Source organism: Cryptomeria japonica, chromosome 10 (assembly GCF_030272615.1).
Source record: "Cryptomeria japonica chromosome 10, Sugi_1.0, whole genome shotgun sequence".
NCBI classification, from domain to species: Eukaryota; Viridiplantae; Streptophyta; class Pinopsida; order Cupressales; family Cupressaceae; genus Cryptomeria; species Cryptomeria japonica.
The window spans coordinates 112,601,592-112,673,680 of NC_081414.1; the positions used below are offsets into that span (position 1 = coordinate 112,601,592).

At 37.3% G+C, this 72,089-nt stretch overlaps 1 protein-coding gene across 1 annotated transcript; it reads right to left on the minus strand.

Moving 5' to 3' along the window:
- Window positions 1-29,567: 29,567 nt before the first annotated feature.
- Window positions 29,568-57,177, minus strand: LOC131072592 (probable protein S-acyltransferase 22). The gene is made up of 9 exons (XM_058008791.2): window positions 56,046-57,177; window positions 55,841-55,954; window positions 41,244-41,648; window positions 32,843-32,911; window positions 32,682-32,753; window positions 32,036-32,164; window positions 31,810-31,890; window positions 31,541-31,723; window positions 29,568-31,447 (listed from the first exon to the last, which is right to left on the minus strand). The coding sequence occupies exons 1-9, from the start codon at window positions 56,085-56,087 to the stop codon at window positions 30,458-30,460; spliced, it is 2,085 nt and encodes a 694-aa protein (XP_057864774.1). The 5' UTR covers window positions 56,088-57,177; the 3' UTR covers window positions 29,568-30,457.
- Window positions 57,178-72,089: the final 14,912 nt, after the last annotated feature.

The following is a 72,089-nucleotide window of genomic DNA, read 5'->3' on the forward strand; positions in this document are numbered from 1 at the left end:
ACCAGTAAGAAGGGTTTAACCGGTAAGAGGGTTCAACAAAGGGTTTAACCGGTGAGGTTAAAGTAACTGATAAGCTGCTAAAGCTTGTAGCAGTAAAGTGAACCGGTAGAGTTAGAATTGATAAGGAGGCAACAAAATGTGAAGTAGTGCAGATTGAGAATCAGGGGAGGTCAGACAAGGCTGAGGCTGAGTGGAAGAAAATTTAGAGAGAGTGAGAAGAGTACGGGTAGTGACCAGAAGCAGTGATTCAGAGAAAAGTGAACTGGCGGAGAAGAGGCAGAGTGATAGGAAGAGTGAACAGAATTGGCAGAGTGAATAGAACCAGCAGAGCGAACAGAACCGGCAGAGTGAATAGAACTAGCAGTGATGAGAATAGGAGAGGAGTTGAACCGGCAGGGTGAAGTGTGTACAGAGGTTACAAAACTCATTTTTAACTGGGTTATTGCTATTGCGTTGATAGCATTTATTGTAATCACTGAGTTGGTGCTCAGTGCAGTGGTTGGTGCTCCTTGTGTTGATGCCCTAAATCAGCAGGGGTTGGTGCTCCTTGGGTTGGTGCCCTAAATGTTGTAATACAGTTGTTTATTATGAGGTTGGATTGGAGCAGTAGTCTCCAACAGCTTTTCTCACCGAGGTTTTTCCCACATTGGGTTTTCCTCGTATATCTGATGTTATGTGATGTATTCTTGTGTGTGCTTGCACCTTGATCTCTTCCCCTATCTTGCCGGTATATTCACTTTGTGTTAGATCTTCTAACCAATACACATAGTCAGGTTTAAAGGTTAAAAATTTGATAACCACTGATTCACCCCTCCTCTCAGTGTCATCTTGTGTTCTACACTTGTTGCTCACTATTTAGTGACAATCCTTATGGTAAATAGGATAAGAATTGAAGATAAAATGACACAAGAAATAGCAGTGCATAGTAAAAATGGTAGTATGAATACTTTATGGAAGCTTGTGTTTGAAACACACAATGAAAGTGGACAACATACTTGAAGGTTGCGATGACAAGTATATGGCAATCTAAGGGCCTTAAGATGGTTGGAATTAATTTGTAATCTTAGAACTAGTCAATGGATGTACATTTTGAGGCAATGAATGCCCTTTTACAACTATCCCAACATGAGGAAATATTGATGGGTGAGTGGAATTAAAAGCCTTCAAACAAGAATTGAAAGCATTCATGGTCAAAAGCCTTGTCTCGATGTCCTCAAGGAGTATTTTAATTCAGTTCAAAATCATTAAAAATGTCCCATATGCATGAAAAATAGGAGCATCAAGGCGTTAAAAGAACAGATAGGTTGGGGTCCCATGGAAGGGGGCTTTCTAAAAAATAGAGCTAGAGATGTTGAAGTTTTTAAGGAATATTTTAAAGCTGGCAGTCCCATGAATTTTGTAGTCCAATTCAGCTTAAATGTTTAGGCTCCTAAATTTAAGGATGTCAGCAGTCCCATGAACTTTGTAGTGCACATCAACTTGACTTTAAACTCCCAAATTTAAGCAAGTTGGTGGTAAATAAATTTAGTTTTCCCTCTAAAATTCAATTGATTGACAAGTGATATTCCTGAGCTGGTGGGACAATTTCTAGCCCCACCACATTTCCGCTTGCTTACATTTATTAAGCTAAAAAGTATGGGGTCCTATTTTTTAGGACAATATTCCAAATAATCCTATAGAAAAAATATAATTTCTTCATGCGACCACCTCTTCTTTAAAAATAGAGCTTAAGCCCCCCTCATGGAACCCCTACCTTAGGGAGGAAATTGGCAATCAAAGACAATTATAGAAATAATGTCAACACTTTGGAAACATCTATGGTAGTGGAGGTAACATCATGGAGTCTTTTTAGCAGCATACAAAGGTGAGGGAGTTGAAGAAGTAAAGTAATCATTCCACCAATGCCTAGCTAGAGATTTTCAAGGAGTCAAACAAGGAAATTAGTCTCCAATGCTAAAGAAAGTTTGACTTGGTAACCAAGGCAATCATGTTTCCTTCAATGCGTGTTCCTTTTTTGTAGAAAATTGTTGCACACTATAAAGAACAGTGTTAGACTTCCTTTTTAAGTTAGTTCTAACATTTTTTTGTGAACTATCACACCTACATCATATTATAACTCATTGTACCCTAGTTTCAGAATTGTTGATGGTGTTTTTACGCACTATGCAACATTAAATAAAATACTAAGTATTCTATCCTCTTGAACAAAGACTCCCAAATGCTAAGTTGTGTGATTAAGTGGGACGACTCCAAGGTTCTCGAATCTCAAGTCTTGACATGCTCTTCGATAGACTTAGTTGTATGTGATGTGATATTGTTGGGATCAAAAGGTGGACTTACGTTGAATGCTTGAATTCTCAAATGATGCTGGAACGTGGGATTAACTTGATTGAAGAAAATGGAAAAAGGATGGGGTTTAGGAAGCTATTCTAATCATAGGAAAGTAAAAGAGATGGACTTGATCTTTGATAAAGCTCAAACTAAGTCTTGCTTTGACATGCTATGAACATCTCCACAAGGCTAGTGCGATCTTCTAATAATAACGTTATGATTTTTAAATTATCACCACAAGCATAGACACCATTAAGTTTATGCACATCAATGAAGATACAATAATTAAAGTTAAGTTTGGCTAAGATTGATCCAATTGATTACACAAGGCACTTTACCATCGGCAAGGTGTTAGTAGTATGGATTTACGAATTTCACCATTGATCATACACAAAGTTCTTCCATTCATCTAAACACCATAAAAAAATCAAATGAGAAGTAGAGACCATGAAAATTGTCAAATCAACATATAGAATTCACCATATCTTCAATAAAGTTTACATGCTTCTTACAATAATGTCTTGGAAACAATCTTTGCCTTCTCTTCCTACTCTACTATAATTATTTTCTATTCTACTACTTTCTTAAACTTTGTCTATTAACCTTTACAAATGAAGAAGTGGAGCCTTATATAGTTTTCTCGATATAATTCAGTGGCTCAGATTGATTTGCAATCAGTGGCCAAGATCAAAAGATAGAAACCCTAATTAGGATTTGTTATAACCATTACAAAAAATTTAATGCTTGGCCAATGATAAATTTACAAAATGTAGGACACGTGTCCTTTGAAAATTTGACTAATAGATGATGATGGTAGGTGCATCAAACTTTGTGCCCACATGTGGTAGCTATCTTTTTTGATGGATGAGTTAATTACATTGAATCCGGATGCCTTATCTTGATTAGATATGATTGGATAAATGATAACTGGGAACCACCTCATCTCGCTCTTTGTAACTCATCACAAGTTGTATATCTGAATGAGGCATATCTCTTGATACTCAACATTTCCAAGCTCTTGATGTGATGATGATTTTGCTCAAATTGATCTTCTAACTTTGATTAACTCTTCTAAAACTATCTCTTGTCCTAATCACTTGCATTCTAGAGATTTCATCTGGCTATACTGACAATGATTTTTAAATTTCCGAAGGAAATTCAAGATTGTGAAAAATTTCCCTCCTTGAATGTTTGGTCAGGGTTAACCGTGCTCCAGCTATCTTCAACCTACAAATTGATTAAGAATAAGTTGGTAGTTGATATTTTAGACAAAATTATCCTCCCTCAAGGCTCTTTCTAATACTGACTTAGGAGGATGTCAAGTTTGGGATCACTAGAGTATTGACATAGAATTGTGTTGAAGTGTTTTTTATGATGATGTCGAACACAAAATAAAGTTGCCTAACGGTCACTTCACTCTCTCTTAATCAAAGTGCGATTACATGCTAAGATTGCAAGAAGTTCAAACAATCGACTCCAAGATTCCTTTATTCTATGGACGTGACTCAGTTGGCTGATGTGATTGTTGGTAATCCAAGGGGCCTTATGTTTGCATCATTCTTTCACTTCTTTGTTGTGGTTGGAACTCCATCATCAGATATGGCAATTTTGTGATGCTTATGCTTTGAACAAACTAAAATGAACTAAAAATAAAGCTGAAAGGGTTTAGAAGGATCTAAATCTATTCATATGGGCATTAATAACAATGAATAGTGCTCTGGTGGACAAATTCCAAATAAACCAAGCTCTACTTTGCAAAGTTTAACTACAACTCTGCAAGAATCAGTGCAATCTTTTGAGGATGATGAAGGATTTTCATATTGAGAAAGTGCATTTGAATATGCAACACGGCGCAATCCAAATGAATGTCCACAACCAAACTTAGCACAAGTTTAGTGGCTCAGGCTAATTTTACACTGCAACTTACAATCAACGAGATGCAAAAAGTATGAACCATGGAAATTCACCAGACACCATTACATTCTCCATTGAAATCAAAGCACTTTACTACTTCTAATCTAAGTGAGGAAGGTGAAACCATGCAAGCATTGAAAAAATAACTTAAGTGGACACCATCAAAGAACAATGTTTCACTATTATTATCTCAAAACTTATCGCAATAATTTCATACAATTCTCCCTCCTTACAAATGAGGGGGGTCACCCCTTTATATAGGCTCCTGGAATTGACTACATGCAAACCCTAATTAGGGTTTTCCCTAAAATATTCTCCACTCAAGATGCAATAAGGTGGGAATCAGCAATTAATAACCCATCATGCCCCTATACAATTAATTACATTCAAAAGTGCCCACTATGCAATGAATGTAACCTCATGCAAAAATCGCCCATGATGTCATAAATGCACCATCATCTCCTAAACGTGATGGCTGCATGCAAAAGGAATCTGCCATAATACCATAAATGTGATGGTTGCATGAAAAGAGATGCTTCATTAATTCAGCGTTCGTTGACTCGACTGCCACTTGGCGAGAAAAACCTTGGAGAGAGAAAACTTAAAGAGAGAAGAATCTCTTACTCTGGAAGTATTTTCTTGAAGTTTTTGAACTTGCCTTTCTCTGGAAAAGATTTTCAATGATTTTTCAGCATCTCCTATTTTTTAAGAACTTCCACAATTTTAGGGTTTTGGTCCAAGAGAGAGAGAATTCTCTCACGAATCCATATCTTCAAAAATTTCTAAATTTGGACATCAATTGAGCCCTAAAAATGGTTTTTTTCAAATTTGAACCGAGGGGAATTTTTTGCTTTTTCTGACCTCCAAATTCCCCTTTGCCTCAGAAAATCTTCATCCTGAACTTGAGCGTGGAATTTTCTATGTCATGGGACTTTGTAATTTTTCACTTTCCAAGCTCCCTTGGATTTGGTGCCCTCGTCATGTGCTTGGGCAAAATTTTGCCTTGAGCTTGGAACTTTGCAATTTCTCATTTTTCCATGCTCCCTTGTATTTGGTGCCCAATCATGTGCTTGGGCATAATTTCTACTTTGTCAAGAAATTCACATGTTTTTACTTTATCCAGGGTCACTTGAATTTGGCGCCATTACCCACAGTTGGACGGAATTTTGCATGGATGAAGGAATCCCTTCATTTTGAACCCTATCCATGACTCCTATGTTTTGTCACCCAACCTCCTAACTGGGCACTAGATTTCCTTGGTGGAGGATTTTCACACTTTGGAACTTTTCCACGATATGTTAGGTTTGGCACCTTGGAGCTAACTTGGGCGCATTTTTGCATGTGTTAAGGATTTCTTCATTTTGAAAATTGTCCTTTCTCCTCTTGATTTGGCACCCTTAGCACAACATGGGTGGAATTTTCCCCTGGTGATGGATTTTTACATCTTCTCACTCTTCCATGAGCATCATGAATTTGCACCCTTTTCCAAATTTGGGTGTGGATTCCATCTAACCAAGGAATTTTCAATTTTCGCTCATTTTCCCACTTGACCAATTTGATCCTATCTGGAATGAAATGCCATCTTAGGAGAGTTGAAGTTTTTCTAGACTCGGAACATTTTCTCGCCTTCCAATTCTGGAATGGATACCAGACTTGGCCATTGTTTATCCAATTTGTCTACTCTTTGACTCTTCCGGAATTAGAAATGATCTTCAGGAAAGTTCAATCTTCAGCGTCTTCAAGGATGAACCTGCCAAAATAGATTTTCCCAAATAGTAAGTATTTTAAAATGGTAGGGTTTGGACAAGATGGGTCAGGAAAGAACTTACTAAAAATAGTAAGTTCTCAGAATTCGCTCAAATTTTATTGGGAGGTTCCTTGAAGGGTCCTAATTCCATTTGTATGTTTAGTTTTTCCAAAACACTAACAAAAACCCCCCAAAATCTAGGACTGAATGTAGAAACCCTAAAATTGACAAAACATGCCTTAGACTTCATCAAATTTACTCAAACGAAAAGAAAACTTGACCAATTCAACCCCCCAAACACCTGCAAAGCAAAGAGACCTTAGACTTCATCAAATTTACTCAAACAAAAAGAAAACTTGACCAATTCAACCCCCCAAACACCTGCAAAGCAAAGAGACTAACAAGACTGATACGAAAAGACCCCAAAAATGAAATCCAAAAGATAGGGAGGGCCTAAAAAGTAGGGGGTCCCCATTTGCAATGCGGCGATGTGTGAAAACGTCACAACAAACTGGCGGTTTCCTCTTTCAAACTTTGTTGTTGATTGATGATAAGCTCGTGGATTGATTTTGTTGATGTTTGATAGTTGCAAAGTTGCTACACCTAATGGCAAATTCGTTAGCCTAAAGATGTCAATTTGATGTAGGTTGTAGTTCAAATGCCTCTCCTTAGTGACTATTCAATTGAAGATGAATCGTTGTCCTGGACAATAGTGGATCAGAATAGAAATCGTTGGGTCAATTTTTTGATGCAAGCTGAATCATTGTAAATTCAATGGCAGTAGTGTTGATCAAATGAACACAAACTCATAGTTATTAAAAAAACTCAATACCTCATCACAAATCGATCGGTGATTTAAATTTAATGTCTAGCAATTAAAATTATAGATCGATTTGGTGGCATCCATTTAGTGTTTTATAATCATGAATGTCATATTTTAAATGAAGACATTTTTTTCTCAAAATCGTGGGGTCCTTGGAAGCGAATTGGTTTCAAATTGCTAAATTGTGGGGTCTTTGGAAGCGAATTGGTTTCAAACTATCATTTATATTAAATGCCTCATAATTAGCTCACCAAATTAAATGCTTCCCCTTGCATGCATAGTTGTATTAATTTCTCAATGCACCCATTAAGTGAAATGCTTCATGTTTCATAATTCAAGGCAATATCATTTCTTTCTTCATCTCAAGGTGAACTTTGCTTTCCATGAGAAACCGCTCCACTCATAGATCATCACAGTCAAAGGATGAGATGTCCTTGGTCAAAGGACAAGGCATTCTATCCTAGAATGAGTGGTGTTCTAGCCTAGATCAACTAAGGTTTTCATGCCTTAGCCAAATTTTATATATCGAAAGTGAATTGTTCAAGTCCAACCATTACAAACATGAGCTTATTGCGTGTTCATTTACCTTGGCAAAGGACGGATGTATTTTCTTTAATTCATGTCCTTGACGCCCAGTTGGAAGTCGCACACATCCTTCATTCACATGATCAATTCAACCTTCATGACTTCATTTGTATGATGAAGTTGGTTCTCGATCACCTCTTTGCACAATCATCAGTATAGTCTTTGTTTGCATTAAACCAAACCAACTTTTTGAGCCTCATTTGCATAAGATGTTTTCATCGATCAAATTCCAATTTCTTTACTTCATCAAGGTCGATCGGTTCTTAAGGCCTTGTTTGTATGAGCTCATTCATTCAATGAAATATGATCGCCCCATTTTACCAAGTCAAGGTGGTATTCATATGTTCATTTGCACCATTGTATGCTGATGGCATCTTTCCTTTCATTCATATAGCTATACTTCCAGCAAGTCGACAATCTATCCTTCATTTTCACTAACTAGGCAGGGTTTTGTCTTTCATTTGCATCATTTTCATCTTGCCAAATCCAAGCTTGAAGTGGCGGCTTTTGTAGGATCATTTGCACAAATTCATTTGGTGAAAAACATTTATTACCCATGTATGACCCTGTTGTGACCTTTTTCACGCATCACCCCATTGCAAATGGGGACCTTCCCTTTTTCCTATTTTCTAGGGTTTTTGTTAGAGCCTTGCGACCTTCAAGCATCGGTATTGCCAAGTTTGTCAGTTTTGAGCGGTTTGAGTCTTAAGGATTGAAAGTCAGTTTTTGCAAACTAAGTGATAACAGAGTCTAGACAACGTCAAAGTGCCCAGAAATGCCAAAGGACAAAGAACGCAATTGATTTGAGTGAATTCAAACAACTTTCTATTTTTGGAAAGTTTATTTTTTCCTATTTTTTAGGAAGTTTCATTTTTAGCATTTTTAGCTTGATCCCCAGGATGGCTATTTTTAGAAAGTTTTCCCTATTTTTTAGGGATGTTTGTTTTTTGCTTTTTTGGAATGGGGACCTAGGGTTTGCACTAGTACCACTGGCCTGCATCGATCGCAATCAAAAATTTTCAAGTTTTGACCCAAAAGGCTAAGTTCCTACATTTTAGGGGTCATGGCACTTTGAATGGGTTACCTAAGTATGGGTTTGAAATATCATGTTAATATGCTAAAATTGAAGAAGTTGTCAAATTTTGAAGTTTTTTCAAGTATTTCTCTAAGTCTGGCTAATCATGTTTGGTGGTGAATGTTATGTCAGGAGCTTCACAAAGTCTGCCCTCATGGAAGGGAAGCATGATTATGACCTTCCAAAACTCCGCCCTATTGCAAATGAGAGGTTCTCAATGAACATAAAGTATGCCCCATGATGGAGAGGGGGATTCACAAAGTCTGCCTTATCAAAGTGAAGGAAGTTTCTAAGTGTTTGGAGGTCATAGCCATGGTGCAAGGAAGCAAAAAGTCTGCCCTCCTAAGATCATTGATCAAAGGTCCACTTTGCAATGAGAGTTTAAGGTTTCTCAAGTTTCTCAAAGTCCGCCCTAAGGTGAGATAAGAAGCAAGTAGAATGGTGCATGAGTCTCCTCAACCCCGCCCAAAGAGAAGGGTCATGAATGTGGCAAAATTCGCCTTGGAGATGTTAGGAAAGGTTTTGAAGTCCACCCTACCTCAAGTGCAAACATAAAAAAACTTCATGAAGTCCACCCAAGTGAATGAGAATAATATGGTATCAAGGAAGTTTTCCCTTGATCAAGGTTTTGGATGATGGTTGAACGCAATGAATGTCTCAAAAGTTGAACTTTAGATCACATCAATTCATATTTGTGAGGAGTTATCCAGAGCTTTTTACCCTCCTCCCGCGCAACATAAATTGGCAGCTGAAGGTGGGATCATCGTAGCAAAACACAACTGGAGTTTTAGGCCAAATTCATAATTGAAGACAAGTCCACGAGCAAGGTTCATCCAAGCATAAAGATGGCCAAAATCTGGCTAAATATGGGAAGAGCTATTATGATGAAGGCCTAGAGGAATTCTTCTCCGAATTCAAGGCAGTTGAAAGAATCTCAAGGCATCAAGAAAGAAAAGTCCTCAGACTTGATGAGAAGGATTTCAAACTTCTTGGGGAATTTCATCCTATGAAAGCGATCAGGACAACTTCTTGAAGGATTTCATCTCCTGAAGAGTCAAAAATAAGCTCTCAATCAGAATCATATGGTGACAAGAAGAATCGAATTTTCATACTTAGACAATTTCTTCACACAAATTGGAGAATTTTGAGAAGACATCCAACATGTTGAGGTGGCGCCTCATCATCTTCCAGCCAATCAGATTGTTCTGAGTCAGTATGTCCAGGTTCAATGAACCTAACTTATCTAGAAGCTTCTAGAAGGGCACACTTCACAATGCAACGACCTTCTATTTTTATTGTTGGTTAATATTTAGCAAGAAGGGCAGGTGTCCCCAAATGTAATTTTCTTATTGGTCGAGGGGTAGTTAATTTTAGGATACCCTAATTAGGGTTTGTAGCTTTCAATTTGTGCCCTTGATTATTGTTTGATCTCGGTCGTTCTGGAAAACTATATAAGGCTACCTCCTCTCATTTGGAGAGTGTGAGGTTTTTGATATCTTGTTGCATGAAGGTCATTTTTCAAATAATACATTGCATGTGCACTTTCTCTTAAGGCTTTGTAATCTATGTTATTTGAGTGATTAGCATGGTTTCAATTTCCTCAACACATTAATTAGAAATTAATTTACATTTGCTTTCAAATTTGTTAGAGTTGACTAAAGGATTTGATAAGAATTAATTAATGTTGTATCTCCGCTCATACTTTTGGTGAATGGATGATCTCCATTTCACTGTGCAAATTTAGTCTGAGCCTATCCCCTGTGTATGCCAAAACTTCGATCATAAGCACAACCCATTGAAGATTGCACCCGCTTTGTGTAGTTGTCCTTAGTGTGGCGAAGCAAAGTGCGGTTTCTCAAGAACACCCAGTTAATACCGTCTCCAAAAATCATAGGTTTAGATCAGCTTTCTTAACCCTATCCCCTTTTCCCCTTTCCGAAAGTCTAATCCAAAAAAGAGAGAGCTTTAAATTGATTAATTTATCTAAGTCCAGAAGCTTGAAAGACATTCGTAAACGTAAGTCCCCCTTGATATTTTTAGCATACACTACCCAAGTAGCTATCCCACTAAAGTCGATTGTTCGCACATATAGACCTTGGAATCGCCAGCGGTGATTTTTCAGGAGAGGATAGAATACCTTTGGGTATCTTATTCTAATGTTTGGTAGATGATAGAACCTTTTGTCATACCTGTGAAGTGTGATATCTGCAACTGCAACACAAAAAAACTTAATAGATCATTACAAGCATGGTTAGAAAATAATAAGAAAACAAAGATGAACCATGATAAAGCGACCTATCGCCTCCTAAGAGATGTGAGTATGGATTTGCTCTCAGATCCTAGTGACTTGACTACACCTAGACAGAGGATTTGAAATGATAATGATATGCAAAGATGAGATTGATTATGCTAGATTGATCCAAGAGACTAATTAAGCTAATGATATGCATGATTAAGCTATGATGATGATGATGCAATTAAGCTAGAAAAGAGATTGATTAAGCTACATGATTCGACAATTATGCTAGAAAATGATCAAATTAAGCTAAATCTAAGATGCAATTGCTTAAAACAATAATGCTCAAATGATATGCCTATAGTAACAATGCATAAGATGAAAATAAGATGGGATCTACCTATAATAACAATGCATAAGATGAAATGAGATGGGATCCTTGTTGCTCCAAAATGGGGGATATTTATAGGATTTCCAAGGCCAGGGGTGAGGTGGAAGGAATCAACGGTCAAGATTGAGTCTGAAGATATCAAGGGTGAAATTCGAGGAGCTTGGAGAAGAGGTTTGAGGAAGAGACACTTGTCATCTCTGTGGTGACAAGTGTCAAGGAGCTTTGCTCATAAAAGGGCAAGTGTCCAAGAGAGGAGACATGTGGCCAAAGTGCCATGTGTTTCAAGAAGAAAATATCCACACCATAGGAGGTTAGGATAAGGAGGTTAGAATGTGCAAGATAGGATAGGGTTAGTTAAACCCAAGGTTAGGTGGAATGGGTTAGGTTAGGGGGATTGTTAGGTTAGGTGGTTAGAACTTAGGAGGCATGTGGGTAATTTGAATTTAAAAATTCAAATAATAGGAAAAGACTAATTAATCCTCAACAACTCATAAAATGATTTGTTTTAATTAATTAGAGGATTAGAAGAATTGAATGAAATAGGGGGAGGATTAATTAATTTAAATTAATTAATCAAAGGGGACTATTGAAATGAACCTATTAAATAAATCCTTAGATTTATTAATAAGTAGATGAAAGGGAGAATTTAATCAAATTTCCTAATGAATTCAATTAAATTAGGAAGGGGGATTAATTAAATAATTGCTTATTTAATTAATTATCTTCAGACCATTTTTAGGTGTATACATTTTTCCCCTCTTTGAAGCGAGGTGTGATGACACGTTGATTCAAAGAATAATCTTATATTAGTTTGATAGGATGCCCTAGATATTGATTGATAAATTGCGGTATGATGATGCCCCCTCGGGAGATCAATTGAGATAATTGACCTTTGGAGTGTTTGGATTTTTGCGAAATTAATATCCCAATTAGAAATTATTTGATTTTTGCAACTGTGGTTGATAAAAATGTGAGTTCTACGATCACGGTGATGTGGTTTTTGATTATTGATAAAGCTTGATTGATTAGATTAATAAGATCGAGATTTAGTCTGGTTTCAGGAATGACACCTCCTATATAAGACAAAGATTATCAAAGCTTCTGGTTTCAGGAATGATATATCCTATAGCAGACATGATCAGAACGTCTGGTTTCAGGAAAGATACATCCTGTATAAGACATGATAGAATTGATTTAGATGCGATTGATTAATAGAATTGATAAGGTTGATTGGGTAAAGAACTGACAATTTGTTGATATCAAGTTGTAGGAAGATTTAGATATGCTGATGTTGGTTTTGTTGAGGGGGGAAATATAAGATTTTCACTGGGTCGATAATATCTGGAGAGAGATGAGTCATCATTTTGATTGCGTATACACTTATGATGATTCCTGCGATAGATTTAACCTTGGATAGAATGAGCGTGCGGGATCCCATGCAAGAATGAAATGCAAGCTAAATGCAAATGTCAATGCAAAGCTACGACTAGACCAGTTATTGGGTTATTGCATTTTGTCATCATTGAGATTTTTAAAATGTGGGAAAAAAGTGCAAACATCAATGGTATAATTAAACCATGATGACCTGAGCACGACTGTCTTGGATTTTGATATGGCAAGTTAGCACAAGCATTTTGTTATAATTGAACTGAGATGACCTGAGTGTTGCTTGCGTAAAAAAGGCAGTATTAACCATTTCAATATGCAATTCAGAAATGTCTTCGATGATACTCCAATGATCATGTCCCGAGACAAATTTGCACGTATTAATGATTAATTTACAGACAGCAGACAAGAAAATTATCATGTTCCTTCCTTGTTCCTCTAGTCAAAGACATCCTGGAGTTACTCAGAAATCATGATAGATAAAATCAAGATAGAAAAGTTGAACAAGCATGTTAAAATCATTATCCAAAAGATATCATCCATTGAAAAGTGTGTGAATGTTCTTAGACTGACTTTTTTATAGCTTGATGGTTGATAATTTGATCTCATGTTCAACGTTTGATGTGTCTCCATTTTCGCTTGATAAGGGTTGTCTAACTGTTGTTCTACCTGTTTAATTAAGCTCAAAATGATCAAAAATTTTGCCCCCATCTAGGTGCAAGATTTTGCCCCAAGCCTAGAAACAACTTCAGTATGATATACCCAATGATCCAAACCATGGCAAGAAGCCACTCAGGATGCCTGCGTATGTACAAAGGCTTTATTATGGATATGAACAACGTTGAATGAATGCAAGCGGAAGGATGCATGAACTAATAGATGGAAGAGCTAGCAAACACATAGCGCCTATTTGTCAAGTTTTCACCATCTGTTTTTATTACACTTTTTCTCATATTTAATGTTTTTTTTTCTTCTTCTTTTTCACTGTTTTTGGATTTTCTGCTTTTTCACTGTTTTTGATTTTTTTGCTTTTTCACTATTTTTTATTTTTTTGGTTTTTCAGACATAAAATTTCTTCAGATGCATGCTATTGATGGGTTCATCAAGTTGATCTTTGTCCTGTGTTGATAGCTGATATGATCCTAACCCAAATATGGTTGTGATCACAAACAGACCTAACCAATTTGGTTCAAACTTTCTTTTCTTTTCTCAATCTGCCTGGTTGTGTGGATTTTCCTTTAGTACTAGTTCCCCAACTTGAAAGACTCGTGGTTTGACACTGTGATTATAACTTCGGCACATTCTTTGCTGATATACCTTTAAATGATCAAAGGCATTTTATCTTCGTTCATAGATCAATTCTATCTACTGCAATCTAAATACTCGTTGTTCTTCATCTAGGATAAGACCTTTTAATGATACTCGTAGAGAAGTTATTTCTACTTCTATTGGTAGTATTGCTTCTGATCCATAAACAAGAGAAAAAGGTGTGGCACTTGTTGGTGTGTGGATACTAGTATGGTAGGCCCATAGAGCGGGGTTCAATTGAATATGCCAATCTCTTCCAGCATCATTCACTGTCTTTTTGAGGATTTTCAAAATAGTTTTGTTTGATGCTTCTGCTTGCCCATTCCCTTGTGGATAGTAGGGTGTGGAAAATATGTGTTGGATCTTGAATTTCTCACATAGTTCTTGTACATCCTAATTCTTGAACGGTTGCCCGTTATCAGTGATAATGGTCATGGGTATTCCATAACGACAGATGATGTAGTTCAAGATAAATGCAGCAAATTATTTTCCTATGATATTTGTGAGAGGTATTGCCTCAATCCATTTTGTGAAATATTTTGTAGCTACAAGGATGAATTTGTGACCATTGGATGAAGAAGGATTTGTCTTTCCTACTAGATCAAGACCCCATTGGCAGAAAGGCCAAGATGATGCCAAAGCATGAAGTTCTTGTGCTGGTGCATGAATCAAATTCCCATGGATCTGACATTGTTTGCATGTTCTAGCTATCTAAAAAGAATCTCATTCCATAGTTGGCCAATAATAGCCCAAGTGTATGAGTTTTTTCAAAAGGGTAAGACCACTTGAATGAGTGCCACAAATTCCATTATGGACTTCATGTAAGGCCTTCTCAAATTCTTCTTGTTCAAGACATCTTAAAAGAGTATTGTCTAGACCTCGTTTAAACAGGGTATCTGCAACAAGAGTAAAATGGGAGGATTGGCGAATAAAGTTTCTCTTTTGGTTCTTCAATAAATCAGGAGGGAGGATATTATCTTTCAAGTATGTATAAGTTTGGCCATAGCGAGAGGAATCGTGCCCAAAAAGGTGACAGATAGTTTGGGAATCAGGACAATTATGAGCAGGGTAAAACAACTCTTCCACCAGGAATTCATAATGTTGTTGATTTTCCTGTCTCTGAAGGGGAGAAGCAAGTGTAGCCATGGCATCTACTGCTTTGTTGTCATTCCTTGGAATTTGCTGAAAAATTATTTCTACAAATTATTTCTTGATATCATCAACCATCTTTTTATAAGGCATTAACTTTTTGTCCTTTGTTTGATAATTGTCATTGATTTGATTGATGACGAGTTGAGAGTCTCCAAAGACTTGAAGTTGTGTAATGTTCCATTCTATAGCCATTTTGATGCATGTAACCAAAGCTTCATATTCTATTGTATTGTTAGTGCATGGAAAGCTTAATTTGTATGCTTTTAGAATTGTATGACCTTGTGGTGTGATGAATAGAATACCTGCTCCTAATCCATGTTGTGTATATGAACCATCAAAGTATAATTGCCATGTTTTTTTTGTGACTGTTAAGATATCAGCATCGGGAAATTCAATCTACAAAGGACGATTATCTTGAAGCGGTGTCTCGGCTAGTTGGTCTACAATGACTTGCCCCTTGATAGCTTTTTTGTGTACATATTCAATATCAAACTCACTCAGGATCAGGATCCATTTTTCTAATTGTCCTGTTAATGTTGCCTTGTTGAGTAAATACTTCAAAGGATCGATTTTAGCTATCAACTTGATGGAGTGAGATAGTAGATAGTGTCTTAATTTTTTAGAAGCAAAAATTACTGCCAAGCATGATATTTCTATTGGGGAATAGTTGAGCTCGTATCCCACTAATGTTATGTTGATGTAGTAGATGGCTCATTCTTTTTCTTCATTATCTTGTTGTGCGAGCAAAACCCCTAATGATACTTCAATGGCTGATACATAAAGTAACAACGGCTTTCCTGGAATTGGTGACATTAGGACAAGTGGTTGCATGAGATATGCCTTGATCTTGTTGAATGTGTCCTCACATTGATGGTCCCACTTGAAATGAACATTTTTATGCAATAGATGAGTAAATGGTTGACATTTATCTGCTATTTGAGCAACAAATCTTCTGATTGACTGGAGTCTTCCTTGGAGTGATCTGAGTTGACTTATATTCTTGGGAGATACCATTTCCATGATTGCTTTGACCTTAGTTGGATCTACTTCAATACCTCTAGCTGAAACAATGTATCCCAATAGCTTGCCTGAAGTGGCACCAAAGGCACATTTCTTAGGATTGAGTCGTTGCTTATATTGTTCTAACCTGTCAAAGATCTTTTCTAGGATTCCTATATAGTCTTCTTTGTTGTATGACTTTTCCAAGATGTCATCCACATAGTCTTCCATGAATGTATGCACCATGTCATGGAATATTGTTGTCATAGCTCTTTGATATGTAGCACCTGCGTTCTTTAGTACAAAAGGCATGACGTTCCAGTAGAAAGTACCCCATGGGCATGTGAAAGTTGTCTTTTCTTGATCTTCAGATGCTATTTTAATCTGATTGTATCTGGAGAAATCATCCATTAGAGAAAACATGGAGTGTCCAGTAGTTAAATCTACAATGATGTCAATGTTAGGCAAAGGAAAGTCATCCTTTGGACATGCGTTATTAAGATCTCTAAAGTTTGTGCATATTCTGATTATTTTGTCTTGTTTTGAAATAGGAACGATGTTGGATACCCATTGAGGATAAGCTACATGTCTGATGAATCCTACATCCAATAATTTCTTTAATTCTTCTTTGACCAGGAGAGCGATATGTGGATGCATTTTCCTTAAATTTTGTTTGACTAGTTTGGCTCCTGGATTGACATTTAAGTGATGCATAATAAGCTCTGGATCTAAACCCAGCATGTCTGCATATGACAAGGCGAAATTGATTTTCCGTCATTTGAAGAATTCCATATATTGTTGCATTTCTTCTTTTGATAGAGAATTTATTGTATGTAGGATCTTTGGTTCCTCTGTTGTCCCAATGTTAATTGCCTCTGTTGGTTTGATCAAAATGGATGACCTTTCTTAATATTGTGTAGGTAAAGTGTCAAATCTCCCATCTTCTGGTGCCTCGAGGAGGTTTTCACCGTTAGATGCATCCTTTCTTTTTACTTTTTCCTGATCTAATGTTGCTGGTCTTCAGCATTAGACCTGATATTGTTTTCTTTATTTTCCTTTTTGCGACTAGGAGATTTGGCACCCACTTGACTAGAAGATGTGTTGCTGAAATTCTTAGTGAGAGTTGTTGCGGGTTCGATTGCATTAAGATATATAGATATGGTGTGGTCATTCAGAAAGGTATCAATGGCAATATGTCCTTCATTTTCCCAATCAATAAGTTCAAGGTGGATTAGAGGTAGGGGGTCCTCGGGTTGAGATGTTTCGAGAGTATCAAACGTCATGATGGATGTATCAAAGTTTTGGATATGTATGTCGATGTCTAGAATGATACTCTCATCAGAATGACCTCGCACCAAAAGCTCCTGATCATCCTCGATTAAGTCCAAGTCAGTCGAATGTGATTCTGATTCAAGTGAACTAGTTCCTAACATTTACCCTGCATACGTGTGAACTACATCGACTCCTACATCTTCTTTAAAGCAATTTTCTTCAGCTGATTCTTCAGAGTGATAGGAATCCCAATCCTATTCATTAGAATTTGTATCACTTGCAGCCTGCAATCTACAGATTTGTTCATATAGTATTTGATTTGTTTCTTCAGCTTTTCTTGTTATATATTTTCTTCTTTCATATTCAACCTCTTCAAGACTGAGATTGAGTTATGTCAACCTTGCTATGAGCTCTCCTTGATTAGTAATAGGTTCATGCTTGTTTTGATTGAGATTTAAGGTTGCTTGAGAGGTGCTTTTAGTTTTTTTTCCTATTGATTTGAAGCTTGCTTCTTTTTCCATTTCATGTTTGCTTGTGTTTGTTGCTTAGCTGATGTTTCTTCTCTTTCAATTTCCATTTGTTCTTGTGTATTTTCATATTCCTCTTGTTGGCTAAAAGATGTGTCTTTTGGTAAAGTAACTTTTCCATACCCTAAGCATGTTTTGTTTGTAGCCTGTTGAGTGTAAGGTTGGATAGGTTCTGATATACCTTCTTTTCTTTTCCCTATAGGACCTATTCCAATGTATCCCATTTTTCGGAGAATGTTAAATCATTTTCCATACTTTTCTGTAGGTATGCAGACATTGTTGATCTTTTGTTGAGCTTCTTCATCTTTGTATAGCCACTATAGTGCATCTTTGTCTTTAGTTTCCTCTGATAAGGTTCCAGCACTAACAAATGCTCCATCGAATATCGGAAGATGTATCACAATTGGTTGTTATTTAGAGTTTGATGGTTTTCCAAAGGATTTAGGAGAAAGGGGTAATTGTGATATTGAATATTCTCCATTCCCTTGATCTCTTAGCTGCATTTGTTTTTCCATACTTGACAGAATTGAGGCAAATGATTTTTCTTTAGATTGTGTGTTTGAAGATGATGCCTCTCTATCATGAGGAACAATGACTTCTTGAGCTGGTTTGAGGTTACTACAATACTGAAATGGATTTGAATCTGCTGAGATCATGATTTCTTGCCCATTGTAGGGAAACTTTAAGCACTGATGATATGTTGATGGAACAGCTTGTATGTCATGTATCCAGGGTCTTCCCAAGAGTATGATGTATGATAAGTCCAAGTCTAGAACTTGGCATGATGTGTCTTTCTGTAAAGGTCCCACTCTGATGGGTAACATCACAATTCCTTTAGAGGAACGTTCTTCTTCATCATAGGCTTTAATGGTGATCTTTTTCTAAGGATCAACTGCATCTTCTGAATAACCTAGAGCATGGACTAGACTCAAAGAGAAAATGTTTAAGCCAACTCCTCCATGTATTAGGACACATTTAACTCACGTCTTATGAATGATGACTTCGATATGCAAGCAAGCATTATGGGGATGTTGTAAGGACATGTCATCTTCTTCAGTGATTAATAAGTAATGAGGGGTCGTGAGGTGTCCCACCATGGTTTGGAATTTATCTATATCCAAATCTTTAGACACTGTTGTATCGACTAAGGCTCGTTCAAGAATTTCTTTGTGTGCGGGTGAAAGCTTTAAAAGTTCTAAGATGGATATTTGGTCGGGTGTTTTCTGCAATTGATCCACTAGATTGTATTCCTTTGTAGTGGATGATGTGTTTGTTGTAGGAACTGGCAAAACAACTTTAGCTTTGCTTCTTGTGATAGCATGAGCAGGTTTTTGATTTTGCTTTTCTTTAACTACAATCACATTTACCACATTATCATATGTATGAGCGTAGTTTACCTTCGCTTTACCCTTACCATTATTTGTTGTTGATGATTCACCCTTCTCATAGTTTGGAAGCGGAGTTTTAAAAGTTGTATGAGATTCGTTTGTTGTATGTCCATCCACTGGTATTACTCCATTATCAATCAAATCTTGGATGACATGTTTCAACCACTGACAATTATCTGTGTGATGTCCCTTGTTTCGATGGAAATCGCAATAATGATTAGCATTCGACCAAGGGGGTTTTACTTGAGGTTCGTAGTTCCTTTCTTCTAGTAAAGTAATCAATTTGTTTGCGAGAAGTGTCTTTAGTGCTGACCCAAGGGGTTCACCAATGTTTGTAAATTGCCTTCGAAAGAAATTTTTGAAAGTTGCTTTTTGGTGATTGTTGTTTTGCTGAGTCGCTGCTAGAGGTGGGATAAATTAAAAACCAGTTGTTTTGGTTTCACATTGTTGTTATCCATTATTCCATCGTTGACGATATTGCAATTTTTATTCCAAAATTTTGGCTTATCATTGTGGTTGTTGTTAGTGTTGTTAGGATGGTTAACTCCGTCTTTGTATATTTTCAGCTCGCCTTTCTTTATCATGGTTTCCTCCATTCTGATTCCATTATCAATCATCTTTCCAAAACTTTGATTTCCTTGCATTTTTAGATGATAACTCATTTGATCGTTTAGGTTGTCGATGAATATGTCCATTTTTTCATACTCTGGCACTGTACGAGGATATCGTGAAGCTAATCGTCTCCATTGTTGTAAAAATGTCATGAAAGGTTCTCCACTTTTTTGTTTGGCATTTACATAGGTCTAGTATTGTTACTTCATGTTGTATTTTGTAAGAGTATTGTGAAACAAACTTATCCACTAATTCTGAGAATGATCTAGTTCTAGGTGGAAGTTTGGAGAACCATTCCATAGCTAGTTCAGTTAAGCTTTTTGGAAATAATCTCATCAAATAGGTATCCTCATGTGCAAACTCCATACTCATTTTGCAAAATTCTCGTATATGATCTTGAGGGTCAGTGTTTCCATCATATTTTTCGTATCTAGGAGTTTCACAACCTATAGGAAATGGTATCATGTTTAGATTTATGTCGAATGGATAAGGACAGAATTCTTGAAGTGAGTATCTTCTAACATTTCCTCTCTGCATATCTTGGATTTGTGTTTGCAGTGTTTGTATTTGTTGCGTGAGAGTTGTGATAGGATTATCAACATGATTTGTTCTTGCATAACCATGATTTTGCATTCTAGGAGGATTTGGATCTCTTCTTGTATCATCTCTACCCCTTCTTGTATCTTCATTGGATTGAACGTTATTTAGAATTTCTACTTCATCCCTTTTGGGAATGTAAGTTTCCTCTTTGGTTCTGGTGTTACTAGGAATTGACGTGTCATTCATTTTTAGACCAAAAATATCCACATATTGTTCATTATTAGGGGTAGGGTCGCTTTTCTTTTGTGTCAATTTGTTCACATCAAAATCTTGGGGGAGTGTAGCACCAATTATTGCTAACATTAGGAAGTATTTTTCTTTGTCTCCCTCCAAGATTTTCTCCATTAATTTATTGAATTGGGGATCTTCTTTTGTCTCTAAAATGTTGTTCTGTTATTTCTTCTGCAACTTGTATTTCATCTTCGTGTTTCATGGTTCTATGCTCTTCAGTTATTTCCAATGTTTCGATTTCCGCCTCTGCGATTTTTTGTCTTTGAGCTCTGGTTAAAATGGGCATACATGTGCGTTAGATATTGTGCTAGGATTTGATTGTCCAAAAGGTGTTTTGATAAGTGATCAACTGTCAACGTAAATGTGATAAAGCAATATGACCCAAAAAGATGATTCAAGTGTTTAAAATTTTGCAATTTTTGTTATCTTCGGTTTAGGAGTGCAATGATGATGATTTTGATAAAAAAACAAGTCCAATAGGAATGATATATCCTATGATGTGGGACAAGGTTGTCCTGACCAAACGTTGTAGTTTCGTGATAAAGGATGATAGATCCTGATGAGAAACTATGTTTTGAGTGGTCAGTTTATCAAAGAGGGTGATGATGCACTTTGAGATGTTTAGATCTTGAACTTGTTGAAGGTGAATACTTGAAAATCTTGAGGTGTCTATTTCTAGAGTCCGATTTGATAGATGATAACTTGACCAAGCGAACAAAGGAGACAATCCAAGCACAGAATGACAGATGACGGGTGTTTATGCTCACTGTAAACTGACCAAGAAAATATGATAGATCTGAAAAAGATGTGCAAGAAGACAACTCTGGACCAACAAAGACATAAATTCATACGAGATTTTAAGCGGCTTTAGACGACAATACATACAGGCCCATACAACAAATCAGGAATCTCATGTGACAAAGCAAAAGCTTGTACGACAATTCCTACTGAGAAAAACGATAAACCAGAGGCCTCGTACGACAAACAAGAAGGCTCGTACGACAAAACACAAGCTCATACGATTCAAGACAGAACAAAGGTAAAAAATGTTGTTTGGATAGATTTTTTATCATTGAAGTTTGATGTTTTGCTTATGTTTTCCAGTTTTAGATGTCTGATTTTCTTGTTTCAAGGATGAAGACACAGCAAACACGTGATATGATAAGTGACCTTCAAGCAAATTACGCTACCTAAGGAAGTTAGATGAGAGAGAAAACCTTTGCTTGCAAGCTTAGGTACACATCCAATAGCTAATCAAAATGCGATCGTTGAGTCTCACGCAATGGATTCTCAACGCCGTATTATCCGACTCCAAATGCTAATGGGGGCATGATATGGCAAGTGTCTTGGGAGAGTTACTATCTCTCTTGCACAAAGATTATCACCCTTTCGGAGGTGAATCGAGTAGCTTCTAATTTAACCGGAACTAGTAAGAGATTTGTTCAATGCGTCAGGGTATAAACTCAATTAAGAGGTCTCCCAGCCTTGAAAACCAAGGTTTGATATACCCGAAGGTATGGAGGAGAGCTATTCTCGAGCACTGTCGTTGACTTGATTTTCATCAAATCACATTTATTTTATAGTGGGTTGGAGTACTTGGCGTTAGTCGTTCCCACTTGGGTCGTTCCCCTCTCACCGGCCTTAATGGCTTAGAGTTATTAGCTCCTCGGGAGGGCAAGCCTGCTAAAGATATGCACTATTGAAAGCAAAAGATGAGTCTAGCTTTCTGATCACCTAAGAAAGGTGAGAGCATACTCGCTTATCATCAAAACACATAATACATGATTGTCCATTTCCTTTAGCAAAAATAAGTGTGCCTAGAAACTTTAAAGAAGACATAAAGTTTGGTTGAGTCTTCCTAGGCAACCTGCAAAATAGATGCATTAGTAGTCATGATGTGTTTTGGTGAAATGAAACTTTGAAAAGCATAATCTTCGACAATCGTCCTACAAAAAACCAGTTAGGCTGCCGAAAAACTCACAAACAGACCAGGGTTAGCATTAGTAATAATCAAATTGAAGCATGAAAACCCTAAAATGCAAACTGCTTTGAAAACACAAAAGCAGAATTTTGTACGACACTATTTACCTGATCGTACAAGTGTCTTTTTGTGACCGTACGAGTGCAAAATGGAGCTCGTACGACAATTCAGTATCCTTAAAAGCTCGTATGAGTAAGAAAGAATTATCATCTACATGCACAAAGGAGCTCGTACGAGGCTAAAAAGGAACTCGTACGATATTCTAATTCAGACCCGGCCAGAAATGAAGATTTGATGATGCTTGAGAGGCCAAAAATGAGATTTTCGGCCCCACGGTGGGCGCCAAAATGTCGTGACTATGAAATGTGATACCTGCAACTACATCACAAAACACTCAATAGATCATTACAAGCATGGTTAGAAAATAATAAGCAAACAAAGATGAACCATGAAAAAGCGACCTATCGCCTCCTAAGAGATGCGAGTATGGATTTGCTCTCAGATCTGGATAAGCAATCCCAGTGACTTGACTACACCTAGACGAAGGATTTGAAATGATAATGATATGCAAAGATGAGATTGATTATGCTAGATTGATCCAAGAGACTTATTAAGCTAATGATATGCATGATTAAACTATGATGATGATGCAATTAAGCTAGAAAAGAGATTGATTAAGCTACATGATTCAACAATTATGCTAGAAAATGATCAAATTAAGCTAAATCTAAGATGCAATTGCTTAAAACAAAAATGCTCAAATGATATGCTTATAGTAACAATACATAAGATGAAAATGAGATGGGATCTGCCTATAATAACAATGCATAAGATGAAATGAGATGGGATCCTTATTGCTCTAAAATGGGGGATATTTATATGATTTCCAAGGCCAGAGGTGAGGTGGCAGGAATCAACGGTCAAGATTGAGTCTGAAGATATCAAGGGTGAAATTGGAGGAGGTTGGAGAAGAGGTTTGAGGAAGAGACACTTGTCATCTCTATGGTGACAAGTGCCAAGGAGCTTTTCTCATAAAAGGGCAAGTGTCCAAGAGAGGAGACATGTGGCCAAAGTGTTATGTGTCTCAAGAAGAAAATATCCACACCATAGGAGGTTAGGATAAGAAGGTTAGAATGTGCAAGATAGGATAGAGTTAGTTAAACCCAAGGTTAGGTGGAATGGGTTAGGTTAGGGGGATGGTTAGCTTAGGTGGTTAGAAGTTAGGAGGCGTGTGGGTAATTTGAATTTAAAAATTCAAATAATAGGAAAAGGCTAATTAATTCTCAACAACTCATAAATTGATTTGTTTTAATTAATTAGAGGATTAGAAGAATTGATTGAAATGGGGGGAGGATTAATTAATTTAAATTAATTAATCAAAGGGGACTATTGAAATGAACCTATTAAATAAATCCTTAGATTTATTAATAAGTAGATGAAAGGGAGAATTTAATCAAATTGCCTAATGAATTCAATTAAATTAGGAAGGGGGATTAATTAAACAATTGCTTATTTAATTAATTATCTTCAGACCATTTTTAAGTGTATACACCTTCAGTCTTAAATCTGTCATTAGAGTTTCATTTGTATAAGGTGATTCGAATTTTGCTTGTTTTGTAGCATTTAAGTAGTGATTCGAATTTTGCTTGTTTTGTAACGTTTAAGTAGATCAGCCTTCAAGGCTTCATTCATAGCAGATATTTGAATTGATCAAGTTTTGGTCTCCTTGCAACAACTAATCAAATCGATCTTTTGGGCTTGGTTTGGACAAAACAAAATTTGATGAACATATTACCTACCTCCTCTTTGATCAATTCTTCTTTGCTAATTAGTATTTTTGTTCTCATTTGCATGAGTTGATTGGATTGATCAACTTTTGATTGCTTGCCTTGTGAAGACCTCCAAGCAGTTGAATTATTTTTCATTGCATTGTAGAGATATCATTACATCATTTCCTTTTCATCTCCCTTATAATGATTATAGAAATGTTGCTCCAAATCTGAAAAATAGTCAAAATGATGAAACAAAGCACTCAAATCTGGGAAATGAATGTCCTATGTTTCCTCCAAGAACCTCCTCCTCAGGTCTAACATGTTTTTTAACAAAATTGGCCTCTTCCTTATTCAATACTTGACTTTGAATTTTGATTTGTATGTTCAGATCATACATATCTACTCTTCTTCTGCTTTGGATTGATTTGAATTGTGTTATCCCAGGTAGGCCTCCCAGAACAAATTCACCCATGAATTACCTTAATTTTGCTATCAATTTGTTGGCAACTTGATCTCCTTCAATGTCTTGTTCTAAATTTAATTATACTTTGTAATAACTATGCACCTATCTCTATCTGTCATTACTTAAGATTGATAGAGGTAAGTGATTGCTTTTGCACACAACTCACGCTTTCTGCTAGAAATTTGTATTTTGAGTCTGATTTGAATTTGCACCTTCTGTGAAATAATTGTTTGGACCTTTCCTTACTATTGTAACTGGAACTATCTTCTCTTTTATAATCTGATTTTGAATTTGCTTTTATTTACTTTATTTGAATTTAAATCCCAAATGGTCTTGTTTAAATAACAACTCTCTTATTTCAAATGCCAACTTCCTTATTCCTTAAGGTCATGCCTTGCCTCATGTGTCATCATAGATTTTAACGAGCTTAGACATGTGTCATCATTAGAGGTCAAAGGGAATGGTAGGTGGATGGTTTTTTTTAGACGTCTTACAAAAAAAATTCTTCACCTTAGAGTTTGGTAGAGCCCAAGCAATGACATGGTACAGAGGGAGAGAAATGTGAGGTGTTGTCAGTTGAAAGTGGAGAGTGGTAAGGAAAGGAAAGATGCCACATGAGAAAGGGAAGTAGAGGATGTTGAGGTAAAGGGAGACATAAGGGATATGGATGTGGGGGGTGTAGGGAAGGGTAGCACATGTCGTGAGGTGAGGTAGTGGAGGATGTAGGAGGTATAAGGGGGTAATGAAAGGGTAAGGGGAGTGTGAGCTAGGTAGGATCAAGTTATGAGGGGGATAGCAATGGGTTGACGGTGGGAAAGGAATAGGGGTAGGAGGTAGGGTGGTAAAGGAGTGTAAGATATAGGATGGAGGTAGGAGGATAGGGGTTATGAAAGATGTTAAAGGAGGTAGAGGTAGTGGATGTGTAAGTAGGAGAATAAAGGGTGTTAGGATATGAGGTGAGGTTAGACGATGAATGGGTATTAGAAGGGTGTGTTAAGGAAATAAAGGAGTAAGAAAAATGGGATGGGCGTTAGAGGGTGTAGGAAGTGATGGATATGAGAGGTAGTAAGAAAGGTGAGAAGTGGGGTGATGGAAGGTAGGAAGTGGGGGGTAAAGGGAGGAGAGGTTTAGAGAAGGGAAATTAGAAGATGGGGGTGGAATGGAAGGAAGTGAGGGGAAGTAAAAATGTAGGATGGTTGAATAATGGGAGAAGGCGAAGTGAGAAGGTAGAAAGGAAAGAAGTGGACGATAGAAAATATGGAGGGGTTGCGCGATGGAGGAGTGAGATGGAAAGATGAAAGGAAATGAAAATGAGGGGAGATGGAAGGCAAGTGATTGAGCTTGGGCACCCACCGATAGTGTTGGGAGTGGCGGGTTGAGAGCTTGGTTGGGCAAAGGAAGTGCTTGGCTTGATTTCATCCTAGAGAGAGAGCCTTGACTTGATCAACTCCTGACAAACTACACTTCTTCAAAGCAAAGGCTAATAGCTAAAAGACCCAACAACTATCCTAGGAAGGAGAAAAAAAGTGGGGGTTCCCATTTGCAATGGGGCGATGTGTGAAAACGTCACAACAACACTGAGAAGCAAATATTTTAGATTTGTTTAAGTTGTTGTAACACCTTTTAATCGATAAAATCAAGCTTTTACCTTCTTAGAACTGTTTTTGATTTATGTCTCATTTCCACTACCTTATTCAAAAAGATGTCTTTTTTTTTTAAGGTTATGACTTGTGTTAACCAACTAGGGATAGAGTGTAAGTTGTGACAACTTTTCCAACTCTTAAACATTATCCTTACTATCATAAACCTAGTTATGAAACACTTTTGCAAAATACATCTGAAATTTTGAATTGTGTATGTTTTGGTTTAAAAAGGTGATCATATTGTGTATCCAAAACAACAATATCTATGTTTTGAAACCAATTTGGTGCATCACCTCAATAGTCTTAGGTTTCGTTTCAAACTATTTCTTTCCTCTTGCTTTCCTCTTTTCTTAGCGAAGTCAATAGGTAACCTAAATTAGATTAAGTATTAAAAGGAACCAACCTTCTTTGAAAATTTGCTCCAACCTATTAGAGAGTTTCCATGTTTCACTAAATGGCTAAATAGAGCATTTAGCCAGGGTGCAATCCAAGTGATAACAACTTCATCCAATGATAAGCTTTCCTCCTGAATCCCCATATAAACCTTTTGTGCTCAACACACTTATGATTTGCCTGCCAACCCATCTGAAAATTGATAAATGCCTCCCAAATATGGTTGATTTCTTGAAATTGATGAATGCTTTAGTTTAGATATGAGTCGCAGGTACCCTACAGCGAAATTTCAATTCATAAAAAGATTCAAGTCAATTGACTGGCCGGACAATTGTGTCAGTCCACCAGCACTTGGTCTGCCCTCATTCCATCTAGTTCTTGCTAATAACTAAGGACCTCTTCCTTATGTATAGACTAGTTGCACAAGTTTGTTGTTGCATGTTCTCGGAAACATCATAAGAATTCATAATATAATTATGATCATCTATGTTACAAGCAATGCAGAGATTAACTCGCTAAAGTGCTTGTACAATCCCCCTCGATATAGCTCTTTTATCCAACGGATTGAAATATTAAAACCTGCAAAGAGTACATGTGCAACCCACTGAAAACAGCAGGAAGGAGTGTTAGTAAGAACCACAACAATTTAAGAGCCAAATTATTGTTGATCATTTGGAGCAATTGATTATGTGTTGCATTGATGTTTTGTCATTGATGTTTTGTCATTGATGTCAACACTAGTTGTTTTGGCTGCTTTACCGATATCTTTTTGGTCTCAGTGGTTTGTTTGGTTTCTGGTTGGATTATTGATCCGGTATGCTCTGGTATGTCTTGGCTTATGGAATTGGCTTAGATCTACTATTCATGCTACCCCGATTCATGTTCAGCAGTTGGCTTTGATTTGGTGATCGGATGTTATCCTATATGCTGGTAAGTCTGGTTTGTTGATCCGGTGAGAGTTTCATCGACGGAGCTTTGATGAAGATCTTTGATGTTGTGCATAAGTGGTGTCGGTGCGACTTCTAGTAGAGATTCAGGATGTTGATGGTGATCGTGTTCGAGACTTGGCTGATTGGGATCATTGTTTTGGCGTGTGGACCTAAATTGGGTCCCGGTTTATCTAAGTTATGGACCGGCTTAGTGTAACGTGTGGATTGGACTTCTCGATGTGTTTCTGAAATGTCTTATGGGTTGGATATTATTTGTTTGGTCTCAGGTCGACATGTTTTGTAATTATGTAATTGTTTTATTGTCTAGTCGCTGACCTTATTGTTTGTGATCAAGGGTTTGTATATATATGATGGAAGATCTCATTGTAGATCATATATGAAAAAGGATACGGATATGTAAAGAACAAATAATGTAATAATCATTCATGCAAAAGATTTGGTCGATCATTGGTGATCGAGTTGGGTTTATGTAAGAAGATTTAGCCCTTCAGTATTGAGCTTAACCGGAATTGTACTCAAGCATAGGAGATGCTATCATTACAGTTCATTCTCTCTTCCGGATTGTAGTTTGGATTTTTTATTAGTCAGTGAGACTCATTTTGTGATGAACAATGTGTTCTAAACTGTTAGCTTTCCTGCAAGTGCAGGCCCCTCTTTTGTAATCACATACTTTCTGCAAAAGTATTATCTGATTGTGGGTAAGCTTCCCACCGTGGTTTTTCCTTTTACCGGGTTTTCCACGTACAAATCTTGGTGTCATATATATGGTATTTATTTTCTAATAACTGTTTGTGCTTTAATTGGTTTATCTGCTATTTCGGTAATTGATTTACACATTCCGGTATTGATCTTTTGGGTTCCGATATTAAAATTTTAATTGGCTAAGGTTCCAATAATCTGGTGACAACTGATTCACCCCCTCTCAGTTATCCTTTGGTTATTTGAACTGTCTAACAATTATAAGTTAGACCATTAGATGCAAATATCTATTTGTATTGTATATTGATCATTAGCCCAAGCAATTTCTGCTCTCCTAAATGCCATGGCTTTTTTACTCCCCATTCCACATAGTGCTTATGGAAGCATTAACTAAATTATCTAAACTTTTTTCTGGGCCTGATGGACTAATTATTATTTGCCGAAGCCAGATTACTTGCCCTCAATGGGAACAACAGCTTCTGGGCCTGATGGACTAATTATTATTTGCCGAGGACAGATTGCTTGCCCTCAATGGGAACAGCAGCTTATTTGTCTTTGGTAGTTTCAATGAGCTTTAAAAATTATAGCTTATTGCCACATTGCATTTTTATAACTCAAATATTCACCGTTGTGCATTTTTGTCACAGAACCCACCAGCTATTTGGGCACCTACCTAACATATCGAGCTATATGATAGCCGAATGATGCAGAAACTAAATAACCAAGCAGAAAAAAGGGAAATCAATGGAATCAACACTATCAATTGGGCACCTACACAGTTACGCACAATCCTTTACGGCATTTGCTTTCATTATGAAAAACTATCTACATTAACATCAATAGATTTCCACAATCCATTCAATGATGGTGTATGCTTCTGAGTTCGATTCTGAGTTCGATTGTGTAAGAATTTTTGCATCAATGTTTCAAATCACCCCATGATCCATCATCAGAAAGATGGAGAGCATAAGAGCATAAGGAGAAAACTATCTACATTGTACAGCTCTGCAGATTCCCAAAATGAAAACTATCATTCAATGTAGCTAACTTGCTTTAAATGTCGCTAAAATTTAGTAACACAAGCCAAGGTGGACTGCAAATGATAACCAGAATATTCATTAAGCTAACATGTTTCTCAATCCAATACAAGGAATATCAAAAAGAAAAACTACATTTATGAAGTTCAGATAGAGCTCGACTGCAAATCAGTTGCAAAGGCACACTTCAGCTACTGTAAGAAATGTACTGTCTTTGGTAATAAAACTCTCATCTTTGACAGAATTAAGGGCATTAAATAACTAACATATCAGGCAGGCTTCTTACTGCATCATAGGAAATGGCAGGATATGCTTGAGAAGAGATGCCACTCTTATTGTGTACATCAAGATATGCTCATGAAACAATTAAGATGTATCACGAATTTGGTAAGCTTCAGCGTGGCCTCCAAATCAATGATGCCTCTGTAGAATATGAATAATGAACAAGAGTACAAGATTTGTGACAAACAACTTCTTGCAAGTTAATCAAAAACCAGTTTGCTCAAATTGTTATTTGGTTATAGCTTTTTCCTGACTGGGACAATGCCAAAAGATATAGTTGGGAACAGATGAAGCACTGGCACAGGAGCCCAAATGATCCAGATGCCTCTTTTAAGCTGAAACAAACTCTTGCGGGCAACAAAGAGCCAAGAAGAAATAATTAGTAGGGAGATTTCGACCACCAATTCTAACATCATGCGATAACAATTTTCTAATCCGAACGGATCCAACCAGACTCTGGTGGCATTTTTACAAGGCCGAAGATCACTGAAGCTAAAATACTGGACACGGGGCCAGGAATAATTTTAGTTTACAGTATGTCTCATGGTCATGGAAGACAAAATGAGGACAGTGATATCTATGACTCAGCATTGGCCTAAGCAGTCGCCATTGTCATAGCAATACGTCATTTCCAGATTTGTTTGCACACTCAGAAAATATTTAGACCCTTTCAGGGGATTCACACTGTGAAGGGCAGAAATCGATTTCATCAGCCACATGAGGTACTTCTGCAGGTTTTGTTATTACATCCTTACCACTATTTGCTTGCATCCTCAATTCTGATGTCTGACACACTGACTTTAACTTGTCTATTCTGTAAGGTATTGCGTTCATCTGACTTGGCAGTGACTCCACAATTGGACCTCTTGTAGTAGCACGATTGAAAAGTAGGCTGTTCCAATTTGGTTTGGTGCTTGCTGAAGCTTGATCACTATCATCTGGACTGTCTCCTCCAGATGCTTCATATCCATCACTGGTAGATCTGCAGAGCCGAACTCCTTTTGTGAAGGACAAAGGGGCGGCCAACTGGTTTGGTGGAATTTTACTTGCTGTTGATTCTCTAAATGGTTGAATATCAGGAGACGTCAGGCTACTCTCTGGTGATGATGCAATCTGCCCATGATTAGACATTGCAAGGCTAGAGCGGAAGGCATTCCGAGCCTCAAACTGCAGAGGAGCCAATCTAGCAGAACTTTCAGCAACTGAATGATTAATATTCATGTTATGATGGTCAACAGACTGGCCTGCTTTCGTCAGAGGTTTCATAGGAAACCTAGCTGACCTGGAAGATCTTGATGCAAAATTTTGTGGTGGAGATTGTTGATGGCCTCTTTTGTAACTGCGTTTCTTGTACTGAAATCGAGGTATATTGTCTGTGTTTATATCTCTACTACTACTCCCCAAACTGCTAGCAGTGTCTATCCCTGCTGCTTTATCTTGCCTAGAAATAGGCTGCAGAACTTTCGATTTTTTCCTTGCTTGGGCAGCTGCCTTGGACACCTCTTCAGCATTCAAGCGAGCTAGAGTCCAAGGACTGATCTTCACTGTCCCACTGTTTTTCTGTCCCATGCGTCCACCTTGCTTCCTATGGGCATGCATGTTGCCTGCCTCAAGGGAGGATGTCGCTCCTTCTGGTCGCAACACAGAGAACTGAAAAAGTATCGTATGCTTCAGCAAATACTGTGTATAAAGAAAGGGCAACTAAAGCAGTCATATAAAACTAACTTGAAGAGATTACTATACCTGATCCTCCACAAAGAGCCGTGGCGGTGTGCACCATGCTCCCCTGTGTAAAGCACTAACCGAACTTGCACTGCTTATTGCTGTGGCAGAACTTAAAGGTGACATCTGAGGGCTTTGTACTCCTTCCATGGCTTCTTGTTCTTGTTCCCGCATTGCTATAATGTAATCATAGGTACTGATGCCCTGGAATTGGCCAGACAATCATCATAGATTTAACCAAATGAAGTGAATATTGGCTTCATTCTTTAAATTAGCAAATGATTGTATACCTTTTTCATCAGCAGAACATGGAAGAAGAAGAGCTGCCCAAGAGGAAGTGAAGCAACCATAGCTAGCACAGTGCAAGATGCCTGATATACAGAATTAATGATTATTTAGACTAGTACCTTGATAGTCAAAAACTCCATATGTTTAAGTTTATACAAAATTTGATATATATCGAAGCATTAAGATCTATATTATATAAATCAAAACAAAACAAAGAGAAATACTCACAACCACAATGACAAATGGCACCAAAGAGAAGCCGCTGCCCAGCTTAGAAGTGATCTCCACATCAAAGCGACTCCGGTTGAGGAAACAGCACACAAGCACAATGATTCCTATCACCCACTGCAGAATAAGCTGCAACCCCAAGTCCAAGATGTACACATGATGAACACCTGTCAATAATCACGCAAAGCGGGAAAAACTAAATAAATGCTTCCTACAAGTCAATGCAATCTATAAGAAAGAAGTTCCACTCCTAAGAATATCACAAAGTTTCACTCCTATGAATATCTTGCAAAACAAACATGACTTTTGGAGTGGAATTTCCAAATGAATACCCCCAGTCAAATACCTATGATCGCCTATTGCACTGGTCTAGGTAAAAAGAAAATTGAATGAACATAAAGAGGCTAAGCCTAAGAGATTTGAAAGTATGAATTTGTTGGAACTAAGAAACATCCAAACCAGAATCTTATACTGCAATCTCAAGAGTCCCCCAATATGCAATAAAAGGGAAATAAATCCAAATAAGAAAAAGGACTTGTCCAAGGAGAAAATTATATTTGTCCTACAACTAAAAGACTCACTCTTTCATGGTAGATTAATCAATTTCTGTATCATAGACAAAAGGGAAAATGAAATGAAAACTTACCAGGAGAAGAGCTGACACCATTAGCACAAAAAACCCCTTGTAGTTCTTTTTACCAATACAGTTATTGATCCACTGCACCAAAGCATTAAAAAATTAGCATCAAAATTAAACAAAAAAGTTGAAATCATATATATATATATATATATATATGCATTGCATACCCGACAATGATGATCAAATCCATCAACACATTTGTCACAGACTCTACAATGCTTACTAAACTTAAAGACCTGCAAAACCGAGAAAGTAAAAACATTTAGAATATTTCCTGAGTATCTGGGTGGTCAATCCTGGTATCACCAACAGTAAAATATTCATCAATTCGGAACTCAGAACACAGAGACTCACACTAAACAAAAAACAAAGTGTTATGCCTATTAATATCCTCTTCATATATTTCTTGCAATCTCCGATGGCATACTGTCATCATAGTTTAACTGCTCACCGGGTGCCATAAGTGTCATGCCTATTAAGCTTCTCTTCATATTTATTGCAATCTACAATGGCATACTGTGATCATAGTTTAACTACTCAGGAAATAGTCACCAAGCACTTGTAAGTTTTTCTGGACACCATGTTTTTTCAATATTTACTCACTCAGTATTCCTGCCAAGTTTTAAGTGAGTTTTGTCCTTGGACTCGCAGAAGTAATTGCAAGTCCAAGGACAAAACTCACTTAAAACTTAAAAGGAAACCTCGCAAAATTTAACAATATGCATTTTTTACACTAAAAATACATGGAATTTGAACCTTTAAGCCTTACACATATCCAAGGTGTAAAATCACTCTGGCATTTGAGCATTCTTGAGTCAATTGGGGGGGATCGTTGTAGATTTGAAGAACAAACTAATGCAATTTCAGGTTTTCAAGTTAGTTTGTTTTTGTGCTTAGCCAAATGTTGAATTCAATGAGTAATGTCGTTGGGATTGGCACGATGGAGGAGTTCTTGGAAAACCATCTTTAGTTATCAAAGAAGTATGTGAAGCTACAGTGACCCTCAATTCCCTACCATCTTCCCATTACGATTTCCTCATGTAGCTTTGGTTTTGACTAGCTACATATTCTTTATCAAATTTCAACTTTGTTGCAACATTATTTTGTACCTCATCTATGAAAGGAAGCGAAGATGCGAAAAAAGCTTCTTACATCTTTGCTTCCTTTCACTAATCTATGAGAGGAGTTATTTGCAAATAAATCAAATCTTCCTCTTCATATTTTGACATCATAGGCTTTTTTATATTAAATATGCCTCTTCATATTTTATCTACACTCCATTTTCACATTTACCTCTTCATGATGATGGTTCACAAAGTGTGATTTGAAACATCAAATGAAAAACATACATAATTTAGTCCAGAAGGTTGTTCTAATTAAATTAAATGTTTGTAGATACAAGAAAAATACACAACAAAAACAATAGATCATAATGCAATGATTTTTGTGAAGAAAACCCTTCATAGAAAAAAACTCAATCCAAAGCAACTAGATATATTTTTTTAATAATCAATAGTTACAATACACTTACAAAGTCTATGACCTTTCAAGAGTATCATAGACAAGATATGTGTAGTAATTCTTGCAACATACAAACTCTCAATGAAACATCAATCTTAAGCACGCAATAAATAGAAAAAGCAATAGATGAAACCATCAAATGATAATTAAGAAACCATGAGCTTAAAACCACCCAAAATGTGGCACCTGAATCTCTAGTTAAAATTTCAACACCCAATTCCCAATATGAGTCCACATGCCAACTTAGGCACTTTATTTTGACTCCATTATCTCCACTCAAAGATGCCTTATGACATGTCGTAGCACATGTCATAAGTTGGTCAATAAGTGTAACTCCCTCTTACAACTTTCTTGTGTGGCATGGATGTTCTTACATTTCCAATGTAGAAAGCCCAATTTATGAAGGGCATAACTATTGACCTAGGGAGTCAATTAAGCCCATTTTTAAAAAAATGGTAGAGCTCAAAGAGATCTACATCCTCGTCATCAAGGAACCAATGACAATATCTCTAACACAAAATTCAAGGCCAAAAGATTATTTGACTTGGCCAATAAAGCATTGGTTTGTTGTGATTCCTTTGCGCATGTTTTAGGTTGAAGTTTGAATCAAGTATTTTTTCCTCAAAATTGACATTCAAGAATCAAATACTTATGGGCACTAAAATTTTGTAATAAATGTCCATTTGAACGATTAAAAGGTCTTTTATCTTGATTATCCAAAAATGATTTGTCTATTTGGTTTAATGCTAAGACAATATAGTCTATAATTAGTCAAAGTATATAAAGCCTCCATTCTTAACTACAAATAAGAAAAGATTCCCAATTGTCCTTGGCTACCTTGCTTGTTAACTTTTCCACCAATAATTTTGTATCTCTAGCAACCAGTATTTTTCCACACATGAAGTTGTACACCACTAAATAACCCTAGCTTGTTTGGTCATCTTCTATGCTTTAGGAGGATTTTTTGTTTTTCATTGACCACAATCAAGTCAAAGATACATTTAGCACTTTGTAATAAAATTTGGTCGTAACTCAGATTTAAGAGCGTCAAAATTCATGTTGAGTGAGATAAAGAATGGAAGCATTTTTCCTAATGTTTCTTCTTTCAAAATACTATTGATGTCTGATGTATATTTTGCATTCCTGTTTCCATGTATTGCTATATATTGTACCATTATTGTTAGATCTTTGTAGATATCATAATACTACTTGAATTCAACATGTAAAACCATCATATTTGTATGTTCAATTCAAATCGGACTTGGCCATTAAATTCTTTGTTATGACTAATATGGTGGCCTGATATATTATTTGCATTCTTGTTTCCATGTTGACATGTACTACATATTGTGCTTATACCTTCAAATCTTTGCACATTGTACTACTATTTGACAGTTTGACCTCCACATATATAAAACAATCCAATCTGCATGTTTGACTCCAATAACACCTTAGCCATGAAATTTGGCACCAATGAACTTCCATGTTTAGTTAAAAAATGGATCTTGCCATAATTTCCATAAAGCCACTTAAGGAAAAGTATACAAGAAATCCATATAATAGGCAGAAAACATTAAATTAAACCGTTTTAAAATTCTATATGCTCACAATGAACATTTTGCAAGTCAAGACACAAGCCTACTAGGAACCAAAACCAAAAATTTCCAACTGTGATCAAACAACATAGCTTCCAAACATAATTACCAAGTGATGTAGGATATAGGGACAAGAATGTCACCTTAAAATAAGGTTCAAGAGTATATAAAGAAGTGATAGTCACCAAAGATGTGTGCATGTTTCAATATAGGGACAAATCCCCTATCCCTTTAACCAAGCTTCTTCTTCACTATGCAGATTGTTTGTGACTTCTACACAAAATAATGTTACAAAAAGCTACAACATTTATTGTCTTCTCAATCCAAGATCAAACAACATAGCTTCCAAACATGAGGTGATAAAGGATGCAAGGTTCAAAATATCATCTTAGAATAAGGTTTTGGAGTATATAAACAAAGGTATTACATGTATGAGTGTCGAGAATCGAGACAAAATCCCCCTTCCCTTCAACCAAGCTTCTTCTTGACTATGCTTATAAACAAATCACAATGCAAATTATTTGTGGCTTCTCGAAAAAAATGTCACAAAAAGGTATCCCATTAATTATTTTCTCAATCCAAACTACTGAGCAAATAGCACATTGTTAGAGAATGAACTCACAAAGTCACAAATCACCAATGCCAAGAAAAAATGAATTTGATTTTGAGCTGAACACAGAGGTTAGGTTAGATACTAAGACAAGATAAACCAATTAGATTCTTCCACAAGCACCTAACATATTGGGAAGTCAAATTCATTATACGATACATATGACATGTATTAATATCAAATAAGTTCATGCCTTTCTTAAGTTCAAAGAAAGAATGGGACTAGTTAAGACATCTAAGGAAAACCATCACAAGAAATTGGGCAAACCCAAATTATAATTTGAATGCAACTAATCAAGTGTGTATCATTTTTCAATCAAAAAATCAACAGAATTAGCTACCAAGTAATGTTGCAAACTTGAGAACTTGGCTGTAACATAGCCCATTCTAGGAATATTGTTGAACCATTTTTGGTGTAGGGTTGACTCAGACCAGACCTTATTTATCCACATCATTTGAGTCAACCAGACCTTATTTATTCACATCAGTTGGTCGCTAGGATGAGAATAAAGTGAACTTTGTGGCGACAACTCTTAAACTCTGATCATCCTTGACTTGTCCATGTTTCCTGCTGATCCGCTGATGAATTTTCTCCAATTGCACTACAACTCTAGGTCTATAGCAGCCCTCCTTATTACTCTCTCTGCTAGGTCTTTACTGGTGTAGAGACTAGGCATCTAAATGGAGAATGTTTCCATGAATGTTGAAATTCCAGGTTTGAACTAGCAATGCCTTGACTGGTGTAGGAGATGACAGCATTCCAAAATGACTGATTGAGTGGCCTAGCGACCTGATAGCACTGTGAAGGTTTCTCCACTCACTTGAAAATCAATCGTTGAGTTAGGTTAATGAGATGAAACTCATATCTAAGCATGTAATTAGGAAGGAAATTGGTGGAATAAGGTCAAGGTTTGTGTCCTAACCTTAGCAGACAGCCAATGTTTTCGTTCCATCAACCTGCCTTGGGAATTCAACCCAAGACTGGCATAAATTTCCATCGTACCGCAATAAAAACAAGAGATTTAAATATATACATATCCAAAAATCAAATGGCATAGAAGGTTGGCCACCAAAAGAAATATTTCATTATTATTAAAATAATTAATATTATTATATATTTCATTATTAGTGTTTAAAAACACTTTATTAATTAAAGAGTTGAGTGGGTCAACCCTATGGGATAAGGGACATGACAATATAAGAAACCAAAATTACTAGAGTGCAAGATCTCCATCAATCCTAATCATTAGACATAGGAGCTCCCCATTAAATCCTAGTTATTAGGTGGACGACTAATTTAAAAACTTGATTAATAAAGATATGACCATACAGTAATAATTATGCCTGTTTCATTTAGCTAAGTTCAATATTACACTTCATCCTTTGAAACATCACTTGATTCAATCAACAACCTCCAACTTTATTATGTCACTAGAGTCAAATAGACTATTAAAGCTTATATGAGATTAGTCACAAAAAGAAAAGCTTACTCATAGAAAGTTGTCTACATTTCTATATTTGAACTTGGCATGGCTCACAAACTCAAAAAACAATATGTTAAACATTAGGCAAAAAAATCAATTGCTTAAAAGTAAAATACTTAATTCTTTAGCATCATAACATGTCTTAACTTTATCTTCTTTGAACATCATAAAATAAGTCCCCAAGTTTCATTAATAGCTGTGTTTTATTTCTTGCTTCTAACAAGTGAAGCTCTCTTGTCTATGTTCCTTTTTTTGCGTAGCAAACTGAATCCCAAGTAGTTGATGTTTATGATTTTGGTGTGAATGCATTTTGGTTCGATTTGAGTTTTCTTGAGGAACAAATCTTCTCAGTTTTTCGCAGTAAATAGACTGGAATAGTACAAGAAAGTTCCAGCAGCTGGAATGCTTTCAATTTTGCTTCACTAAATCTGGAAAGCTACCTAGATGCCTCACTCTCCTTTCTACTCTGTCTAAAGCTTTCTACATCTTCTAATCTGAATATTGTTTTTACACTTTAAAAGATGTAGGCATAGTGAGATGCCCTAACATCCCTTGGACAGATGAGGGGAGTCATGAGCACCATCAATTTTGCTTGGCTAAATCTTAATTGCTACCTAGACCTCACTCTCCTTTCTACTCCACCGAAAACCTTCTACATTCTAATAATGGAAAAAATTTCCTGCTGTTTAAAAGGTGCAGGCATTGGTGGTTACACTGATGTCCCTGGGCCAGATGAGGACCCTCATGACATCACAAAGGAGTTCTCAATTCTAGCAAAAAACAAGGGAATGTCCCACACTCGTATAAGAATAGGGTAATAGTGCACCAAAACATCCCAGACATCCGTAAGTGCCAGTGGAAGATCTCCCCAGTAATACTGGGTTCCATCAATTTAAACTTTAAAAATACTATCAAAACCAAGAAAATGATATCATTCATCCTTGGTACCCAGCAGAATGGCTAGCTTCACAGTCTGACCTCTCAAGAATGAGGAACGGTCACACCCACAAGAATGAAAGAAGATATGCATGTGCCAGAGCAGCATTCACCAACACTATTCTAGAAATCATTATGTTACATGATAAAATTTCATTGTCTTCAACATTATATTAGTGGTTTAAAATTAAAGTATCGCCAGAATTATAAATCTTGAACCATACCAAGGGCACAATTCAGTAACAACTCATAATTCATATGGCATGCTCATTTGAAGATAATTGTTAAACTTTTATATATGATTTTGAGGGTAATAGGACATCCACCAACATGATTTGGAGGGTAACAGGACATCCACCACTTACAAGCTACCTTAAGGGCCATTCCAGCTGTCTGACATAATTGGTAATGCCAGAGCATTTGTGAACACTGTTTCAGCACCATTTAGTAGAATTTAGGTGCTTGTAAGATTCTCTCAGTCTGTTTTCCTAGGGGCATCTTTGGAACAATATCAGACAACAGTTGCACTCATAATGGGACTCAAATAGAGCATGGATTTAATTTTCATAGTAGCATAGTTTGGCAAAAGATCACAGGTAGTCACGAAAAATAGGAAATTGGATGAAAAAACAATTTTTTGACTGAAGAGACACAGGTTTCTGAAAGAATAAAATCTGCTATGAATTTTTAGCAATTTATGATTGTATGGCAACTTTATGCCCTTCTGTTACTGAACCCTTTTTTCCATTTTTTGAAATCCCCAACCATAACCCAAGTAAAACACAATTTTTTGAAAAGATCTTTACCTTTTGGTTTGCTGATTTATTCCCATGAATGATTTCTGCTACAATGCTAATTTCTTCAACTATAGAACAGAGGACCGGCTGTAAATCAAATAGAAATTCTGATGCTACCGTCTCCCATTAAAACAAGCCTGCAGCTCAAAGACCCTCAAGACAGATGACAACAGAAGTGAAAGTAAATTGGAAAGAAAGAACCTTATCCTAACACAAGCTGTCCAGATGGCTAGTAATGCATCAAGGTTTATCTGTAAAGCACATTTAAGTAAGGTAGGTATCACAGATGCTTTTTGCATTCTGTGGGAAAATGGAGACGCCTGACCAAATATTTGGTAAGCATGCAATTACTAGAGGGTTTTGTGGTTGGTGACAAGCTGCTGAGTCCAACTTTCTTTCTACTCTCCCACTTTCTTGAAAGGGAATTTTTAGAGGATTCTTGGATGATAAAAACAGTAACATAAGTCCATGGAAAGAATTAGGTTGACACTATTAATTTCCTTTAGGCTGCAAGATGCAAAGCTATGTTTCAGAGAAAAAACACATCCCTGCTTAGTATTGTAAATTGTGAGGGATTATACAAGGGTTGGTTTTTGATTGGGTAGGCTAAGCTTGAGATGGATGTGAACGTTTTGCCACTTGGGGCTCTAGCTCAGGTGCAATCTTTTTTATCTGAGGAGAGATTCTTTTGGCACACAATGCATTTTTCTTGCACTCATTTTCTGGGCTTCTAGAAAGAAGTGTGTCAGTTCACCATGTTCTGTCTGATTGATTGCTCACAGTAGCACACACTTAACTGTCACATGGAAGACACTTCATTGGAGGAAATGACATGAATGGCCAGGACTTTTGAATCAACCACACCCTAAAAAGATCACATGGTTTCTGCAGGAAAGCACAGGGCAAAACGTGGCAGGAAGACGCACAGGCAAAGGACAGCCGCAGAGAAGAATGGAAACAGCTGAGTTATTTTAGTGCTTTTCAAAATTTGTTAGGAATAGCATATTTTTTAATATCTATTTGGATACATCTCAGTTGAGAAGGGTGTTTTTTAGTAGTTTTAGGAGTGGATGGGTACCCATGTCCAGGCCGTATTGTATCGATAACCGTACATGGTACAGTGGTATGCATACTGGGTTGAGTGGGCAGGCATAGCCTGCAACTGTGGATATATAACTTATTAATGTTAATGAATGATAGTATGATATTGTTTGAACTTATGAACTTAGAACCAAAACTAGAATCTACCACAGAGAAGTATACTTAAAATTCTCAAGATTCCAGAGGCTTTTAAAATTACAAATAATTATGCTCTTGCTTCCTACATCACATGCTAAACCTCATGTTAATCTTGGCATTGTGTTTTATAAGACCTTGTTATTTTCAATTTACCAATGCTGTAGGATCATTTTAGAGCTTCCTAGGAGTGATTCTAGTTTAATTATGACACACACCCTTGCAAAATGGGCATGTGTCTAAAGAGATGTCAATCCATAAATATCTTGTTATTATATGCACATAATTGATTTAGGAAAAGAATTGATACCCCTTCATAAAACCAAGTATCAACCAGAACCCGACTCCCAACTTATAATGTTTTTACTTTTAATAACATCTAAACCATACCTCCACTTCACACAGGCTGCAATAAAGCATGTCATCATCACAAACTTGCTCCTCCACAGATTGCTTTCTTGAACAGTAATTCTTGCATGCAGAAACCAAAGGGAACCAGGCACATAGAACCATGCACAAAGCTGTAAGGTCACTGCAGCCACTCTTATTTCCAGTTAAATTCCTTGATTTGTTTACTGGCAGCACAGTCACCAAAGGCCCCTCCGACTGAATTTTTTCTCCAATGGAATCAGTATTTGTGCCATCGACTGAAGGAGCAGATCCAGTTAATGGATTTTTGGTAGATGATGCCTTCCTGGAATAAGAAACATTTCCATACTTTTTAGACCTGAATACACCAGGATCTCCTGGATCAGTTGCTGCACACCATATGTAAAGGCAGAAAACAGATGTCACCTGCGAATATAATAAAGCAAATCAGCATAGCAATAGTGATCAGAACAATAATTTAATTAAAAAAAATTGATTTTCCAACCATATCACCTACAACAGAATCTCTGAAAACAATCAGAGCTTTTCAACAGCTGATTTAACAATAATTATATTGTACACAGATAATCAATCAGCTTAGACTTGTGCATATACAGAACATTTATATACAGTAGGATTGATCTAAGATGCATAAAACTCACAAACAAGTCTGGTATTCGATATGAAAATATCTTTTGGAAAGGCATGCCCCCAAACCCACAAGAAATGAGGAAATAGTACAGTTAACTTCACATGACTAGCTTTAAAAAAAACACATTGTATAAATTATAGATAACAAGGTTGTTGAGACATGGACCAGTTAGGACTCGAACCTAGGACCTTCCATACGCTGCTGGAGTGCTCTACCACTGAGCTACTGGCCCCTCTTGGACCAGTCCATCGTCGGTGCAGGCGTGGCTTATTTCCAACACCAGCACCCCCCCTTAAGCCACACCTCTCGTGTGCTTGGGGCTCCTAGCCTGGACCTGGCTCTGATACCATGTTGAGACATGGATCAGCTAGGACTCGAACCTAGGACCTTCCATACGCTGCTGGAGTGCTCTACCACCGAGCTACTGGCCCCTCTTGGACCAGTCCATCGTTGGTCCAGGTGTGGCTTATTTCCAACACCAACAAAGGTAAAGACAGATGACACATGCATCAAGAAACACATCACTTTGTTCGATTTCATATAAAACTACAATCTTTAAACTCCTAAATCGACCTCCATAGATGATCCTATACATGCTATGAAAAACAGGGGAAGCCATCGTAAACTTAGCCCTCACTATTCATAATCACCAACTCAAAAAAATAAAACAATAGAAGACACCGGTGCATAGCAGAAAATGCAGACAATGTTCATCATCCAAAATATTAAGCCAAGCCACAGAATGTCAAAGTTGGAATCTTCTAGATCCACATACCAATCTATTGTTTTACTGCATGGAGACTTTCCTTCCATGCAAGACACTCAAAGAAAGTTATAATGCTGAAAACTTAGATCCTGAAACTTCTCTGATCCCAACTAATTTACCATACCAAGAGAATATGCAATCCAATACTACTTATTTGCAGTTTTCTCTTAACCACCTTTTTTAATCTTAATACTTTTTTTTAAAGTTGAAACAACATATGGGAGGCCATTCAAGTAACATTCTTTTGACCGATGTTCTTTCTATTAATGACCTGAAACTGTCCCAGAAAAAGATAAAGGTATTTCCGCTGAAGCATCTGATTTCAGAACTCTATCAAAAAAAGAGCCAACCTTATTGGAAAGATTAAAATAAGATTCATGCTGAAAATATATTCTAAACACTTCAGTAAGGATCACATAGGTGAATCTAACAGTAATTAGCAAACAATTAACAAATTTTATTTGATTGTCCATAGCTATAAGAAAGAAAACCCACTCATAGGATGCCTCATTTGCAGATGCTTTTATATTCTTCAGAGCCTTTACTGTAAAGAAAGAACGTGCCAATTTTTGGTGTATATTCTCATTTTATTAACTAATCAAATGTGCCTTCAATTTGCATAAGTCAAAATGACCAGATAAGTTTAGCACCAAAAAGCAGCAGGTTTCTAATAGAAATAAAAGACTATTGGATTTTTGAGAAATTCTGGAACCTGAAACAAGCTATAAGCACTACAAAGGGACAGTTTTCTTATAGAAATAAAAGAATATAATTTTGTAAAAAATTCTGTAAACTGATCCAAGCTTGCATATAGTATACACTTGCATTTATAAATTAACATAAGGTTTGATGATTAGCTTTCAGCTGTCAAAAATAGCGGACAAGTTCATCATGATGTGGAACAGTACAATATGCTAAAAAAATCTTTAACAGACCCGCCTCATTAATTGTAAAATGTTCAAACCTTCCTGTTTCCACCCAAGGTCCTAAAAAGTAGTTGTAAACCTTTGTAAAAAGGCATATAGTCAAAATCATCATGAAGGAGGACATTGGCCTAGAAGAATTTGTCACTTTGTTCTCCAGTAATAGACTTGCTTACAATTCTTTGTGTACCAATCCACCTGGCATACTGCAACCAGATATTTCTTTTATTTCTCCAGTAATAGACTTGCTTACAATTCTTTGTGTACCAATCCACCTGGCATACTGCAACCAGATATTTCTTTTATTATAGCATAAGGACGTACATATTGAAACCTTGTGAACTCAAAACTCATGGAATAGCAGCTGATATTTTAAGCTCTCCTAAGGGACATGTCCCCTGCCCTGGTTTTTAAGCTCTCCTAAGGGGCATTTCAGGGACTTAAGGATGCCTAGGAAATATTCCAAAATTGACAGGTGACAGCAAGGGACAGCTAACCATCCTCAAGACGGCCAGGGAACATCCAGCGATTCCACTTTTTCATTGGCTATACATATTGTAAATGAGCAGCAAATGACTCATTTGTGTCAAAATCAAGATATGCTGTTGTAGTGCCCAATGGGGGCATAGTATCATGGTAAAGTCGCTTTGTTGGTGAGGCGGCCACCAAGGTTCAATCCCCAGCTGTGCCACTGAGCTCACAGGCCTTGTAGCTTCGCTGGGCTGATTTGTTCGCAGGATATGCACCTTCGCTGGGCAGTTGTGCTCACAGGCTGTGGGCCTTGGCTGGGCCGTTGAGCTCATGGGTTTGAACAAGTGAAACGTGTTAATGGGGAAAGATGGCCCCAAAAGAAGTGGCCTAAGTGGGAAGAGATCCTCTGTAAGTGGTCTCTCTAGGCCCAAACCAGGCTAAAAACTTGAATTTCTCAAAAACAAAAACAAAAACAAAAATAAATAGACACGTTGTTGTAGCAAACAAATTTAGTTTGCTTTTCAATTCCCCATTTTTTTTGGTGCAAGTGAGCTGATTCCAGGTATTAAATTTAGAGCAGACTTGATATAGAAGCATACACATGTTTTTTGGATTGTGCTGGTGATTTCATCTTCAAGGGTTCTGTTATCACAAAAGTTTGCACCCTTGCTGAGCTATCAACTCAGCAACCTTGTGAAACATGGAAACAACCCCGAAGTGTGGGACCTTGCACAAGGGGGTTGAATCTTCGAAGAAGGCTGGCTTCCTTCTCAATTCAGGTGCAGGTGTTGAACCTACTCAACACTTCAAATCTTACTTCTAAGCCTATCCTAACAGCTTGCAGAGGAAAAGGAAAGAGAGAAATGCTTAAAATGAAAGGAGGTGATGCACCAAGATTAAGAGATGTTTCTCTCCCCACCCAGAATGGCACAAAGAATCAACTGAAATACCCAAGAAATGCACAAACTTCAGTTGCATGAATGACCCCAATGCATGAATGGAGGTTTGAACTTGTTGAATGTCAAGAGAGGAGAAGGCTTCCCACAAGTCACACTCAGAAATAAATTAACACAGCATATATGAGAGAAGAGCCACAAAACATACACCTATGATGAAGGTAAGGAAGCATACACAGCATAAATAAGTTGAAGGAAGGCAAGAATGATAATTTCAATTCATTCAAAGGCCAATGGCCAAACTTACAGATGCAAAAATGCAAGATAAATACAAGAGAAGTGAAAGAGCATAGAATAGCTCAAGCTAGGAGGGAGAGAACCCTTTACAATGAGGCATAACAGCATTATATAGAAAATGATTGCATAAGAGAGACCATGAACCTTGTGTGTGCAAAGAAATGTCAATCAGGGAATGCAGGGAAGTTCATGCACCTGACATTGTGTACATACAAGCAACCTGGCCATAACCTGAAAATGCAATCCTAAGAAGAAAGGTACTTCTAGAAGGTGGATTGACTGTCATTCCAAAGTAGAGCATGCAGGCATGACATACGTAACCACAATAAGCATGGCCATGTACCTCTCTTGATGGAAATCCTACAAAAATCATTAAATGCACCCATGTGGCACCACAAAAGAAGGTGCACAAGTCACAAGAGTCGTCGAAGCATTTAAAGCTTTGAGTTCCAAGGAAGGGGAAGGAGACAAGGAAAGGAACCTCGGAACCTCGAGGTTTCGGAGTTCCAAGGAAGGGGAAGGAGACTAAGAGAAAAGAACTTCTGAACCCCGAGGTTCCAAAGTTCAGAAGAACCGAAGAGAAGGCAAGAAAGGAACTTCGAAACCTCGGGGTTCCGGAGTTCCGGGGAACTAGAAAAAAAAGACGAGGAGGGAACTTCAGAACCACGGGGTTCCGGAGTTCCAAGAAAGAGGAAGGGAAGCAAACGAAAGGAACTTCAGAACCAGGTTCCGAAGTTCCGAGGAAAAGAAGAAGAGTTAAGGAAAGGAAAAGGCTAAGGAAGGAACTTCGGAACCTCGAGGTTCTGGTTCCGATGTTCCGAGGAACTAGAGAGAAAAGGAAGCAAAGGAAAGAACTTCGGAACCTCAAGGCTCCAGAGTTCCGGGGAAGAGAGAAAAGACTAAGGAAGGAACTTCCTCTAGACAACACTTCACACTTCACAATTCCACTACTTTTATCTTTGATCAAGTGGGGCAGCACTGGTCCATAGGACATATCTTTGATCGGTTCTCACTAATAGACCAAGGGTGTCATAAAATGACAATATGTTCCTACATAGTCATTGATATTTTTAAGCTTTTTCATCCTCATCCTGAAGATGCACGTAATTATTTCTCAAGCATTTAACGTTGATTGTGCATGATTGACACTGCTTGGGTTGCTATAGATATGAATTAAAACTTGAATTATTGTTGGTGTCTACCAAAATTTGAAAGTTTTTAACTTCAAAATATTTCAAAGATTATATAGGATTTTAGGTTTCTTAAACCTATACTGTTAGCATTGACATAGATTTCAAATGCGGTCTTTGATGTTCCATGTAACTTAATGTTAGAAAGTTTAGCATAACAACGCTTTAAAATCTAAAAGTATTGAATAGAGTTTGAAATAAGTTGAAGAGAAAGTTGATAGAAACGAGAGAATTCCTTTGTTAGATAGTGTTAATAATAAATACTAAAATTTGACCTTTATACAATGTAATGTATATCTAAGTTATTATGAATGTTTTGGTTTTGGAACAAAAAGTCCTCATCGAGATAAGAGTTGCACACTTCCTTCAAACTGATCTAGGTTTGTTATACATGATAATCTTAAGTTCTATATATGTTTTATGATTGCACACCAACAAAACCTTGTGTAATCAACCATTAATTATTATGAACTGTAGTCTGAACTGTTTGTCAATTCTCATATTATATATTAAGCTTCTACATTGTCTGTGATGAATGCTTTATCAATGTTATCTATGTAACTTAATGTTACAAAGTTTAGCATAACAATGCTTTAAAATCTAAAAGTATTGAATACAGTTTGAAATAAGTTGAAGAGAAAGTTGATAGAAACAAGAGAATTCCTTTATTAGATAGTGTTAATAATAAATACTTAAATTTGACCTTTAAACTGTTGTTTGTAACTAGGTAAATATGAGTTCGGATTGCCTTAAGGCAACATCCGAACTCATTTAGGACTGGGCCCTATCCTAAAGGGGTAACGTGCCCCCAAGATTGAGCCCAGCCCTATACTTCCACGCCTCCCTAAATACTCCACGCCACAATAATTAAATTGGTGCCAAAAGAAAGAGGCCGACTTGGATATAAATAAAGGCCAAGGACTCATATAAATAAAGTCATCTTGCAAATACAATTCAATCATTCATGCATTCAGCGAATTAGCTCTGCAAGTAAAAGGTGCATATTTACACAAGGGTTGTGCGAACTTGTCTAGGATTGTGCGAACTTGTCCAAGACGACATAGGCTGTTTTGGTGCAGACTTGAAGAAGCTTAGAAGTGCAGATCTGTCATACAAAAGGGGTCAGATCTGAAAGGGAAGCTAAGTATTGTATTTGTGCTATTAAGGGAGAATATATAATCTGACCTGTGGGTGGGTTTTTCCTCCTTGGAGGTTTTCCCAAGGTATTTGTGTTTGTCTCTTGTTTACTTCATTTATGAGTTTACTAATTTATGGTTTACTAAAATGTTACAAATCTGATTAACAAACTAGGGCATAATGAAAAGACATAAATCTGATTACTAATCTAGGGTACTAAATTACATGGTATCAGAGCCAAGGTTATTCTAACCCTCAGATTTCAGTAAGCTCTTACCTTCAGGTTGCTGTTCGTCTTTTATTAAGATAATGACAGGGGTGAAGTTAGCTGGCATCATCGGGTCCTCATCAAGGAGTCATTCTTTAATTCATTGTGGAGATTCGAGTGATAAACAAAAAAAAGGAGGTGTCTTCTCACAAATGACACGAACTCTTGAGAAGAAGAAGAACCTCTCATCGTTTGAGGTAGGATATAAGACACCATTCCAACGCCCAAGGAGACATAATAAGATTCAGATTTCTACATCTCTCTCAGCAGAATTGGGTTGAACTCCAGTGATATCGTTTCCTGTACACATACATCTAATTGATGACCATTTCTACATAAGGGTATCTGTATATTTCTGCATATTCATTATATTGTATTCTGTATATTTTAATTGAATACTGTCGTTCTGGATATCCTTGTTAAACAGTATATTATGTTCATACCTGCTAAAATAAATCTGAATTATGAGATATTACTGTTGGTATTCTGAGTATTAATTTTATGATAGAGGAAGAGAAGTGACAGTTAGAGGAAAACGGTGATGGGGTCACCTTCTAGGCATGCCATCTCACGGTATAAGACCAGGGAGTCCCATGAGGCCAAAGGGGTATGGAGGGTGCTGCCTTTGGGCCTATGAAGGATGGACTTCCAGGGCACCCTACTGTGACAGCCCTCCTACTCTCCATCATAATGAATTGATGTGTAAATCATGAGGCATATGGACAAGGATGGCATGATTAGGGAAAATGGTGATAAGATACCTCACTGGGTTCTCCACCTCAAATGGTATGGTAGATTTATTTGCTACTAGTCATGCAGCTGCTATTTTGTATTGCTAACAAAATCAGTTGTATTCCCACCAATCTTCAAACCCTTGCTGACTGTGCTAAGGCACATCAAGAGGAGATTGTGAATTATGGCTTTTGAAGATAGACTGCAAAGATAGTTTCTTTTGGGGAAGCTTTCGGTTCGAATGTCAGTGTTATCTAAACATCAATAGGTGTATTTTCCTTGATTCTTTATTAACTTTGTGAGACTTTATGATAATTGAAGATTAAGTATTCCTGTTGAATAACTTTGTCAATTTGTTTACATAGGGTTTCATTTGCTTCTTATGGGTTTGTGTTTACTTAGTTTTGTAAAACCCTTGTTGGGTTGTGTGAAAGGAAAATGATATTCTCCTTGAATTAACCCGTGTTGGGCCAATCATGTTTTGAGGTTCCCTGTGACAAGTGTTTGTCCTTGTAGGTCTGCAAGCAAGTTTGTGCCTGTGTTATCCCGAGTTAACATCCTTATTGCATTTGAACTCGTGTCATTAAATGTTGTGGCAAATGCAGTTTTATTATGTGTCAGTTATCTGTTAAAATAACTACATGACAGGTTGCTTTCAGTTAATTGGTTATGATGATGCTCCTTCCTACATAGTAGAAGTTAGAATGTATTGTTGATTTCTTAAGACTTTTCTATCGATAACATTTATTGGCAATCTTGTTGTGTAATCTCTTGATGGAATTTATCCCCATCTTATCTCAACAATTGTGCTATGGGTCCACCTTATTGAAAGATAGATGGACAAGATCCTTGAGATTAACATAAAAGATTGATTGTGCAAAAGTTAAGGAGGAGCATCTCCTTCTAAGTTGGTATACTCTAACCTATGTTGGTTGATTACCTTTTATTATGAGTATTAGCATGTAATTCTTTTCTTGAGTCAAGCATTTTTGTTCCTTTTTCAATTTCATCATAGAGTATGATTTCCTATCCCGGAGTACGGGAAATTGATTGGATCTTTTAGTGGCTTGGAATGCTTCTGAAACAAGGCATACTAAATCTTCAAGGGAAATTATTGGGATGGGCATACACTCAAAGGAAGTTCAAGTACTTTGGAAGCTGTGATTGGACACAATTGCTGCTGAGGAGTTCTAGCTATTTTGGTAAATCTTAAGGGGTTATGAGATTCAGGTGTGCAGATTGAAGAAAGCCCTATATGGCCTCAAACAAGACTCTCGTGCTTGGTATGAAAGAATACTTGTTAAGTTTAGAATATTGTAAAATGATGTTGACTCTAACATCTACTTTAAGTCATCCAATGATGAAATGCTAATTATAGTTCGATATGTGGATGATTCATTTCTTACTGGTAAAGATGAACTTATCATTAGATGTAAGAAAGAACTAGCTTCAGAATTTGAAATGGACTTAGGTTTAATGCATTATTTTCTAGGTCTAGAAGTATGGCAAAGGTCTAACGAAATTTTTCTAAGTCAAGGAAAGTATACTATTGTTATGTTGAAAAGATTTAGAATGATGGATTGTAAACCCATGTCTACTCCTATGGAATCTAACTTAAAGAAGTTAAGTGTTTCTGCAGCTAACTCTAATTTTGCAGATCCATCAGAGTACAAGTAGTTGATTGAATCACTGATGTATCTAGTTAACACTAGACCAGACATATGCCTTGCAGTGAATGCTCTCAATCAGCTCATGAGCTTGCCCAAACATGTTTATCGTGTTGTAGCCAAGCACATCCTAAGATACTTGCGAGGCACAGTTGATTATGGGCTGAAGCTGCTTAAAGTTCAGATTGGTCAAGAAGTGTTACGGACAAGGAAAACTCTTCAAGCATTCACCCACTGCGATCTCATGGACCTACAAGGACAGTCTTCAGTGGCATTAAGTATTACTGTAAATAAATACATTGTTGCAAGTGTTGCATCAAGAAAAGCAGTGTGGTTTCTCAAAATTCTTGTTGTGCTATTTTGATTTATTATCAGGGTTGTATATTGATGCCTGACAATTCAATGTTTTATGGCAGGACAATCCTATGTTGCAGATGTCCTCACCAAGTCTCTTGAAGCTTGAGATAGACTTGGAGCTATGGAGAACACCACCTTGGTTGAGAGGGAGTCTCAACCTCTGTGATACATTGTGTTGTATCAACCATCCTCTACGAGAAATGTAAAATGGTAGAAAAGATCCTCTCCACCCTCTACAGGCAATGTAAAGTGGATCCAGTCTATGCTTGTGTGCGAGCTGGAAGACTATGTTATGTAGTTCCATTCTATGCTTGTGTGCAAGATGGAAGACTACAATATTCTAATTATGTCTATTCCATTTCTTGCTTGTGTGCAAGATGGAAGATTATGATGTTACATTCTTCTTTGAGAGAAGATTGAGGTAAAGACAATGAATGATGGATATGCGTGATCGATGACATGGAAAGACTCCATGATGTGCATGAATAAATTGTGTATGTATTCATGACTTGCAAGTGTGCATGTTAAAGTTTGAAGTCATCCTCCACCAGCATTACAAGATGGATACTATGGGATATTGTGCAAAGAGGTGCAAAGAGGCACCATTCAGCTAAAGTATATTATAGCACAGATGAACAGGTTGCAGATATCCTTACCGAACCCTTATCCAGAGTGAAGTTCGAATACTTCAGAGACAGACTTGGTATTGTGGAAAACAGAACCCTAATTGAGAGGGAGCTCAAATCTCAGTGACTATCTGCAGCACCTTGATCATTCTTTGCTTGTGTGCAAGAATGAACTGTGTCCAATCTATGCTTGTGTGCTAGATGGAAAATTGTAATTATGTAAAGACCCACATGTGTATTACACTTTCTATGCTTGTGCGCTGGAACCAGGCCCTATCCTAAAGGGGTAACGTGCCCCCAAGATTGAGCCCAGCCCTATACTTCCACGCCTCCCTAAATACTCCACGCCACAATAATTAAATTGGTGCCAAAAGAAAGAGGCCGACTTTGATATTAATAAAGGCTAAGGACTCATATAAATAAACTGCAAAGTTACCTGGGGTCCCCGATCTAAAAACCCCCGTCCTCGTCCCGGGGACATTTCGGAGACTTGGGGACGGCCAGGGGACGTTTCCCCCCGTCCCCAAATTGTCCTGCATTTTGAGGGGACGTCCCTGAAACGAGGGGACGCCTGCCCTAGCTCTGGGGGACATCTGTACGTCCCGGGGACGACTGGGACGTCCCCAATCCGTCTCGGGGACGATCAAGCATCCCCCATATCTAAGGCCATTAAAAAATATTAAAAAAATAAAAAAAGTTGTATTTTCAATTTTTTTTTTTTAAATTTCTAATATGCCCCTTATTAATTCAAATTGTTATTAAAAATAAAAAAAATTAAAAGATATCATTAAATAAATTTTAAATTTATTAATTTTAATTCATAATTTTGACAATGAAACTCTATGGCAGCAATGTAGCCTTTGAGCATTTTGACACAAAGATTAGAAAATCGCCCAAAAATCGCCAAACTAACCCCTTGACCCCACCTTGGGGGCGCTGCCCCCAAACGCCCATTAAAAAATATGGGGGGAAACTGCGTCGATAGAAGTAGGGAAAATTTAACCTCTTTGTTTTGACATTTTGTATGTTATTTCTTTAATATCTATTATGATATGCATATTGACAATGTTTTATCCATATTTTATCATACACATGCTATATCCATGTTTTATTGTTTTCATATGAATATAATGTATGCATGCATGCTTTATCCATGTTTTCATATGAACATTTAGAATTTTGAAATTTTCCTATATATTTTAATTTTTTCCTATATTTTATATAGCCGTCCCCCGCCGTCCCCAAATTTGGCAAAAAAATTTGCCGTCCCGGAAACGCGTCCCGCCATCCCCTGCCGTCCCCGTCCCGGAAACTCAGGATAACTTTGAAATACAATTCAATCATTCATGCATTCAGCGAATTAGCTCTACAAGTAAAAGGTGCAAATTTACACAAGGGTTGTGTGAACTTGTCCAAGAGGACAGGCTGTTTTGATGCAGACTTGAAGAAGCTTAGAAGTGCAGATCTGTCATACAAAAGGGATTAGATCTGAAAGGGAAGCTAAGTATTGTATTTGTGCTATTAAGGCAGAATATATAATCTGACCTGTGGATCCTTAATGCTGGGTTTTCCTCCTTGGAGGTTTTCCCAGGGTATTTGTGTTTGTCTCTTGTTTACTTCCTTCATTTCTGAGTTTACTGATTTATGGTTTACTAAAATGTTACAAATACGATTAACAAACTAGGGCATAACGAAAAGACATAAATCTGATTACTAATCTAGGGTACTAAATTACATAAACAGTGTAATGCATATCTAAGTTATTATGAATGTTTTGGTTTTGGAACAAAAAGTCCTCATCGAGATAAGAGTGGCACACTTCCTTCGAACTGATCTCCGTTTATTATACATGATAATCTTAAGTTCTATATATGTTTTACAATTGCACACCAACAATACCTTGTGTAATCAACCATTAATTATTATGAACTATAGTCTGAACTGTTTGTCAATTCTCATATTATATATTAAGCTTCTACCTTGTCTATGACGAATGCTTTATCAATGTTATGATATAAATATTTGAAATTTCTCTATATTTAAAAACAAATTCCTATTCTTGAATAGCCATCCCCTAAAAAATGGCCCAAAAGTATCCCTGTACCAATGGGACACGTCTCGCCGTCCCCTGCAACTTAGGAGAGCATAGGTAAACATATGGCACAAAAAGTGCAATTTATGTGGATACATGGAGCTTATAAACATGTGTCAATCCTCAAGTCATTATATCATTCAAGGTCATATTTGACAAATTTTTAATCTTCTATAAAATAATTCATTTTATATTTCAGACTAGCTTGCAAGAGCAAAACACAAAAAACCATGCATTGGGTTTTCATGTATACTATCTAGATCAATTTTTTCTCCTCACTTGCAAACGAATGCTTTTGGTGTCAATGACTTGTAGATATCCAGTTTTTTTGGATAGGGATAATTGAAGCTATCCAAGCGATAGCGAGGGGAGAGTATGGAGCTGGGGGGGCTGCGGGAATTCTAGTTGGATGGGAGGTTATGTTCAATTCCCGGGTGGGCAACTATAATTACCCTACCATTCTAGGGATCTGCTCCCCAGCCGGGCGAGCTGCATCTCATTCACCCCACCATCCAATTCACCAACGCTAAAATTAGGCAAACAACTATAATAGCTCCGGGTTATACATCCTGACCTCTCCTTGGGGGACTGAGTGGTCAGTGCTCCCAATGTTCAATGTTGACGCATACAATTCACAAGACCATTTATGTTTGACTCGAGCATTGCAAGAACAGAAAGTTAATAGACTTTTTATTCTCCCCTAAAGAGTTGACATTAAGATTTACTCTTCACTGACATTTAAAGGGTTAATATTGTGCTTTTGATACAAATTTTACATAGAGGCCTGATCACATGGTATAAGAAAAATAACTAAAATAGTAAAAGGAAATAAAAAATACATCTTCTAGATTTACTCACTCTCAAGATTATTGTTCTATTATTGCAATTCAACCATGCGAGGTCCATAAATGATGCAGCATCAAACCTGCTGTATATATTTGCTAGCATAATGGATAAAGTGGGGGAAACTCTATTTCTAATAATAGCAGTTATTGGAACTGCCCTATTTTTGGGGGAGACAAAAAATTGTCTACTGTATGATGAACTAACTGTATTACACGTATAGAGTGTTAGATTAGAAGACTCCTTTTCCGATACCTTTTGGCTGCTTATGGGAAAGATTCAGCTAGAATTAGGAATTACAGACTGTATGTAAACTGGTATTTCTGAAATTAATAAATTTTCTGGTGTTCGCCATTAATGATATTGTGGCTGCTTATTGTTTCTGTTAGTTATCTTTCAATTCTGTTGAATTTAATTTCTGTATCAATGTTGAGATGCTAATCTGAAGAAGAAGATATTTGTCTGCGTCAGCAAATGAGTCGAGGTGGTATATATGTCAAACAATTATGATAATATCAACCTTAACTGCACTCCAACTACATAGAAGGTTTGGCTTACCATGACCAAATTTTTTTTCCAATTAACTATAAAATATTGCCTGTGTGGCAAAAGCTACCACCAGAGCATATGTTACCCACTCCAAGCATTACAATTAATACATCTGCCCTCCTGCAATTGGGAGATGCAAGTTGCCCAAGGCCCAAGACACAGGAAAGGATTTGACTTCTATTAATCAATCCAAGTAGGATGGATTTTATCGCAAGTAAATCAAATTGCAATTCTAATCAAACTAAACTAATGATGATCAAGGCTTTATGATATTGCAAGTAATACATCACCAAAGTTGAAAGACGCCTAACACAGTCAAAACTTGAAATGACATCAAAAAAATTTGAACAGAGGACAATACATTGGATGTAAGGAGTTGTCTCAATCAGGCCAGGACGATTTAAACAGGCTTCCTGCGTTGGAAACATGAGAAATTACATATCTCTGCATGATGAACTCTATTTCCTGCCGCATTGGACAGCCTGTAATCTTAAAAAATAGATCATTCAGGCAAACTAATATCATCCTAAACAGAGAGATACAATTTAAAGGGTCAGAAAGCTATTGCTCGGTAAGTGAAATCTACACCAAAAAACATGGGGATTAGAGTTCTCAGGAATGTATGGTTTTATCGTAAGTTTCCACATGACAGGTGATGCATTCCAATCCTTTTCAGCACTTCGGCAACCCAATGTTTCAAATTAGCCGATTCCGTACAAATTGAATCTTGTATCTGTAATTAAGATCTAGCAGAGAGAGAAAAAAAATCAAACAAACTGTAGCCAAACTCCTACCATCCCGTATTTCATGGGGGCATATCCAATGCGTTGTGGATCCTAAAATCCATTTTTTCCAAGTGGTCATATCTAAAGTTGAGTAAATCATGTACATGAAATTGAATTATAAGACAAAGAATCTCCAAAACCCAAACATTTACAATCCAATGTACCAAGTGGATGCGCAATGAGCCACGTAAGTGGAATTGAACACCAGAGAAGAAAAAAAGTTGTATCTGGTTTATCCTGTCGCAGATCTCAGTAACGACAGAAAGATGCCTTTAATATAATCTACATTTACATGAGGAACATGAAAAAAAATGATCTGATAAACATGTACAGAGCAGAAACAAATTTATAATCAAGATATTCGTACCAAAGGTGAGTAGAGGCCGATGCCAATGTACTCAAACAGCTTATTCCCAATAAAGGGAACAAAGAAAACATAGAAGGCAAATGCTAGAGCGAGAACCACTGCCACAGCAACAACCTACAATAGCAACTCAGATATGGGCATTATTGATTTGCCATAATATTAGCAACAAAGCATAACCCAAATTAAAGATTTGAGACAGACATACCTGCAGCGGGTGGTAAGGTAGCTCCCAACCATGCCTCCTCATTCTCAAGATTTATTATTATTCAGCAGCCCCAAATGCTTAATTCCTATCACTTTTAAACGTCAGTCTAGAAACACAGCCAGATACCAACATTGCCGAGAGTAAAAATACCCCTGCACGCAAGGCCTCACTGGAAAAGAACAGCAGGGCAAGGTGGTCTCGTTTTACTGTTCATCTCAAAAATTGAATATTTGCATCCACCTCACACATTCTTGAACACGTTTACCAATCATTACAAACCGAACCCCACCAGGTCCACCATGACCTGTCTGAAATAATCAATCACCTTGCACTGTCATGGGCTCCCCTAAAACTAAGCTGAAAACCCAATAATCCCTTCAACCTTCTCGCCTGGTTGGCCAATGGCCCCCTCCTTCAACCCAAGTTTGTTGTCCACCTTTATTCTCCCTTTCGCTTTTCTGTCCGCCACTCGTCAAAGACAACACCAGAGGTCACCCATCTGAAGGCCCACCTAAAGGAATAATATGTCAAGACTTGAGAGTTAAATCCACACTGTAAACCCACATGCCAACATCATCACCTTCCTCTCCGCCATTGACCTTCATTTTTTTCACATGAACCAAGTATCAATCTCATCTGCCCCACACAATCTAACAATGCAGGGCTATAAAATACCAACCGAACACTTATATTCAAAAACCCAATCCCTTCCTAGTCGGTAACAAGAACGACATGAAGCAGCTGATGATGACACCGACACTACACTCTTCCCCTTCTTTCCCTCCTCACCTTCAAATATCACCAACTCATCTGCAGCTTCTTAAGAGCTCTGGCATGTCCTTACTCTGCCACCTCATTGCATTAAATGCCCACATCAACATGTGGGGCTGTTGGTCTGTTCTCATACTTAACTCTCGTCTACCAATTATCCTATACCTAGTCTATATTAATATAAACCTCCCATCACTACTGCCATCAAACTCCAATCCAAAACCCCGATTACCTTGCTCTGCCTGCAGTTACCTACCTTTCACTTCAGATCAATCCCCTATTTCTCGTAATTGGTTGCTTTCAACTTTTCTTACCGTATTTTTGTCGGATGTCTTCAAGGCACACCAACCCATATGCCCTTCTGCCGCCAATTTGTCCATTGTCCAGCCAACTTTGGAGCCTTTCTAACTGCATAGAATTGCTTAACTATATTCTACTAGGTATTCTAAATCTTAGTGCTTTACTTTTTTCCTTTCTGTGTCTGACCTCGATAGGTATCTTCTCATCTTAATTACCTCCCTTCTTTATCTTTTTCTAAAGGAAGATTCCCCATCATCCAAGCCACTTGCCAAGAATTACAATACTTTTATAAAGGAGCTCCCAGCATAAAAAACTTTTCTAGAAAGTCAGAAAAACATTTCGAGTTCTTTTTTAACCCAATGTGGATCACATCTCATAAGCCAATCTTTTCTAAAAGCTAAAAAACGTCTGAATACCTTTGGTATTTTGGGTATAATAAGATTTGGATGGGAAAAAAGAGGATGCGTTTACCAAAACTTGAGTGAGGATGTTAACTATTGTAATCAATGAGATTACTGCACTTCCCAAAGCAATTAGGAACCCAAAGAACTTTTTGTGTCTCTTTTGACCGTCAAACTTGATTAGATTTGGACAGCCTAACACTAACGAGCTGAGATTTTAAAGAGATTTTATAAAAACATAATGATTAGATTCATTTGTCCTTTGCTCGTGAGTCTTGTTTGGAGCTATGTTTTCGTGTGAGATGTCCTGATAGGAATTATCTGTGAAGGATGCGTTTATAGGAAGGCAAGATAGGGGAGAAGATTATGGATTAGTAGGAGAACAATCATGATTTTTTTTTTAAATTGTTTTTTAATTTTTATTATTTTCAATGAAGATCTTATATCATTTATATAGAACTTATAGTTGTAGGATATGGGAATATGGGACCAAGCACAAGTCTTTATGTTGAAATCATTTTGGCTAAAAATTGGGTTACAAACCGGACCTAGTCTCTTATGATGTGGAGATCTTGCACTCAACAAGACTTGATATGTGGTGGACTCATTAAGAACTATTCAATTTTGCCAATAGATCAATGCCATATTTTGAACATGGTGAATTACCAAAATAAAATGATTAACCATGGAAGATGTAAATATTTGAAATCTTATATATGATATTATATTATGATTCTTTTATTTACAATTTATTAATTGTTTTTGAGTTGGTTGACTTATCATGATATTATATTATCTTTTCTTTACAATTTATTAATTGATTCTTAGTTGGTTGATTTACAATTAATGTGTTTGTATTGATAGGTGATCTTTTTGTTTGTCTTTAGCATTGTTGATTTACAATTTAATTTATTTTGTATTGGTAGGTAATGTTTTTGTTTTATTACACTCTCATCTTATGATACTGATAATGTTTACTACTTTACATAATGATTTTGTGGCGATAATATGCTCAAATATGTGGTTACAGTTATTGGATGTTTTAAATGAGTTTGTCTTGGAATGATTAAATTATTCTTATGATCAATGATGAAATGAATGTGTCGATGTCTAATATTTCGATAATGGTTGTATGTTTCGGCCTAACTACTGTCATGTTTCTAAGTTGGATGCAGGGCATGCCAGTCCACCCTCAAGGAAGAGAGGGAGAGCATCATTAGAGAGAGGGTCACAAACATGGGAATAGGAAAGTTTGCCACCTAAGTTTATCTCTTAAGGTCAATTTGCCTTGTGAATGAGTAAGGTTGTTTCATCTTTCATCTCTTTGTTGAGTCTAGGAAAACCTAAGTCGATTTCAGATTTCGTTCTAGATTTTAGATTTGGTCGGACTTACCTCATTAAGATCTTGTCTACTTATTAATGAAAATGACCTCGTATATTTTTTAAGAAAATTTAAATATTTAATGTTATACTAATTATTATTTCATTAATACGTATATATACACATATAAGAGAATAAAAATGATTGTGTACGATACATATATGTGTATGTGTACATGAAATGATACATGTGTCTCATAAATATTCCTTATAAACTTCAAGTTGCTTTCAAGCCACTTTGACTAAATGCAACTATATAACAAGAAGATTATTATTGACCTTAAATGGTAGTCAAGGCTACTTCCTTACAAGTTTAATATTTGAAATATAACTGATGGAAGATAAAGCTAAAGGTCTTAACATTCTTTTGAAGATTTTTTTGAGATGGCTCGATAACTTTGAAAAGATGCAATGTATCGAAGGGTGGCACTTAGGGGAGAGGGGCCAGTAGTTGTACAGGGTCCAATAGTTGTACACCCACTTGTGCTTATAATATCCAGTCTTGCCACATATTTATACTATATATTGTAAATCAATAATCTACATGTAAATAAAAAATTGCCAAATGCTGATAAAAATGGACCAATACTTGAACATAAGAGAACTTATAAATGTTATATAAAAAAAGGCATAAATACATTAATTAGCAAGTGAAATAGATCATTTTTTGTTTCAAATAAAATATCATAGCTATCCACTATAAGTGTGGCATTTATAAAATAAGATGCTCACTTAAACAAGTATTGTTATTATAGTGAAAAAATATTATTCTTGTGTGTACAACTATTGGGGTAATAATGTATATACATTGGAGTATTTCATAGTAATGATTTGTCTGATTAGAAATATAAAAGGTGAACAAAATAAATACCTTGTTTTTTCCATGAAATGTGAGAGATTGTCCAAAGATTTAAGTGTTCGACAATTGGTCCCTTTGTGTTCATATAAGTTTTATTTTATATAATAATATGTTGTTTTTGTAACAACAAATATTTTTGTGTCTTCAACTATTGGTCCTTTATTGTTGCATATAAAAGTTAGAGATAGCACACATTTATGATTACTAATATGTATTTGGTCCATTTAAGTTCCATATTGTAGCGTCCTAAAATTGCGACACTTGCAATTTCGACTGCATTTCGGTCTTCACGATGGCGACGCAACACGCAACCTGAATGGAGACCCCGAAACCTGATTACGACACTGAAAACTGCATTTTTCAAGCACCCTGGCCTGAACCTCCTTGCACCCTGCTGTCCCGGGAGGTGGGACCAGAGCGCCCTGGTCCTTCAGGACCAGGGCGCCCAGCACCCTGGTCCCTGGGTCCTGTTTTGGGCCCGGTCTCCTAAGGGGTCTCGGGTCTTTTTGTTTGCAATTTGGAAATTAACTTTCCTGGTCGGCCTAAGGTCGGGAAAATCAGTCTATCAGCCCTAAATGACAAGTATATAAACTACATTTTTCTCTCTCATTTGGCATAAAAATAAATGGATGAGAAGGACATATGTGTACAAGTGTGGAAACTATACTCAAACATTCAAGCATTCAAACATTCAAGCATTCAAGCATTCCTTCTAAGTCTCCATTCAAGGCTAAGTGTTGCATTCAAGACAAGGATTCAACCATTGAAGAGGAGATCACATACAACATACTACAACAACATACAACATCTATACCTTTGCACATAAGGATACAAACATCCTTAGAACAAGGTATTAGTACTTGTTTTACAGTCATTTACATTTACAGCACTTGCTCATTTCTTGGTTAATTCCAAAACCGGGGTTTGACCTAAAGGCAAACCCCTAATCCCTAACCCCCCAATCGTCTTCGCTTTTCTGTGTGTAGGTTGCAGGTACGCGGCTGAAATTGAAGATCTGGAATCCTTGTGCAAAGACGAACAGATCCCCCTTCGTTTCGCGGATTTTTCGGAGGACCGTGGCGGTCGGGCGCCATCGTCCTGGCAACTTTTGCCCAAATTTGCAGGACAGCGTCGTATCGACATTTTACTACTAATTCCAGGTCCGCAGCTTCATCCTATATCTCTATCTCAGTTTATAAGCGAATCTTTGTCACTTTCTATGCATTCCTAGCTTAATTCTCCTATGCACATTCTTTACAAAAGAGGGTAGCCTTGTTGTCTTAACCCTTGAAACTCATTTAGCATCCAATCTTGCATTGTGTGGGATTGGATCTTGTGGGTTTCAACCCCTCTTTTGAATGTAAAGTCTCTCCCCTAAGTGAAAACCATCAACCCTAGTGAATCTCCCTTCTCTCTCCTTCTCTCTCCTTGGAGTTGGAAGAGGGGAGGGCAACTAGGGTTCGATCGCGATTTTCCGCTTTACACATATAAGTTATATTTTACATAAAAATACGATATTATACTAGTTACTGTTAATGATGTAGCGTCATGAGTTATCCTTTTGATCAACTGAGATCAAATATGTGAATGGCCTATCGACCTTATATATATATATATATATATATATATATATATATATATATATATATATGATTTCTAAGCGTACTTGTCTAATCAATGATTGTCAATATCAGTTAGTGTATAATTGTTACACTAATGTATTATCGTTTACCTCTAATCGGTTGTTTTTTATTAAGAAAAAATAGGTTTTGAGGGGACCCGAAACCCCGTACATCATTTCCAAAGATAGAACAATAGAGTATCTATACCAACATTAACAACAACAAAACAAAATAGGCTGCAAGAGATAAGGACAGCAAAAACACAGCAATTAGAGTAAAAGACAGCAAAAAACCAACGAGGTGCTGGAAAAACAACAATAAAAAACAACCACCCAGCTACATGAAAATATTGAGACTATCGGTAGCCTCTTTCTCCGACATTAACATGGTCTTTGCAGCTTCCTTGAGGTCAAGAAGATCCTGAGGCATAGGAGCCTCCACAACCTTGGTGCTTTGTCTGGTCCTCCTCGTGGAGCGAGGGATATCCTTGGAGCTAGAGACCCTAGCATCCATCTCCATATCCACAAAGCTCCTTTCATTGTGCATTTTCTCCAATCTAGCCACCATAGCCGACATATTGGTAGCAGACACTCTTAGCATAGTTGCATCATTTTCCATGATCTTCTTGAGGGCAGTCTCAATTTTCTGCATCTTCAAGTTGATCTCCCCAAACCTTTCATCATATATGTACTTATAAATCTCTATAGCTTCACCGTTTTTCTAAAGGCAGTCCAACATCATTCTTTTTTCATCTCCTTTGCATAGGGCACACTCATTTCTTTCAGAAACACTTCCTTTCCCATATTCCTTAGTTCTCGCTTGGCCCTCTTTCTCCACGATCCCTTCAATCCTTTCCAATTTAGCTGAGGAAGTTCTCTGCTTAAGACGTAGGGTCTTAATTTCATGAAACACCCATCGTTGGAATCAGTACAAATCAACCGAGGCAATTCTAGCAGTTCCCAAGATATCAAACATCATTTCTGACTTGTCTTGTAAGTCCTAGGAATCCAAGTCCATTGGTTTTGATTCCTAGTTTTCAGAAACTTTAAGATGTTGCTTATCCCTTGAATCATAATCAGATAAAATAATCCTCTTACCCTTCCCCTTGGGCTTCACCTTGCTAGTAGTTCCCTCCTCTGACAAAATATCATTGTTGATCTTGGGGATTCTAACCCTATTCTTAGGTGGTTAGAGGCGGCAACCTTGTCATTAGACTTAGAATTATCTGACCCATCACTAGGGATATACTCCTCCTATTTATCATCCAAACTAGCCTTAACCCTGTTAACCCTAGCCTCCAAAAGCTCATAAATTAAAAGGATTAACCCCTGATGAGCCAAAGGGCTTGACTTAGGGTTCTTAATATGGTAAGACAAACAGTCATTAAGTGAAGAAACCAAATAAAAGGGAAAGGAAACGTTATTCCCATATCTAAAATGATTCAGTAACATAAAATGGTAGCTATAAACTTTAGTAAACCTCTCATCAACCGTAACAAATTCCATTATCACTTTCAGCATTTTACGCCAGAATCTTTTTACCTGGTTGGGAACAAAGTAAGTCCTGTTGTGCTTGACAAGCCTCTCCTTTTCATCTTCATTCTTGGGAAATGTCTTCACCGCATTATCAGAGAATTTTCTATCCCTGAAGAATTTGACCCCTTCCGTCGATAGCCCTGTCACCTCTGCAATCAGCTTCTCATCCAAATTCACTGTCTGCCCAAACAGGGTGACTCTCTTCTTATTCCATCCCTTGACGAAGAGTTTGGAAACCTGGTCCTTTTTCCCATGAATCTTTTCCATATAATCGGTTATCCCCCCTTTCTATAATCTTCTCCAAACTTTTTGTTCCTTCTTCCAACCATCACAGCTAGTCGGCTCATTCCTATTAATATTGCCCCCCATGGTTTTAGCAATTCCAACCACACCTCCTTCGCTAGATAAAATATCAACTCTGCAAAAACAATGGAGAATAGCAGAGTCGACACAGAGCAAGCACTTAATCGCCTAGAAAGCGTGCGGGGTAGTCCACCTCATGCAATCTAGAAACTTCCCACCAGCTTGACCATCATTAATGATGCAACTCGATCTAAGGGCCATCATGAGATAACAAGGGAGCAGCCTTTCCATTTACAGGATCAAAAAATAATTTCTCCTTAGCCTCTAAGGACATATTGTTTTCACCTTGCCACATAAAAGGGGTCGATAACTTAACTCCTAAGTTAGCAAAAGTGTCGGCAACCTTGTTTGCTTCCCTATAGGTATGCACTATAACACAGCTATCAAAGCCTTCGATAATCTTAAGGGCTCTAATAATAATATTTTTAATTTTCCAAGAAGGCTTAGCCAAGCCTTTTAGGAAATTGATAATATTTAAGGAATCCCCTTCTATCCATACTTTTTTAAATTGTAATTTCTCAATGATTATAAGACTTTCCATAGCAGTCATAGCTTCAGCTATATGATTGGTCTGGGAGCCCAAGGGCAGAGCCACCACAGCCACACAAAACCCTCTAGAATCTCTAACCACTCCCCCCCTCCAGCAGGTCCAGGGTTCCCCTTAGCTGCCCCATCGAAGTTAACTTTCACCCATCCCTCTAGGGGGTAATTCCAGACAACATTGTCTCTAGATTTCTTTGCTTTGATTTTGCTAATATCATCCTCTAACCCCCACTCCATAGAGATCCTCTTATCCTCCTCGGATATAGAATTGGAGGGAAGGTGGTTAATGCTACTACAAATTAACTTCATATTTTCTTTAATTGCTCTACACACCTTGTCAAAACAATCTCAGCTGAACACAAAACAACATTGTATAAGAACATGGAGCAGAGCGGGGAGGAGAAGGGGAGCGGTCAAGCCCAAAATTTGATTTTTTTGGGTGGGAGAACTGGTTTAGCAATGGGACAGTATGCAGCAGGAGATTCAGGGAGCCCTTTAGAAGGGGAGAGTTCAGATGGTAAGGAACCCGATGTTCCTTTGCACTCGGGGGACCCAGGAGGGGGTGTGAGATCATGAGAGGAGCAGATAGTAGTAGGCAAGGGGAACGGTCAGGTTCAAAATTTAAATTTGGGAGGCGGCAAACCTGAAGTAGTTCCAGGACAGCAAGAGGCAAGCGAATCAGAGGACACAATGGAAGGAAAAGAATCTAATGGGAAGGATCTTGAGAACCCGCCAAATTTAGGGGATCTAAAGGGGGGACCCAGATTGACTGGACATATTGGTAAATGGTCCTCTCTGTTTGGGGTCAAACCTAAAGGTAAGTCGTCCTTGCCCCCGGTTAAAAATACCTCGAATGTGTCTCAGGGAAAGTTTGTCATTTTTGTTCCTGATCAAATTATAGATCACAACATTGCTCAAATGGAAAATACTTTGATTGGCAAAATTTTTGGGACGAGACCGAACATTGAGGTTGTTTGTGGGTTTGTTAAGAGGAAATGGAACTTGAAAGGTCAAGTTGATGTGGTTGCTATGAACAAAGGATGCCTTTCCTTTTCTTTCTCTTGTGAGGAGGATCACAGAAATATCCTTTGCAACGGTACTTGGGCGATAGGCAAATATTTAATGTATATCCAGAAATGGTACCCTGATGCGGGAAGAGAGGATAAGTTTGTGGTCCAAGTTCCAGTTTGGATAAAGTTACTGGGCTCCCAATGGAATATTGGGAGGAAGATGTGTTTGCAGGAATTGTCAATTCTTTCGGGGAGCTTATCACCATTGATCCAGTCACGACATCCAGAAGAAGACTTATTTATGCCAGAATCTGTGTAGGAGTTGGGGTCGGAACGTATATGCTAGAGGAAATAGAGATAGAATAAAAACTTGGCAAATGGAAGCAGAATATTGTTTATGAAACAATCCCTTTTGCATGCTTTCACTATAAGAAAGTAGGGCACTGGGCTAAAAATGCCCAAGTAATGCGGTCAAATCTCAATCCCAAACTAAAGTATGGAAAAAGGTGGACAGCTCTTTGAAAGCATCACCTTCTAATGGACTGGATAAGGAGGAACAATCCTAGGTTGGAAGGACAGAGGAAGTGTTAGTCTGAGAGTTGGGAAATGAAACGAAGAAAGCAGATAATGAAAAGATCTCCCATCAGGAAAAGGAGCAGAGTGGTAAGGATTCAGATGATGGAGAAAGAGAGTCACGAGCCAGTAGCCAAAATAAGGAAAAGGAAAAGGATAAGATAGAACAAAACTCAGATAAGAATGAGAATAGAAATAACAGTCAGATAAATAAGGGAGATAATCAATCCAAAGACAATAAAGAGGAAGGAGACAATTTTAATTCAGTATCAAATTCATTTGAGTCAGAAAATGGAGCAGGCTGGATCCAAGATGCACAACCTAATAACATCCTTGATCAAGGGTTGTCAGAGATTTCATTAGCCTCTCTAGCTCAGGTAAAGTTGACTTTTCCAGAGGAAAATGGACCAAGATGGGGAGATGAGGAAGACATCAAAAAGGCATTGGGAAAGAGTGAGTCAAAGCAGGAAGAAGAAGAAGTAATGGAGGATAAAAGAAAGATTAAGAACAAAAAAAAGAATAATAACAACAACAACAACAACAACAACAACACATCAACCGGAAATACCAAAAGTAGACTTGGGGATGTGGGAGCTCGACATACTTCTCCAGGAAGATATTCAAATGCAAAGAAGAGGACTATGGAAACAAGCGAGAACATAGCAGATGGGACTCAAAGAACCATCTTTGAGGCAGGTATTTCTAAAAAACCATGAAGATCATCTCCTGGAATATTCGAGGATTGAATAATCCTCACAAACATGATTTAATTAAAAGTATTTTTTGATTCAAGAAACGAAGATATTTTTTTGATTCAAGAAACCAAAATGTCAAAGGAAAAGGTTGAAGGATTGAAAAATTTTAGAAATGGAGGAGTTAGCGGTGGTAGTTCAGAAGGAGCCTCAAGAGGTATTGTTACTTTCTGGAATAAAAACACTATAGAGGGAGAAGTGTTGATTCAGGACAACAATCTAGCTTGTATTAGATTTAAGCATTTGAAAGAGAGCACCTCATGGGTCTTAACTAATGTGTATGCTCCTAACACTAAGACTGGCATAAGTGATTTTTGGAAAAGATTAACCTTGTTAAGAAGTAGGTTTGTTGAAGATGGGTGGATGATTATGGGGGACTTCAATACCCCTTTAAAGGAAAATGAGAAAAAGGGAGGGAGCCAAACCAATCTAGACAGTAGATTGGATTTAATGGACTTCATCAATAATAATGCTCTCCATGACCTGGATTTGCAAGGAGTTAAATACACTTGGACTAATAGAAGGAGCAATGAGGACTTAATTCAAGGCAGACTTGATAGAGCTCTTATTTCTTTGGATTGGTTTAATTTTTACTTTTGTTCTTTATCTGCTCACATAAGGGCAGGATCGGATCACTATCCTATATCCTTCACGAGTGATGCCAAGAAGAGAAGAAGACACTTCCCTTATAGATTTTAGAGAATGTGGACTAAACACCCGGATATGAAAAGCAAAATCAAGGAATGGTGGCAGGTCAGAATTGAAGGAAATGCTATGTATAAAGTGGTCAAAAAGTTGAAGTTTGTGAAAGAAAATGTTAAAAGGTGGAATAAGGAATGCTTTGGGAACATCTTTGCTTCGAAAGCCACTATTCTTTCAGATTTAAAAGATATTCAGGATGAGATTCAGAATAATGGATATACTAATACTTCAAGAGATGTTGAAGATGAAATTCTTATGAGATATCATGACATAATAGCAAAAGAAGAAACTTTTTGGAAACAAAGGTCAAGAAATGTTTGGTTGAAGGAAGGGGACAGATACACTAAATAATTTCATATGTCCACTTTAAAACATAAGGCCATCAATAGGATATCACAGATTAAAGTTAATGGTAGAATTGTTGAAGAGGAAGAATCTATGAGAAAGGCTACCATGGAGTTTTTCTCCAACCTCCTTGCTAAGGATCAGAATTTGGATCTGTAATCTCAAAAGAATCTTATGGATTGTATCCCATCTATCCTGGAGGCATATCAGAACTCTTATCTGACTGTTATCCCTTCCAATGATGAGATTCTGAAAGCTGTCAACTCCTTTTAAGGTAACAAGGCTCCGGGCTCGGATGGTTTTCCCATGTTCTTTTTTCAAATGTACTAGCATATTGTTGGAGATGATGTTTCCAGAGATGTGAAAGAGTTTTTTGGTGCTAGAAGAATTTTGAAAGAGATAAATGGCACTTTTATTGCTCTTATTCTCAAAAATATGGGAGCTGATTCCATGGATCTATTCAGACCTATAACCCTTTGCAACTCTCTATACAAGATCATCTCTAAGGTACTGACTTCTAGAATCCTAAAGCTGCTTCCTTCTATCATTTCTCCTCAACAAAGTGGTTTTGTCCCTGGAAGACAAATCTTGGATTCGATAATTTTGGTCCATGAAAACATTCATTCTTTGTCTAGTGCTAAAAAAGAAGGCTTTCTTCTGAAGCTCGACTTATCCAAAGCCTACGATAGAGTGGACTGGGATTTAATGATGAAAGTTCTTTCGGCTTTTGGTTTTTGTTCCAGAAGTATTAGTCTTATTAGGCAATTAGTCTCTTATGCTTCTTTTTCTATTTTAATTAATGGGACTCCATCCCCTTTTTTCAAGTCCTCAAGGGGACTCAGACAGGGAGATCCTCTATCTCCGGTTATTTTTATTATCATGGCGGAATGTATGGGGAGATGCATTGGAAAGTTGGTTGAGAAGGGAGAGTTTTGTGGATTGAAACCATCTTTAGTAAATCAAGTTTGCTCCCATCAGCAGTTTGTGGATGATTCTATAATTATGGGGAAGGCTTCAGTGCAGGATTCTAGGAGTTTAAAGAAAGCATTGGATAGTTATGGGTCTGCTACTGGGCAACTTATTAATTGGTCTAAAAGTTTTGTTTACTTCATCAATACTCCAGAAAGAAGAAAGATAAAAATAAGAAACATTTTGGGGTGTCAATTGGGGAGTCTTCATGCTTCCTATTTGGGGCTCCCTTTATGCCAAGATCCTCCTGATACTTTATGGGGAGCTTTGGTGGACAAATTCCATAAGAAGTTAGTAGGTTGGAAAGGTTCTCTTCTTAGCCAAGCTGGTAATGTTCAACTTTTGAAATCAACTCTTCAAAGTATTCCTCTTTATGCCATCAACCTTTTCAGAATTATTGCCAAGTTTGCGGAGGCTATTGAATAAATTCAAATAATTTTTTTGTGGACAGGGGTCGAGGAGAAGAAGAGAATGAATTTGATTGCGTGGGATAGGATTTGTAAACCAATAAGAAAGGGAGGTCTGGGTCTAAGAAGAATAAGTGACATGAATGAGCTTCTTATGGCCAAGTTGATTTGGAGAGGGTATAATAACTAGGGAGAATGGAAACTGATATGGGACAACAAGTATAAAAGACAATATCCTACTCTTCTAAGCTTCCTCAATGTGGAAGATATCCCAATTGGATCTAATATCTGGAAAAATGTTTCAAGAACAAGAGATCTAATTGCCAAAGGTGTGAAATGGAAGATGGGGAAAGGAAACCTTATCAAATTCTAGGAAGACTCCTAGTTGCTTGAGTCCCCTTTGAGTGAAAGTCTTGATTGGAATAGATTTTAGAACCAATGCAAGGAAAAATATGGCTCTATGGTGGGTGACTATTGGAAAGATGGACAGTGGAAGGATTTATCGCAAATTGATCCATCCCTGGGAAGTCTAAACAAAATAATGAATTCCATGGTGGTGGTGGAAGATGAAGATCAATTAATCTGGAAACTCACAGCAAATGGTAAATTTACTGTGGCCTCTCTTTATTATCAGCAATTTTCTTTAATGGATAGTCCTTGTTGGGATAAGGATTGGGTGAAAGGCCTAACTCCTAAAATTAATATTTTCTTCTAGACAACCCTTCAAGATAAAATTCTAACTATTGATAACCTCAGAAAAAGAGATATTTGTATGCCTAGTGTTTGTTTTCTTTGTATGCAAAATGAGGAGACCATTAACCACCTGCTCTTTCATTGTCCCTTCTCTGCTGATATCTAGGGAAGATGTCTAGATCACTTCAATATTAGTTGGAGTTTCCCGGAATCAGTTCAAGAGGTTTTTAATTCTTGGCAGCACCCATCAAGGAATAAGTCTACAATTTTGTTATGGAAATTGGCCTTACCCCATATATGTTGGGGTATATGGAAAGAGAAATGAAATAGTGTTCAGAGAGAAGGTGCCTAAGGCTCAAATTGTGTTCGAGAAAATAAAAAGAAACATATTGGAAAATATTAATATCATAGGTGGTATTGCTAACCCTCAAGACAAGGATGATCAAATAATCTTCAAGAATTGGAGATTAAAAGGACGAGATTACTTTCAGACTAATCCTAGAGAGGGTGTGAAATGGGAATGTCCTCCCAATGGTTGGATGAAAATCAACTTTGATGGCGCTTCAAAGGGTAACCCTAGTAATGTGGGATGTGGTGTGATCCTAAGGGACGAATGGGGAAAATGCAAAATCATCAGATGCATAGCTATAGGAAATCAAACTAATCATGTTGTTGAGGCTATGTTAGCTTATCATGGGATGGTCCTAGCAAAGGAAGCCAACTGCACCAGAGTCTAGTGTGAAGGAGACTCTTTGAATATAATAAATTGTTTGAACAAGGAGTTCCCGCCATCTTGGTCAATAAACAATGTTATTAAAGCAGCGAAGAAAATAAGTGACACATTTGATATATGTGTTTTCACACACGTGTACAGGGAAGTTAATTCGTGTGCTGACTGGGCCGCCAACCTGGCCTGCCGAACTGAGGAAATCATTACTATTAATGGTGAGAACGAACTTGCATGTGAAGCGAAATCCTTGTTCGATCTGGACCGTATCCAGATGAGGCAACATGGCATCATCAACCATAATTTCTAAATGCTTCTTCCACTTATTTCGATGAAGGCTTACAACGACAATGATGAGCATTTATTTAAGTGTCCTTTCATAATTGCTTGGCACGGATTCAGGGTTGTTTTTCAGGCAACAATAGAAACCAGAGAAGAAGAATTAGAGCCAAGAGTAGGAAATTTAGTGATTGCAAAGGAAAAATGGGAGGGAACAAGAAAAGGTTTGAACCTACCTCTTGTTCAGAATGGAGGAAGAATAGAGAGGTTTGGGATATTCTTCAAAAGGGGGTTTAAGTGTGTTTATGGAGAGGCTTAGTGGGAAAGATCCAACGGTCACTGAGCACTTTATCAAGAATTGGAAGAATGACAAAGTTTTGGTGGGGACCCAGATGATGACTATGGATGAGAAGATTATTGCTAAAGCCACGAGGATGATGACAGAGGGCATGAAATTCTATAGAGATCGTAGTATCTTTGATAAGGCAGCGGACAAATTTCCTATCATGGAAGGTGAGAAGAAGAAAATGGTGAAGGTCGACAACTCCTATCACTCCCCAAAATGTATATGTAGGCCATGGAGGTTCGTTTTATTTGTTACAATTACCTATTTAACATTGGATGATAGATTTACGAGAGCTTACGGGCACCATTTTGTGTTGCTCAACCATTTCCGCCATGGGGAAAAGGTAAACCTGCCATATTATCTTGCATGTTCCATGGACCATACTATCAAAGAGATACAGAAAGACCCCAAGGGCGACCATGCTCTTCATTAGGGTCTTATGGCTCGTGTATAAATTATTGAAAGGGAAATGCATTGAAAAACCTATTAAACGTAAAAATGCAAGGGATGAGTAAAAAGAGAGTGAGGTTAGTGGTTTTAACTTCGACTCGGAAACTAAAGGTGGGTCAGAGGAGCTAAGTAAAAAGGGGAGGAACAAGAGAAAGAGGAAGAGGATAGTGGTGGATTCTGATATCTTGAAGTTTGAGGATGAGTCCTTCAAAGGTAAATTCATCAAAAGCAAGAAAGGTAAAGGTACCAGAAAGCAAACCCAGAGGAAGAAGAACATCACCATAGGAGGTAACAAAGATTTAATCAAATTTTGATTGATTCTAATGAGGAGGCAGAGGAGGATAAAAATGATAATGGGCAGGGTAAGGAGGGGGATGATATCCTGGTTGTGGGCAACAATGAGGATTTGAATACTCAAGGTCTGCAAAAAGAGGATCAAGAGGACAAAAGGGGTAAATCTAGTGATTGTGTTGGAGATAATAAGAGTATTAAGTGTTTATGTGATACCGTCAGCATAATGGTGAAAGACATAGGTAGCTCGAAGAAGGATACAAATTTTGTCAAAATAGCCACGATATGCGACAAACCTCTATTTGAAAATGTCAAAGAATTGGCTGTGGCAATTGATAATGCTGAAGCCATTGAAAACATGGTGAGTAAAATTATTGAAACTAAAAAGAAGGTTAAGGAGATGGAAGGAAATAAAGAGGTGAAAGGGATGGAAATTGCTATGAACAATCTGGGTAATAGAGTTGACAGGATGGAACTCACAGTGAAGAAGATAGCTGAACAAAACTTCCAGATTCTCAAAGCCTCGGTGGACAATATGAACATTTTGATTAACAGATTTGATAACATCAAAGATAAAGAGGGTGATAAGGATTAGCTAGATAAAAAAAGGTCATGAGAAGAGGACTAGAGCCAACACCAGGAATAAGGGTGACATCAAGGGTCAAGAGTTGGATGATTTAAAGACCTCTACGAACAACATGAAACAGATGGTGGTCCACGCTGAAG

What these genes read in the sequence shown, in the direction of transcription:
- LOC131072592 (XM_058008791.2), bottom strand. Translation starts at nt 56,087, where the DNA reads ATGAGGAGGCATGGTTGGGAGCTACCTTACCACCCGCTGCAG. An exon ending in TACCTTACCACCCGCTGCAG is followed by an intron (nt 55,955 to 56,045) that starts GTATGTCTGTCT and finishes TTGCTATTGTAG; the next exon opens with GTTGTTGCTGTGGCAGTGGT. An exon ending in TGGTGTCAGCTCTTCTCCTG is followed by an intron (nt 32,165 to 32,681) that starts GTAAGTTTTCAT and finishes TTGGGGTTGCAG; the next exon opens with CTTATTCTGCAGTGGGTGAT.